The 71,639-nt window shown below is 43.5% G+C and overlaps 3 protein-coding genes across 5 annotated transcripts; 2 read left to right on the top strand and 1 right to left on the bottom strand.

Annotated features, from left to right (window-relative positions):
- Positions 1 to 10,291: 10,291 nt before the first annotated feature.
- Positions 10,292 to 18,193, bottom strand: LOC136356255 (uncharacterized). 2 transcript variants are annotated; one of them, XM_066309907.1, is made up of 4 exons: positions 17,648 to 18,193; positions 16,261 to 16,295; positions 16,045 to 16,183; positions 10,292 to 10,594 (listed from the first exon to the last, which is right to left on the bottom strand). In XM_066309907.1, exons 1-4 carry the CDS (start codon positions 17,682 to 17,684, stop codon positions 10,578 to 10,580), a joined length of 228 nt encoding a protein of 75 aa, XP_066166004.1. In that variant the 5' UTR covers positions 17,685 to 18,193; the 3' UTR covers positions 10,292 to 10,577. The 2 variants fall into 2 exon arrangements, with proteins under 2 accessions (XP_066166004.1, XP_066166003.1); XM_066309906.1 differs by having other exon boundaries at positions 15,941 to 16,183; positions 17,648 to 18,180.
- A 25,420-nt stretch (positions 18,194 to 43,613) lies between these two features.
- Positions 43,614 to 52,235, top strand: LOC4335177 (ABC transporter C family member 4). The gene is made up of 11 exons (XM_015781041.3): positions 43,614 to 45,826; positions 47,064 to 47,384; positions 48,227 to 48,313; positions 48,624 to 49,259; positions 49,346 to 49,510; positions 49,640 to 49,934; positions 50,472 to 50,686; positions 50,782 to 51,087; positions 51,188 to 51,251; positions 51,341 to 51,580; positions 51,739 to 52,235. Exons 1-11 carry the CDS (start codon positions 43,730 to 43,732, stop codon positions 51,849 to 51,851), a joined length of 4,539 nt encoding a protein of 1,512 aa, XP_015636527.1. The 5' UTR covers positions 43,614 to 43,729; the 3' UTR covers positions 51,852 to 52,235.
- Positions 52,236 to 56,152: 3,917 nt separating this feature from the next.
- LOC4335176 (ABC transporter C family member 14) lies at positions 56,153 to 67,829 on the top strand. Of its 2 annotated transcripts, XM_026024921.2 has the most exons (12): positions 56,153 to 58,523; positions 61,105 to 61,278; positions 61,717 to 62,037; positions 62,733 to 62,819; positions 63,612 to 64,238; positions 64,569 to 64,733; positions 64,840 to 65,134; positions 65,463 to 65,677; positions 65,936 to 66,241; positions 66,347 to 66,410; positions 67,070 to 67,309; positions 67,485 to 67,829. In XM_026024921.2, exons 1-12 carry the CDS (start codon positions 56,307 to 56,309, stop codon positions 67,583 to 67,585), a joined length of 4,812 nt encoding a protein of 1,603 aa, XP_025880706.1. In that variant the 5' UTR covers positions 56,153 to 56,306; the 3' UTR covers positions 67,586 to 67,829. The 2 variants fall into 2 exon arrangements, with proteins under 2 accessions (XP_025880706.1, XP_015636722.1); XM_015781236.3 differs by lacking the exon at positions 61,105 to 61,278.
- The last annotated feature ends 3,810 nt before the right edge of the window (positions 67,830 to 71,639 follow it).

Genomic DNA, 71,639 nt, shown 5'->3' with positions numbered 1-71,639 from the left:
CTTTAATAGAAATATCATTCTGAGTAATTAAGATTTGCTTAGTGAGAATTACTTGGTTAGTTCCTAATTAGCATAAGGGATTATTGTTCACTATAGTCCATTTATTTTTAGTGATTGCTTTAGTGTTTGATCGGCATTAGAGTAGTTTTTAATTGCGTAGACGCGATGTCTGGGTAATTAATCTCTAGTGGTTGCTGTGTATCCCACGGTACGTTTGAGGTGGGTGTAGAGGTAGTGACAGCCCTCAAGAGCACTTAAGTCCTCCCTATCCAGGTACGTAGTAGAGCGACATCTAGAAAGAGCGGGTTGCCAGTGCCTGAAGTATTGCGTTAGGATTAAACTTAAGCTTTCCCTAGACATTGTTTCTCATTCGGAAATCCTCTCTGCCCTCTGCCCACATTAGCTTTGTGTCCCTGGATGAACCTGACGAGGAGATAATCACACACGTTCCCTTGGATTCGATACCCTTGGAATACTCCGTAGGGGAAGTGCTAGATCGGTATATCCGTGCGCTTGCGGATACTATCTGTGATCGTAAGAAATACCAACATCAGGTCGAACACAGTGAATAGAAAGTGTGTGTTGTGAAATGTGAGCACAAGTCTAAATGCATAATGACCTAATGTGGTAATTAAAATAATCTATTTGCTAGGTCATTACCCCTCTTAATAGTACGGCAAAGCTAAAAATAAACTAGCAAATTTGATCGCCCTTCACCTCGATCAATTTAAAACTAAAGCACTAGTTTTACCGTCTTCTTTTCTTTGCTTCGCGCCATCAAATTTTAATCCATCGATAATCATCCATGCACACACATAAAATGAACCTATCTTAAAGTATATAACTCAAAGACAACGGTTAGTCCACAATTAGTGCTTGTCATTAATTAAAAAATTAACAACGGGGGCCTAGATGCTTCAACGAGGGGGACGGGGAGGCCGGTGAGCTCGCGCCGCCCTGAGCCCATGCGCCGCCACCCAGGATCCACCGTCGTCGGCCACACCACCCTCCGGCCATGCGCGCCGCCGCCTGTGAGCAGAGAGTGAGATAGAGGAAGTAAAGAGAGAAACAGAGAAAGGGGAAAGAAAGCAGATGCTTACGTGGACACCTGACATGTGGGGCCCACGTGCGTCCCACGCTGACTCAGCGCCACATGGGACAAAACCGGGGTCAAAACCGCTGAGGGATCTAGTTTGTATTGGTTTTATAAGTTGGGGGATGCGTTGTATCCGGTTTTGTGGTTGGAGGACGATTTTGAGGGACCTTTGGTGTACTTTTTCCTACGCGCAAAGGCTAATTCGCGTGCGCGTGTTGCCGGCGTGCACTTTCGGCCCACAAGGCCCACGCGCGCGTGTTTCTTTTTTTTTTCGCAACGCCTTTTTTTTTCTTTTTTTTTTCTTTTCACTGTTGACTACTGCATGCGTGTAGGAGTAGGACTGAAGATTTGAAACTTTTAACTTTCAAGTCAAGATTTGAAAACTTTCGAAATCTTCAACTCAGATTTGAAAACTTTCAAGTCAAGATTTAAAAACTTTCAACTCGGATTTGAAAACTTTCAATCCAAACTTGAATACTTTCAACTTAAATTTAAAAACCTTCAATTCAAACTTGAAAACTTTCAACTCGGATTTGAAAACTTTCAACTCGGACTTGAAAACTATCAACTCGGATTCGAAAACTTTCAAATAAATATTTGAAACTTTCAATTCAAATTTAAAAAACTTCAAGTCAAGATTTGAAAACTTAACTCAGGTTTGAAAACTTTTAACTCAGATTTAAAAATTTGAGTTGAAAACTTTTTAAATCTAAGTTGAAAGTATTCAAATCTTGACTTGAAATTTTTAAATCTGAGTTCAAATCGGGAATTGAAAGTTTGTTTCAATCAACTAAAAAAAGGAAGAAAGGCGCGTGATGAATTTTTATCCAAAAAACCGAAAAAATGTTAGCGCTAAACGATGTTAGTTAGCGCTAAGCACTCTTAGTGTAAAAAAATGCGCGCTGCGTCTCCTCCTAGCGCGTACGCACGTTCGGAGCCCCCTTTAGTACGCACTGCTCGCTCCGAGAAAAAAACAATCATATGTATTTGAATCTGACACTCAGTGTTGGGTTTTTGTGACCGATGAAATACTACTGTACTAAACAACGTGTTTTTTTTAAATAATAATAAACGAATGTTGCTTTAAAAGATCGTATTCAATTTTTAAATTTTTTTAGCTAATATTTAATCATGCGGTAATGCACACATCATTTTACATACTGGAGATGAGGGGTCCGAACACAGCTAAGGGTTGTGTGTGGTAGGAGGGGTGGGGGAGTCAAAAGGCCCATCCACATATTAACACATATTAATTAAGTATTAGCCAAAATAAATTTAAAAAACTAGATTAATATGATTTTTTAAAGTAACTTTCGTTTAGAAAAATTTTGAAAAAAACATTACTGTTTAACCGTTTGGGAAGCGTGCGTAAAAAATGAAAGGGTGAAGTTGAGAAAGTAGACTAAAGAACACAGCCTAATAAGGCCCCGTTCTTTTATTACGATGAAAATAATCAACTTTTCATAAGTTTCTTTTTAGACCATAATCAACAGCATCCCTAAATGAAACCTAATTCTAAAATTAAGGTTTCTTTTGTCAAAAATTTGCTCCAACAGTTTTCCTAGAGATGTATTCAAATCCCCTTTCCTTTCTAGCTCTTTACAAGTCAAGAAACGCTCTCACTCCCAATTTTCGCACGGCGAAAAAGGAGGTGCGATACGTAGAGACAGATTGAGCATTCACTTGTTATTATTGAGAGTTAATTTAAGATATTAGTTGGAGATAAAAATATATTTATACCTTAAAATCAAATTAGGAGTTACAAAATTAGAATAATAGAGATAGATTTTTGGGTATATGTTGAGAATGCTTGAGGGAGTAGATTCTTATTCGGTTTTCGTTAGCAAGCTTAAATGTTGCTCTCAAATTGTCGACGGGATACCCGTAGACTGGATGTATAGGGTATTGGGGTACGTTGGTATGAGGATCTACACGATACGACATCAAGTAAACAAGAAAACAAAGATTATGCTGGTTCAGGCCACTTGCAAGGTAATAGCCTTAATCAGTTTATATGAGATTGATATGGAAAATCACAAAGTACAATAGAGAACAATCGATCCCAAGATTACTGGCGAGATCCTTGTCAAATATTGTGACCCTAGTGAAGTGATTTTCATACTTTCATGGTCAAGATCACACACACTCCAAATACACGCACATATGCTTGGTTTCTACACTGGAAGTTAGCATTCCTCATTTGTGATACCTTTCATCCATCATTCACAAAATAAATACTCCATGTCATCTGTACCTCTTCCTCCTAAGTTCTTTCAAATAAAAAAAATAGAGAGAGGTATGGCTATGCAAAAAGAAAGAAAAAGTCTTACTCATACAAGTATACAAGTATGGAGCATCATGATGAAAAAATAGAGAAAAAGAAAAAGGCAAAGGAAAAAAGAGATAGCCATGCACTCTCCTAAATTTCAAAAGATAAAATAAATGGAGGTGGAGGTATACAAAAGGAGTTATTATTATTAGTAGTATTTTCCTTTTTCCACCCACGAATTCACCATACACACACATGCACGCTCTTGACCAGAAAGTATGTCTTGTATTTCCGTGGATCCATTATTTGACTTTGCAATATATATGATACAAGTAATGCTCTACTCTTTTCCATATCCTGAGCTCAACATAAGCTTTATTAGATGATAGAAAAAGAAAAGGCACAATCATATGCCTTTGTGAGGAATCATACACCTTGAGTGATCGAGAGAATCAATTGAGCAGCAATGCAAAGTTATAATTTAGTATTACTTCAAAAACCCCAAGTTGTTCTTCATGAAAAGTTGAGTGACTTGAGTCAAGATTGTTCCATTTCTCAATTGTTCAAGATCGCATGGTGGACACTACAAAAGATCCACAAGTACATGTGAGCTCCACCTCGTGTTTCCGGTCACCTCCAGCTCCACTACAAAAGACCCACAAGACGGTCGTCGTTTCCGGTCACCCAACGTTGGTTCTCCCCTCCCTAACTCCCTCTTCTCCTTCCGGAGGTCAAGGGTGACCTCATCCACCCACCGTCCTCATGAACCGCCACCGAACCGCCGTCCACGACACCTTCCCATGGGTGCCGCCGCCTATCCCCGTCGCCGGTCACCTCCCGCTCCACCTCGCTGGCATGCACGCTCGGTGAGCCTCTCCTCTCCCTCCCTGCCTCCTTCCACCACTTTCCCCGCCACCGCCTCTCGCCACCGGCGCCGTTGGGCCCTGGGCCCTGGACGCTGCCGCGCGCCCGGCTCCAGCCTTCCCCGGCCGTTGGATTGACCTCGGGCCGATCCGGTCTCGGTCCACGGTGCCACCTCATCTGTGGTGGACCGAGTCCACCGTGGGTCGCCCCTTGTGCCGCTGATGTGTGGGGCCCACCTGTCGGCGCCGACCTCCTCTTGCTGACGTCAGAGATAAGGTTTTTATTTGTTAAAATAAATAGTAATTGCGCAATAAATAAATAATAATTCTATAAATTCATTTAAATGGCTCAAAACTTCTAAAATTCATAACTAATTCATACGAACTCCAAATTGAGACATTCAACTTGCAAAATTCATCTAAAATTGAGCTCTACATGTTTGTTTAATTTTTTTGTACTGTTTACTTGGTTTTTATTAGAGTTTTTTCTTGTTTTGCGTGCCAGCACATAGATTCCGCCGTTTCAGAAGATTGTGATCGCGAGGAAAAGAGTTCGGAAGATCGTTTGAAGAAGCAAGGCAAGTCACATTCCCCTTGAGCATATTGAGCCTACTTTATAAATGTTTTATCGTTTGCGAATAAAATTGTATGTCTTGCTAATCACATGTGAATAGGATTTACCTATCTGCTCGCTTGTGCCATATTTATTTGATATCCGTCCTTTGTCAAACTTGGGTGATAATTTGTCTAGCTTGTGATACTTATGTTGATCTAGCTAGAATTATATATGCTTAGCCATGCTTAATTACCACTAGCTTACATAATGGGATAATTACATTATTAGACACTTAGTATCATGACGAGTTGCGTGCTCGAGACATCTGGCCATGCTTCATTGATTGTAATTATCCAACTAAAAAATGGCTTAATGGTGGGCTATGGGTGCATGGTTTTGCTAGTCGCACCATGGCAATTAAGGACCGGTTCGCACCATGGCAATTAAGCACCACTCACACGAGCCAGCGCAGCCACAGGCCCATCCACCATCACTATTGTTTTGCCATCATGTTCGGATGTTGTTTTGCCATCGTATTGCTGCTCATATATTGTATTGCTACCCTCTAGTTGTATCGATTGAATACAAACTTAACATCCAACAATTTTATTCCATTTCCGAACCGACTCCACACCGAATCCGACGTCCAAAATAATCCGAAGAGGCACTTAGTCCTCACACCGAAAAAGAAAGCAGCAGCAGCGGAAAAAGGCGATTCTAGAGGGGCTTCAGCTCCACTCCACGGCAAAACTCAACTGGGGTCTGAGCCTTGGTCCTCTAACTTCGTCTTCAGCTCATAAGCAGTATAATTCTGAAAAGGGGGAACAATAGCAAGGCTGAGTACAACCACCGTACTCAGCAAGCCACACTAATGATGCAGACTTGCAAGGGGATACAGGGAGGCTTGTGGCTATTTGCATAAAGGCGGTTAAAAATCATTTTATTGAGCAAACCAGTAAAACAGTTGATTAATTAAGGTAATATTAAATCTCCACTGATCAATGCTACACCACGTTGAACAGGCCCAAACAAACCACCTAAACTACACCAGTTCATTAACCAATTATTAAGGATGGGACTAATCACGGTGATTCTGGTTGATCGCCCAAAACCGCGGGCATGGCTATTCGAATAGTTTTACTCTAGCCAGATGATGAACCTTGAGTTCCACTCGAGACACTCAAGGCTGTTGTTGGCCCGATCTTTCGGTGAGTTGTAGATAACTACGATTTGGGAGAAACGTTGACAACCCGACTACAACCGTATGAGACGTTGTTGTGTTGTGCCTTAGCGATCGATACACCTCTCTATGGGTTGTTGATCTTGCCAGTGCAGATCAACCTTATTCCTACAAGCAAATCGAAGAAACAAGCAAGAACAAGATAAAAGCATTCTGAATTGTAGATGAGAATTGAATACAAATGATAAGTTGGGGTTCCGTCCAATGGTTTCGCCCTGGAGTCCCCACGGTCGGCTCCAGCTGTTGTCGAAGAGACAACTGCGTCACGTCGAAGGACGTGGTTCACTCAACAGGTTGTTGGAATAGTAAAAGCAATTGTATTAATTGGTAAAGTTTTTTGGGATCCCCCCATTACATGGCCCTACGAGGCTACTTATAGTCTTAGTACATGCTCATACCTTTTAGGGTTTGGTTTGTACAGGGGAATTTACATGGATACCCTTATGATAAGGACATTAGTGGGGGTACACGGTGTCCTTTGCATACATGGGCTCTTAGGTGGACTCTTTGGGCCGGCCCATGACTGGCGAAAGGCCTCCATGGGCCGAGATGTCCTCCAAGTCCTTCGCCGAAGTCATATCTACTGTGGGCGAAATCCTCCTGATTTACTGTACGATCTTCGCCCGTTTCTAATGGCTTCGCTAGGGCGGTGGACTTGGTGGCGAACCCTCCGGTCATCGTCATCTAGCTTCGCCCCAGGTACTTTGCCCAGGTGCTTCGCCTCTTGGACTTAGGCGACCTCCGGCGGTTCTCGTGGTTTCGGCAGGTCTGGCCGAATGCCAACAATAGTCATTTTCTAGGGTGACCCCAATTCATTTCATTCAAATCATGCTGTGGGTTGAGATTTGTGCTAAGTGCTTTGGATTTTTGAGCTCTCTCCCTCTATATCTCAAATCCCTCTTGGTCCTTGTGATTTGGATCTTTTTGAGTGTGGATTTGGAGTTTAGGAGACTAGTGTGTGTTTCTCTTGATTTTGAGCACTAGGATTTGTCCAAGAGTTGTGTGGGGGAAAATTTATTACTATTGTAGGTTGAGGACTCATAGACGGCTTTTTGAAGGCTAGATTTCGCCTCCGCAATGAAAGAGTTACCCTTAGTGGAACGAGCAGTGCCTTTGCAACAACCTCATAAGGATAGAGTTCAAAAATATCTAGCTCTTTGTGAACTCCTCAACGGAAATTAAAATCTCCTCAAGGATTTGAACTTCGGGAAATACATCGCGGCGTAAACTTCAATGATATCCTCCTTCTCTTTACCTTCTTGTTTCCTTGCTTCAAGCCGCACTAATCTAGTTATTGTTTGAGCTCATCTCCATGCTTGTGGATTGTATCTAGAGCTTTTAGGTTGTTGCTTGTTTGTATTGTTGTTGTACATGTCCGACAGTTCGATCTCAATTCAGACAATCTGGTCTACATAGGACTATCCGATATGATATCGGATAATCTGATTCTGTTTTGTTCTAACTTCCGCATTTATTTCTAAATTGCTTATTCACCCTCCTCTAGGTCTAGTCAAGACCGTTTATACAAAAGACGGTGTAGTGAATCAAATGTGGGAAAAGTGAAGAAAAAAGTGAAGAAAGGATGGGTGACGAAGGAGTTACTTTAGAAAAGTTTGCTTTAAAAATGTGAGAAAAATTTATATAAAAAATTGCTTTAAAAATCATATTAATCCATTTGTGAAGTTTTTTAAACTAATAATTAATTAACCACACACTAATCTATTGTTCCGTTTTCCATGTCGGGAGAACACAGCCTAAAGCTTCGGAGAACCAAAATAAGAACTAAAGGTGGTGTTGCGATGGACGACGTTGTCAACTCAACTAGGCTTACTGGCCGGTCCGACTAGCGTCATCCAAAAGCAAACATGAAAGAGGCCATGTTTAGTTTCAAAGTTTTCCTTCAAACTTTCAACTTTTCCATCACATCAAAACTTTTCTACACACACAAACTTCTAACTTTTCCGTCGCATCGTTTCAATTTCAACCAAACTTCTAATTTTGACGTGAACTAAACACACCCCGAGTAGCGTTGCGTTGGACCGATTGGACCCGGATGCTGGTCCGACTGACGACATCCAGAGGCACATGAGCCAATGCGGCATGGCGCTAGTCCAACTGGACCCTAAGGCAGTAGCAATGCGTCCTAGCAAATTGCTATGCCACAGCTGCCACGTAGGTTTGGGAACTCCAACAGACACTACACCCACAATGCATGTGTGGCAAGTGTGGTTTAGAAAATTTATAATGGGACCCACAGATAATATAAAAAATATCACCCCTCCCCCACCCCCCACCTAATCCTCTCACGCTCCAGGGCAGCTATGGCGGCATGCTCCTTCCGGCGCGACGAAGCTCGGCCGCACCGGCGGACGGCGTGGCGGCGGAGCGAGGCGGCGAGGCAGCCCAAGCGCGGCACCGCTTCTCCTCCAACCGGGTGGAGTGGCCCACGCGGCGACGAGCAGCAGATCCGGCGGCGTCCAGCCGCGCGGCGGAAGATGGCGGCGACACCATGCGGCGCGGCAGAAGACGGCGGCGGAGACGACGCCATCGTCGACGGTGGAGGGGCAGCACTGGAGCTGCGCTGCCGAGCACGGACCCCGCCAACGCCTCCAGCGCGCAAAGGGGGGCGAGCTTCAGGAGCTCCGCCCGGAAGATGGCGGTGGATCTCGGGAGGCTCCCCGAGCGCCCCTACTCCGCCGAGCCCCACGAAGCGGCGGCGGCGGTGGCAGCTTCCCTGAGCCCCACGCAGCAACGGCAAGCTCTCCTACTCCGGCGAGCCTCCGCCGTGCCCCACGCCCCGAGCGCCCCTACTCCGGCAAGCCTCCTTTCTCTCCCTCTTTCGCTTTCTTGTTTATCGTGGAGGTGCTTTTTTTTCTGACAAAAGTTGCTGAGCTTCGTGTAGCCAAACTTGATCACGCGAAACTGGGTTGCGAACGGTCCCCACTCCCCTCTCTCCTCCACGCAAGCGATTTGCCTACATGGCTCTACATTGCCACACGCCACGTCCTTGTACTGTAAATGGCCTAAGGCCGGTCTGACCTAGGGTGAACATCACTGGAGCTTTCAATTAAAAAAACCCAAAAAATATTATTTGGTACCTAGAACACATCCATAACCGAAGCCGGGGGGGGGAGTATCCAGTGCAATCACCTAATTCGGTGCAACCATGCAACTCTCATCCTACACCGTTGGATCGAGAAATAGACGTCTGAGATTAGTCCACATCACCACGAGTTAAAATTTAACTCCGAGAAAATTTTAACTCATGAGTGAATCTGTGAGTTAAATTTTAACTCATGGTGACGCGGACGAATCTCGGATGTCCATTTCTCGATCCAACGATATAGGATGAGAGTTGCATGATTGCACCGAATTAGGTGATTGCACTGGATACTTCCCCCCGAAGCGGGTACCTTCCGGTTGTCAAAAGAGGAGACTACAACGTTTTTTTTGGCCCAAGCACAAAAGGAAAAGAGGCAGAAGACTTAGGGTCTTTTCGCTTCAACCATACTATTTTTTTTTAAAGTTGCCAAACAAATATCTAATATCTACGTTTACGTTTAGTTTGTTGCCAAATTTGATCAATACATAAGAAATCATGCTAAAATTTTGGCAATATTACCATCTTGCCAATTGCTAAAACTTGGTAAAATTTATTTTAGCTACAATCTGAACATGCCCTTAGAACAAAACATGCATCAATTTAGAGCCTCGAACATGCAACAATTTAAAGTCTCAAACAATGCCTAAACAGGTGTAGAAACCTAAGACGATAAACATTAAGAGACACTGATTTCCCGTAGTGACTGTGTTGGGAGATCTGAATGGGAACTCTTTCCCTCCGCACAGAAAACGAAGCGGTTCATTAACGCATGATTAATTAAGTATTATTTTTTTTCAAAAATAAATTAATTTGATTTTTTTAAGCAACTTTCGTATAGAAACTTTTTTTAAAAAAAAAACACACCACTTAGCGGTTTGAAAAATGTGCGCGTGGAAAATGAGAGATAAGGGTTGGGAACCCTGAGTACTACCTCCGTCCCAAAAATACTCGTCGCTTTGAGTTTTTTTTTTAACTTCTGATCATTCGTCTTATTAAAAAAATATAAATTTTTTATTTATTTTGTTTGCAACTTGCTTTATTATAAAAATACTTTAATACTTTAAGTATGACTTTTTTTATATATTTACATTAATTTTTTAAATAAGATGAGTGGTCAAACATTAAAAGAAAAAGGTTAAGGCGACTACTAATTTGGTACGGAGATAGTAGCAAACACAGCCTAATTCGTTGAAGGAAGAACCATCAGTCTAGCCGGTAGAGATGACACAAACATGGTCCCCTGGTACTAGAATATTAAGTCTCATTGATCTCCTGTTCCTTCCCTAAAGTGTATCCGACGGCCAGTCCAGCAGCAAATACAGCAGCGACACCGGCTAATGGCAAAGATCTACGCACCATCTTGTTCCTGCTAACTTCTTTCAACTTATACCATCCGCCGGATAGCACGCAAGCAAAAGTCTTTGGCCGGGCCTTTCTCTTCATTAGCTACTTATATAAAACAGAGTTCTGAAACAAAAACATCAAAGATTAAAAGTTTTTAATCCACAGAATCACAATTGCTAAAAGGAGAATGTAATCATGTTGGATCATCAATGAAATAAATAAAATTTGGTTGACAGCCAACACTACTAGTTTTCCATGAGGTGCAACACATCTCAAAAGAGTGATGAAAGATATATAGTTCAAAATATGAAACAGAAATGGTATTTAGATTGTTGCAGCAAAATTTGATAAATGTAAATAGGATAATCCAAGTCTAAAATTTGATTCTGTTGCTTGTTCAAGAATACAGGATGTTCCTTTTTGCCCTATATCTAGGGCATTTGGTATCAGAGCCATAGGTTCTGCTGCTAAGTAACCTTCAGCCATGGCTTTTGATGCCAGGGCTCACATGTGAAAGGCATGATTGAAAGATTGAAGGCACCTTATCAAGGCAGAGTTGAAGGCTTTCAGCCATGAGCTCCTAAACCTGCTAGAGGAGCGCAAAGCAAGAAGAAAACAAGACGTGTTATGCTGAGTCGTGCAAGATCCAACACCACCATTGCCACCCTTGCTGCACAGGGTTGCACTACTGTTGCGTGCGCTGGGGAAGAGGGTTGCTGAACCGCTAGATGCCTGCCTTGTCACATGGCAGACAAACAGTGTGCCTTCTGAGGTGCATTGAACAAAAAGGGTGACATGTAAAAGGTCACGGTGCCATCACATCTTTCACAGTCCTAATTCTTCTAGTGGAGTTAAGCAGAATGCCACTAATCCAAGTTCACTGTTGACGCTGGAGGCATCTTCACCAACCTTGGACAGCATATTAAGGACATGAACAATGCAAGGAGTGGTCTCAGGGAGCGAGAGTACGACTGCAGCATGTAGGATGAGGCCACTCCTAGGGTAGTAGACTGACAATGCACAGGAGCTTCAATTGGACCCCAAGTAATATTTCTATTACAGCCCTTCTGTCTTTTATTGAAATCCTTACATAGTTTTTTAATTCGTTTTTAGCCCAAATTTTATAAAACGAACCCTTCATGAAAATAAAAATCACATATTAACCCATCCCCATCCTTCTATCTCCCCATCTCTCTCGCACCTAAGACACCAGCAGCCACCACCAAAGAAATCGACGCCGACGCCGAGTTGCCCACCACCATACCGGTCACCGCCGCACCTTCCTCCTCCCGCTCTGGCCATCACCACCACCTCTCCTGCTCCAGCCACCATAGCTCTTTTCCTTCCACTCAGATCTAGCCATGAGAAGGTTCTCCACCCTCCGGCCGCCGCCATGGCCTCTCCACTCTCTGGTGCCGCTGTGGCCCCTCTCCACATGGCCGAAAACTGCAAACAGAGCAGATCAGGGCATCACGGATGGAACAGATGCCAAGAAGGTGGACATGGCAGCACCGGTGGAATCCTTCCTCACCGCTGCCCGTGACCATCCCTCCTCGCTTCGAGCGGCGGCCCCTGTGGCAGATTTTGAGGCCGACGAGCTCCCGGCGATGCGGATCTAGGCAGGACAGGGTCAACAAGTTCCTGACGGTGTGAATCAAGGCAAGTGGCTCTGCAGGGGCATGGCTTCATCTGAGGTGGCGCTGCAGTGCCAACGTGGAGGTTTGGAACCACTCACCAGATCACCACAACGTGAATCCCCTAAAGGCTCTCATGCCACTGTTGTCCACTGTCAACACATCATGGCCACAGATGGAGGTGGGGTTGTCAAGGATGGTTAGCATGGCCACCACCACATCTCAAGCGCAAGTTGTACTAAAGGGGAAAATATGTAGTTCAAACTCCATATGTGGTGGAAACTTGGAACTATTGTTGGATTCAAAATGGATGTCTCGGATTTGTCCATGTCACCATACTAAAAATTTGCAGAAAACACCCCACCAGGCCACCACCCTTCCTCCACTCTCTCTGACTCTCTCCGTCCTTTCTTCACCTCCCTCCTCATCTCTCCTCCTTGGATCAACCATTGACGACGTGCTGAGGAAGATTGGGCAGCGACGTTGGCGGAACTCGTCCACAGTGCCACACCCGATCCACCAGCCCTCTCTCTCTCACACACACCAGCTTTGGTCCACTAGGCGAACGCGGCCGTCCCACCTGATCTCGTCGTTGCCTCACTGGGCTCCTATTTTGCCTCCACCATTTTCCTTTTTTCTTTTTCTGTGTAAATTTTTACTCCTAAGATTTAACCATGAGTAATTTTTTTACTAAGGATTTAACCACGGGTAGTTTTTTACTCACAGATTTAACCATATATAATTTTTTTACTCACAGTGGGGAGGAAAGAAATGAATAGGGACCAAAATGCAAGATGTTATCAGCAGGCAGTGCGTGGGGTGACATGGAAAAATCTAAGACATCCATTTTGAATCTAACGGTAGTTTCTAAGTTGCCACTATATATGAAGCTTGCACAACATATTTTCAGGTATTAAAGGTCAAGCGAGGTTGTCCTGTACAGGAGTTAACTGTTCATGCGAATGGACAGTAATCCTGTGATATTGTAGCATCGGTTAGAGTTTGTTGGTTTAGAGATAAGATTAGATTAAGCTGTTGCTTTATTTTTGAGGTAAGGTACTGAATAGTCGAGTCATCCCAACTATAAGGATGATGTTGTATATATTAATAAAGCAGGAATGGATAATATGCCTATCTCCAGTCTTCTTTCCCATTTATAGTCTGATTTCTCATCCCTTCAAGCCCTGGGTACGATCTACGGCTACCAATCATTATTACACTTCTATTGTGCACATTTAGCATGCAGTACCAGATCTTGTTGATCCACCATTCCAAATCTCATAAAAAAACTACAAACATATGTGGACTGAACTGGAGTGACTCAATATACTTCGAGTTTCATGTTATTATCTATCTTATTTATCTACATTGGGTCAGTAGCTGAACCATTTGTATTTATAGTCTCTTACATGTAGAAAAAACATTGATTAACATAGAAAAATTTCCAGTAGTAAAACGCTTTGTATATTTTACAGTGTTGTGCAGATAATATACTGTTCCCTCTGTTCCCAAATAGACACGTTTAAGGATCCATGCAACCAAACCTTGAAATAAGCTACTAATATATGCAGAAAATTTGATATGTAAAACTGGTATTAGCATATTTTCAAGAAAATAATTTATGTAATTATATTTCCAACATTTTTTAAAAATACATTGGTAGAAAGGATAATGATAAAACATGTTTATTGGAATCCTTGCTGATGCCCTAAGGAAAACATTAAAAGAACGGTGGAAATATTATTTATACCCTCATTCTACTAATCTATTATTACAGTATTTGCACTACTGTTAATGTACTATTAACCTATTCTTGTAAGTGTTTCATCATGTATATTTTGGCTTACTAAGGCGCTGTTTGGCATGGCTCCCAACTCAAGGATTCTTGCAGAAAATAGTGTTTGTAGGTTAAATTGAAGTAGCTTAATCTTCCTATTTTGGTCCAAAATATGAACTTCACTCTAGTAATCTAAATCTACCACCAGCTCCAACTCCACAAAATTCTGCAGCAAGAGATACCCAGCTCCAAAAAAACATGGAGTTGAGCTGAAGAAGAACTGATGAGTGTATGAACATATCTTCAACATGGATTAGCAATTATGGTGTAAAACCAATTGATGCCGTTATTTATGGAGAGAAAAAAATCCACGTTATTGTAGGTCTGTAAATTTTGGGCCTAGGCATGATAATAACATCTTTCCTTCCTGAGATATTATTCTGTCAGGAACAGGAAGTCAATTGGCATCTGGCAAAATTTGGTGGATGTTTCTTTCCGCAGTTTTGTAACTATTGACATGCTTTGTAGTTGGACATTTCAATTTTACTTTCTAGACAGCAGTGCATAAACATATCTATCCATATCATGGCTTTTATTCCTCTAAAGAGACTAATAATTGTATTTCTCAGCCAAAGGTTGGTGCTTGCATTCTATGAATTTGAAACACTTGTTTCCATCATCACCAGCCAATACAAATGTATGAGTGCAATCAAGGTAAAATATCACCAGGACAGCTCCTACTGCAAAATGTACCACTGATAAAACAAAACGATCATATCAATGGTAGTCTACACAGAACAGCAGGATCTTCAATAGTTCAAATAATAACCAATCCAAATAGACAATTATCTATACTGGCTATAGGTAATGCGTTGTATGGAAGTATAGCTATCACTTAATCAACTGAATCAGGTTGTTTCAGTTGATTCATTCACCACATGTACCAACTTTTTAGGTTTTTTAATAATGCTCATAGCTAAATTAGTTTTCTTCTCATCGTTCAATGGTTGATGGTCTGATCTATCATTAGATGGATAGTATTTGAGATTTGAAAGCACTGGCAACCATGTGTCCAACGTGAAAAGGATATAGGAGTTTTTTTTTATATTGCGTGAGAGTTGACACAAAGTCATAGAGCAATGAATAGATGCACTTTTCTGTGTCAAATTTTCTGTAGTGAAAGGAGGTTCGAAGATCAGCTTTCATTGACTTAGATACCACATGTGCATTTACTAGTAACTTGACAAGTTTGATTGTTGTAAATAACTGGAGATAGAAAGTACTGACATACGAGCTAAGCTTTTGTTGATCTCATACAAAAAATATGTAGTCAACAATTATATACATTTGCAATAAATATATAGATATTTAGTTTGGTTAGCTATATTTAATTCAAGCATAAAATTGGGAGAAGAACAACGCTGTAAAATGGAGCATTTTTCTACTGATTCATGGGAAGCAAGCTGCAAGTGCCACACTGCCACTTCGATGAACTTGTAGGTAGAAACGTAGAATTCTAAATATGCCTTTGCCAAAGGAAAGAATCGTAAAAGAAATAGGAGGGGAACTGATGAGGAGAGCAGAGCAAAATTTGACCATAATATTAAGTTTCTAAATGAGCTCTGTCAAATGGTTTTGCCAAAATTGAATACACTATGGCCCTCTTTGTTTAGACTTATAAGCCAACTTATAAGTCGAAAAGTCTATGCTAAAACAAACAAACAGCTTTTTCATTTGACTTTTTTGAAGCCATAAGCCACTCTAACACTATTAAGCCAAAAGCTAGGTTGGAGAAACTTTTTTGGTTTATATGAGATAGATATATGACTCCACCACTAAACTTAGGACATTAAATCCACTGGCTTATAAATCATATAAGCCAATAAGCTTACTTAAAAGTCTAGACCAATAAGCCTAAACCTAAACAAAGAGGGCCTATATAATAAATCAGTTTCACAGTATGCTAAACTGTTTAATTTGCTATTCCAATATCTGCTTAAGTTGTTATTTCTACACTAATGGAATTAAATAAAAGAGGAAAAGTCGTGGGCAACTAACCGGGGTATATAGAGGTGAGGAAAGGGAGTCTGGGAGTTTCTCAGAAAATGCTCTATGGACATTATCCATGTGCAAATCCCAACATTTTAGGGCAGAAGGGTCACCTAGGAAGTAGTGCCGCATCTTCTCCAACTCGATCCTCAGCTGGTGCTCCACCTGCGGCATACGCTGGCGTACTTTTTCTGCTTGAGCACATCGCCATTCAATCTCCTCTTTGCTCATGTCACATTGGGGGTCATAATCCTGGAAAAAAACGAGATTAACAATATTGAAAATCAAACCACCCTGGAAAATCACAAATTCTTTAAATATAATATTACATTTTTTTTGTTATTGCCATTAATGATGCCGTTACCTGCAAAAAATAAATAAAATATCAATTTGTCATACAGAAATGTGGCATTGATAAAAAAATAAGAGGCCGCACAACCACTAAAACAATGGCACTATGATACCGTTACAGCTCTTTTCTATTCTGCCATATATCCTATCTCACTATAAAGTCATCATCGTCCACTAACAAGATGCCACATCATCATCCACTAACAATTATAGAGTTTTTAAATTGCAAGCATGTTAAATGATCATCATCCCACATGCAAAGATGCCACATCATCATCCACTAACAAGATGCCACATCATCATCCACTAACAATTATTATATTTAAACATCATGCAAGCAATTCTATATTACCTATAATTTTGTAATTTATTAAATTTTAGAGCTTTACAATGCAAGCATGTTAAATCATCATCCCACATAATTCATATATTATTTCAATATATCTCTTCATCATTTTTTATAATATCCTATATACCTATATAGTTCCCCCTCACTTAGTTAATGTTATTTCTCTCCTATCTTATTAAGTCATATCACATTAATTGTTTTTAGTCTTAGATGATTAATCTATGGTCGAAACTATCTTCATTCTTTTCTTCTCTCATAAAACCACATCATCTTACATTTGAATCATCATTCTATATATTTATATATTATTTAAATTTAAATTACCATAAACCACATCAACTTACGTAAGCTTATATTGTCTAGCTATCTTACGCACTATTTTTCATATTGATATCATACTGAACTCTTGCAGCAATGCGCGGGGTTTCTAGTATATCTCTACTATTATAAAAACTGAAGATGTTTTTGCCAAGATTTTGGTAAGTCATCCTAATCCTTTATGCGATTCCCAATATGTATCTTATCTTAATTTTAATCTTAATCTTAATCTATATCTATCCCTACTTAAAAAAACATCGATTTTCTCACCTAGTATATATATATAAGGCATGTCTATAGTAAACTGGCCTTGAAAGACAAACGGGGGCACATTGGAAAACAGTACCCATCATCAGAGTATAGATTTTTTTATTTTTGAGTTTTGACAATCTGCTTTTCTGCAAGCAAATAGTAACAGGGTTTGTAACATCGTTGGGGACTCCGGCTTTCACCATACAGCGCAGAAAACATAAACCCGAGAAGCACCTCCATGCCAACTACCTCTACTGGAAGCTAAAACCGCTGCCTTACAAAGGCAACAGAACTCTACTTTCATGCAGCACCCATGACTGTGACCCCAACAACACATCTTGGATCCCTCAGAGAGATCATCACAGTGCAGTTAGTATGCAGTATATAGCAGTTTATTTGAACGCAGCGAAGGCATCCGACCTGGTAAAACATAGGAGAAGATATGCCTTGTAATGGACGGAGGCGCGATAGGAACTTGAACATGGCGACTGCCGACGGCGGGCGAAAGGACAAAAAGGACAGGGGAAAGGATGGATCTAGCGGCGGCGGTGGCGGCGGCGTTTTAGGGAGGGGGCGAGAGGAACGAGTATTGGGAGAGAAAGGGGATAAGATTTCGTGCTATCGACTGCTCCTGTACATGTGGCCTCTTTCGCTGCCCCGAGTGAGAAGCCCACCACGAGGGAGAAACGAATCCCTCCTCTTTACATGGAACTAGCGACGGGGTGGGGACGGGGGTGGGGGCAGCGAGGCGAGACGAGGCGTGGCGTGGACGCGGGCGGTGGTGGCCGGCAACGGAGGCGGCGAAGGGCGGAGAGTGGACCGACGGCGGAGGAGGAGGATCGGAGAGGAAGGAGGGGGCAGCGTCGGGGGTGGACGTGGCGGCGCGAGGGGTGGCGGAGGTGGCGGCGCTCGGTGGTGGCGCCGGAGAGGGAGAGGGAGAGGGCGGGCGGCAACGGATAGGGTTTGGGGACTAAGACCCGTTTAGCAAACTCTCCATCTGATTTAGCTAGTCACATTAAATACTCCATTCCATTTAGAGAGTCGGTTAATTCTCTCTAAAATAAAATCGGACCCACATATCAGCCTCTCTACACCCTCTTCTTCCTTTCTCTCTCCCCCTTCTTTCTCTTCCTACTTTTCCCCTTTCCTTCTTCCCGTCGAGGTGTAAGTGGGAGAGGTGCGCGGTGGTACGGCGGCGCTGGGAGGCGGACGGCGGCGCGGGGAGGCGCGAGGCGGCAGGCGACGCTGGGAGGCGGAGGCGGCGCGGGAGGCACGAGGTGGCGCTGGGAGGCGGACGCCGGCGCGGGGAGGCGGGAGGCGGCGCTGGGCGCTGGGAGGCGGAGGCGGCGCGGGGAGGCGCGTGGCGGCGCTGGGAGGCGGAAGGCGGTCCACCAACACCGACGCTCACCGAGGGATGGGGACGACGACCTCTACAATGACCTCGCGAGGTGTACAACAGCCGCGCCGACGGATCGTTGCGTTGGCGAGCTGTTTTGGATGGCCAAGTCTAGCTAACCGGGAAGCGAGTTTGGCCAGCTGGATGGCTATCCGGCTTGGCCATCCGGTTGGCCAGTCTGTTGGACATCTTTTTTATGCTTGAATAGCTAAACTTTAGCTTGGAGAGGCTATTGGAGCACCACTCCAAATTGAACTCTCCAAACACCCATATAGCTAACTCTCCATCTGATTTGGCTAGTCAAACTAGTTACTCGCTCTAACAGCCTCTCTATCTTCCATTCCCATTATAAGTCTATGACAAATGTGACCCATATGTCAGCCTCTGCTACCCTTCTTCCTTCTCTTCCACCCCATTTTCCCTACCCGTACACGAAGGCGGACCCGGCCTTGAGTGCGTCCACGGCGCAGGCGACGGACGCTGCCACCTCGAGCAAGGCGTGGGGCGGCTCCGGTGTGGCGGTTTCTTGGAGGCGCCACTTCGGGGGCGGGCGCCGGCGACATGCCCTGCCCCGGGAGGTCGACGACCACGGCGCAGGCGATGGACGCGGCCACCTCAAGCAGGGCGTGGAGCAGCTTCGGTGCGGCAGGCTCCTAGAGGCGCCGCGTCGGGGGTGGGTGGTGGCGACATGCCCTGCTCCGGGAGGTCGACGACCACGGCGAGGCCGAGCGCGTCCACGGCACGGGCGCCATGTCGGGGGCGGGCAGCAACGACATTCCCTGCCCCAGGAGGTCGACGACCACGGCGAGGACGCCGCGGGCGTGGGAGCGAAGGAGAGGCGGGAGATAGGGTAGGGGTGAGGTGGATGAAGGGAGGAGGTGGGGGAGGAGGAGCGCGAGGAGGGAGACGATGGCAGTGAGGGGGCGCTGGTCGAGGCAGTGGCGGCGGATGAGGCGGTGGTGGGCTCGAGGGCAGCTCTTGGTCGGGTGTTGCGCCGTCACCGGCAGCGGCGGCGGGCGCGGGCGGCATCGGTGGATGGATGGCTCGATCATCGACGGCACGGAAGACAGCAGACGATGCGAGTCCGGAGCCGCAGAGGAGATGGGGGGAGAGAAATGTGTGGGGCCCACGGTTGGCTAGTCACTCTTGGCTGGCCAAATTTGGCTAGTGGAGGGAAGGTTTTGGCCATCTGGTTGGATTGGCTGTTGGAGCACGTTTTTTGGCTAGAATGGCTAAAATTTAGCTTGAAGAGTGGAATAGAGAGGTTGTTGGAGATGCTCTTAGAGCAGGTACAATAGCAGACTATTAGCCAGCTATAAACATATTTTAATGAGATAAAAGATGAGAGAGAAGAGTAGCGGGCTACGTATCTGTAGCCAGCTGCAGCACGGACTCCAAAACATAGTGTGTGTGTATGACAGGTGGGACCATATATTAATAGTATAGTAAGCAACTATTGTATGAATTGACTATTAGATTGGCTATACATGAATTGGAGCTAGTAGTGGGCTATACTATTAAACTTTCTCTTAGGTAGTGGGCGGCATTTTGTGAAAAAGCCCCTATTTTTTTCAAATTTTACATGTAAGTCCCTGTCCACGTTTTTTCCTCCCCAAATATGTTCGCGAGGGGTCTATATGTAATTACAGAAAAATGGAGGGTTTCTTTGCAAAAATACACCCAAGCACCGTACCAAATCACCGACGTGGCACCTCCCTCCAACGCCCCGGGGTGCGCCCCTTAATATTCTCTGACGATTCGAATTTTCCTCTTCAAATGTAATATCAAAAATCTTAACCCTACATCTTGCGAAATCGAGTTAAATAAGATTGGATTGCATGGATAGTTGTTTTGACTGATGTCATGCCCCAATTTTTTTTATTAAAAATCATTAAATAATGTATTTCTAGAAATTATATTTAACTTCAAAGTAATTTATAAAGTGAAATTAATGTGGGAAATAAAATTTCCTGGCTGGAAATATTTTTTTAATATTTTGCATGCCTTATGTACTTTATATATTTTTCCGTGAATTATCAGAGCTCAAGATGCAAACATCATTTAATCAATTAAATAAATTGAAAAACCAATTAAAACCTCATCCTTGTACTTGGGCCATTTCCAGCCCAAGTCTGCTTCTCCTCCTTGCTCGTGCAGCTGCCAATAGGCCGGTCCACCCACACCTCTCTCCTCTCCACTGGCTCGCTTGTCTCCTCCCTCTCTCTCTCGCAAAGTCTGTTTCGCGTTGTTCCCTCTCCAACGCCACCGACAGGTGGGGCTCACCTGTCGGGTGTTAGCGGCTGTTAAATGTTAATTTTATACCGCCAATACCTGCATAAAACATTCACGATAGTGCTAGGACTTAATTCTAACATATTCAGCGAGCGTTGGTGTATATTTTGATGTATGTAATAAACTGTCGAACTTGGGATGAAATTTAGACTAAAATGAAGGAGAATTCTATCCATACAAGAGTTGGGCTTTTAGACTCCATCAAAACATCAAAAATTGAGCCCAACCACCGGAGAAATGGACAAGGCAGAGCGAGGAGGAGGCCTAGACCAAATCTAGAAGCCATTTGGTCTAGTGCAGGTTCGGCCGAACCCTTGGTGATCGCCGTTGGATCCAGGTTTTGGTATGGACGCTCCAGATGCTCTCCTGATAACGGTTGCGGGGCATTTCTAACAATTCACATAGTTACAACCGTCATACCTGCCTATTTAAGGACTTCACTCCTTCACTTCTCACATACTCCAAGCTTGAGCTAAATTATAAAGAGGCTCTATTGTACTTTTTGTACACTAGAATTAGGGAGAGAGTAAATTAGAAGAAGTCAGAGGAATTCCGGAGTCGTCGATAATCCTCTCTTATTTCTGGTATTTTGTTAGTTACTCTGGTTTAATAGAATTATCATTTAATTAAGATTTACTTAGTGAGAATTATTCTTGTTTAATTCCTAATTAGCGTGCGGGATCAATGTTCACTATAGTCTATTAATTTATGGTGATTGTTTTAGTGTTTAGCTAGCGTAAAGTAGTTATTAATTGCGTAGATGCGGTGTCTGGGTAATTAATTTCTGGTGATTGCTATTTATCCCATGGTAGGTTTGAGGTGGGTGTAGAGGTGGAGACAGCCCTAAAAACACTTAGTCCTCCCCGTTCGGGTATTCAGTAGAGCGTCATCTAGGAGTAGCGGGCTGGCTAGTGCCTGAAGTATTGCATTAGGATTAAGCTAAGCTTTTCGTAGATATTGTTTCTCACTAGGAAATCCTCTCTACCCTCTGCCTATATTTTCTTCGTGTCCTTAGATGAACCTAAAGAAGAGCTAAGCACACACATTCCCTGTGAAAATCGATAACTTGGAATACTCCCGGGTGAAGTGTTGCATCAGTATTCTCCGTGCGTTTGCGAAATCTATCTGTGACATTAAAAAATACCACCAAGCATTTCTGGCGCCGTTACAGGGGAACGCTTGCTGTTTATCTCTGATCATTGTTCATCCTCGTATCATTTTTTACTTTTCTTTCTTCTACCTCCACCCCTGTTATCCCTTTGAGAAGTATTCCTGTAAACTCTTCTCGACCATGGAGCAACCTATCTTTGAATTATCAGCTCCTAGGGGCGAATTCTATGAGCTACTTCCTTCATCGAAGCCAATTTTTACAACTGGCTATGAAATTCGCCCCGAATTAATAAGCATGGTTAGGGAAAAACCCTTCCATGGTCTCGACCAGGAAAATCCCTACCATCACTTGTGGGAATTTGAGCAGCTTTGTTCATGCCTTAAGATCCTAGGCATGAAACAAGAAACTGTACGATTGAAATTGTTTTCATTCTCTCTCCAAGAGAAAGCAAAACAATGGTACACATCTACCGTTGGGTGTGTAAGCGGTGACCGGGAGAAATTGCGAGACCTTTTTCCCTGTAACCCATATTACTGCCCTTCGTGTGGAAATCATCAGTTTCCAGCAGTTGAATTAAGAATCAATTGGTGCAGCGTGGTCTAGATTCACTAATTTAGTGCAATCCGATCCAACCTTATCCATACCCGAATATGTGTTGTTGCAGCATTTTCACATGGGTTTAGATAAGGAGTCTGCATTCCATCTAGACATTACTACCGGATGATGATTCATGCATAAAACCCCATCGGAAGGAAAAGTAATTCTAGACCGAATACTAGAAAATACCTCCTTCATGGAACAATGTAATGAACCCCTCACAAAGGCATCAGCGTCTAGGATCGAGGAACCCTCGATAACCAAATCAAGGGTTGAACCGTCTACTTCAACAGATTCGGCCGAGGAATCTCCTCCTGAGCCATCATCAGCTGAGAACGAAGAAATTCGAACTCTGAAATGTACTCCAATGTTCAGGGATGATCTTGATGAAAATTATGGAAATAATCTGAATTATTTCAGTAAAAGGAAACCACTTATTTCCTTGCCACCTCCTGATCCGATAGAATATCAATATCTAAAAGATGGTTCGCGAGCTGACATCAATTATTTGTGACGAATGGCTAAAGGTGGCATAGCTTTCTTCCGAAGTAATTCGGATCAATACTGCTCCTCGAACCATTCCATGTCATTTAGAAGGGAACAATGTTGGTATTCTCTACAGTCTAACAGTCAGCGCAAATATTGTCTCTGAGTCCTTTGCATTCACCTATCTAGGCGACAAGACAATAACCCCCACTAACAAATTCTTCAAGCATCCTAACGAAGATTGTTGATGGTCGTTAGCGATCAGTTTCGACCGTCAATATTACCTAAATAGAGGAGAACTAGTTATGCTTACAATGCATATTTGAGTTTGAATAATAATATTCCACTAGTATTAGGTTTACTAACCTTTTACAGAGAATAACCATAGAGTGGAGAAGAATCGACATCAAATCAGACGATAGATCAATCGGACGATGTCGAGAATCAGACTTATGTATGAATGGGCCAAGAACTCAGAATTGACACGACGAATTGGGCCAAAATTCACGAGTTTGAAGTGAGCAACGGAGGAGGAGGCCGACAGCCAAAAATGGGCTGGATTGGGCCAGCCCATGGTTCGGCCGAACCCTCATCGGCGTCGTTGGATGCAGGGTTTCTTCTAGACGGTGTGGATTGCCTCCCTATGACGGTTGGAGGGTATTACCGACCTTTCCAACAGCCATAACTGTCATTACCTACCTATTTAAGGAGCACACTCTCTTCATTTCTTCACACACTTCAAGCAAGAGCTTTCTCATTTCTCTCAAGTTTAGTTTAGTATTCTCAAGCTAGTGAAGTAGGAATAGAATAGAAATCAGAGGTAGGGGAGCCTGATGACCGGCGACTTGCTGAGTGTGGAGAGGCTAGCGAGGTGCGAAGAGAGAAAAGACCGCAGGTAAGGGAGAGGGCCGAAATGGTGCGGAAGGAAAGAAGTAGTTGATGAGCTCTGGGAAGAAAAGAAGCTGTAGCGCGGGGTGGAAGGGAAACCTGCTCTTGTCGTCATGCCGTGGGAGAGAGACTGCAAAACTACAGTGGGAGAGAGGCCACGCCAGCAGCGGCGCGGGCGCGCGATGCTACTGAGATGGGAAGTCGGCGACGGTGTAGAGGCGGATAGGACACGATGACGCAGATGTTGATGGGATACGACGGCGCAGACACGTGGAGCGCTGAGTAGTCTGGAGTCCCTCGATGGAGCATCTGCACGAGTGGATAAGATCGGTGATGGCAAGGTATTTCTTGACGGTTGTATACATGTTCACCAAATGTAACGCTCCGCTTTTCGTGAGACGTTTAAAACTAATTTAATAAAATCCTATTCGCAAAAAAAATTCTGTCATTTGTGTGCGAGTCTAAATTGTGCCAAGGATCTCAATTTCAATCTCCTTGTTCCCTATCCTCGACATCGAAGATCAACCTCATGGAATTCCTATCCCAAATTCAAGTCTTCGAAATCTAATTTCGAAATTCAGTCCCTCTCTTTGAATTCTCGCCAAATATTTGTTCCTGTTCCTAAAAATATCAAATTCCCTTTTTTGAATCCCTTCGTCGACTCCTCCCTCTCATCCAAATCCCAATTCCGAACTCGTTGCCAAATCTCTCTCGATTTCGAGAGAATCAATCCTCATCCGAATCATTTCCTTGACTCCTCCCTGTTTTCCTGAGACCAAGTATCAAGTTTGAAATCCAAATTCAAAATCCAAATCTCTTTTCCCTCGGAATCGATTTCCTGGACAAAAGTCTACTTTGCCTTCCTCAAATCCTTGTGGACCGAATTCGCTCCCCGGCCCACATCACTCCTCTCAGCCCATCCTCTCCCTCATCGCACGTGCGTTGCACGCGCTGTCGCGCCCCAGTAGAGCTGAGAGAGGGAGCCGCCCTCTCTCTCTCTTTCTCTCTCGCGCGCGCCGACGCCGCTCAAACCCGCGCCGCCTTCGCCTTTCCCGCGCGCGCTCGCATGGAGGCCGTCCACCCGGTCGTCGCCTGCCTCGCGTGACCGCCTTTCCGCGCCTCGCCTGCCCGTAGCCCAAAACGGAAGGGACGAGTTCCCCTTTCCACCGCCCTCTTCGCCTTTTGCCCCCTCGGGCTCGACCGCTCGCTCTCCCGCCCTTGTTCTCTAGCGCACGGAGGCAGAGCGCCATGACACCGACGCGTCAGTTCGCCGCCCCTACCTTGACCATGCTGAGCCGCGCCAGCCCGCGCTCACGGTTCAATTTTCGCCGTCCGATCCACCGCCTTCACCGCTCCTTACATCCTCATCGTCCGCCATTCTCGCGCCGCACGTGATCTCCAGCTGAGCACCAACCAGCTCGCCCACGCCTCCCAAACCGACATCGCCTCCACTATAATGCCGAGCCCCTCCTCTCAATCCCTCCCGCTTCACTCTCCATCGCTGCCGCGCCATTGTTGCCGCCCGGCTGCTCGCCGCCGTCGCCGCTACTTCTGCCGACAAGCGCGAGAAGCCGAGGCACTCCGTGGTGCTGACCGCCTCTTCCGTGCACTCCCTCTCCTCTTCTTGGCCGCACGTTCTCGGTGTCGCGCCGTCCCTGGAGCGCCGCCTCCACGAAAGCCGAACGCGCCCCGCCGCCGGCTCTCCCTTCTCACCACCACCGCCAATGCCGTTTTCTCTCGCCGGTGAGCTCCCTACCGTACCCATCCCTCCTGTCGCACGCTGTGCCGCACCCGCCGCCGCTCGCCTAGGCTCGCCGGCCATCCTGCTCTGTCCCGGAGGCCGCCTCTCGTCGCCAGCCACTCTTAGTGCCGCTCCGCCCAATCCGACGCCGGAAATGGATTCCTCGAACCCCGAAGATGCTCCCAATCCTTTGAATCGAACCCTCGTTGTCTTGTCATGTTTTCCTCTTTTGCTTGCCGCCGGTGGCCGCCGTCGAAATCCGCCGCCGACGGGTTCCTCCCGGTGAATCCGAGCCGACGGATCGCTCCCTCTTGTCCCTACCATCGATCCGATGTGCTCCCCTTGGGCTGTAGTCGCCACGTCATGTCCCCGGTGAAGCTGCCGCCGCCAGCCGTTCGTCCTCCGGCCGGCCTTCTTCCTCCTCTCGCCGCCCACGTGGCCGCCACCTAGGCGCCACGTAGGCTTGACCCGGTCAAGCCTGTCAGCCGTCCCCTTCTCCCCGTGCACGTGGTCCACTGTGAGCCGAGCGGCTGCACGTGGGCCCGTCGCCATCCGGTCCACCCGGCGCACCGCACCCGTGAGCCAATCCCACAAAACCCTAGAGCCCCTCCGTGAGAACTCGTCCCGCCGTGAACCATGTCCCCGACATGCGGGCCCCACCCGAGACCCGCGTGGTGGACCGCGTCCACCCGGACTACCGCCCTTCTCTCCCCGCGCGCCGGCCCAATAGGCTTGGCCGCACCGCGCACTTTCCCTTGGGCCGCGCCTAAAGCCACCCAAGAAAGTCTAAATTACATCCCTCCTTCCATTTCTTTACCAAAGGGATTAATAAATCCTTTTTCCCTTGTTCCATAAATCAATTCCTTAATCCAAAACTCCATAATTCATTCCCTTGGTCCCGCATGCAAAAATATTATTGAGAATATTATTTCTATAAAATCCATAAATCATTTCCCGCATTCCAGAAAATCCGATAAATCATTTCTCTTATTCTAGAAATTTTATTTAAACCTCCGAAATTCATAACTCTTGATCTATAATTCCGAATGACCCCGTTCCACTTCCATTATTTCCGTAAAATTGAGATCTCTTTCCTTTGGTCTTTTGTTCAGGTTTTTGATTGTTTGTGAATAGTTGCAGTTACCGGATTTTCGTCGATCGTGGTTTTCTCAAAGATTCGTGAAGCTTCGTGAAGACCTTGAGCAAGGCAAGTCACCCTTTGACCAATTGCTCCTATAATTGGAAAGTCATTATTATTTTAATTGCAACTTGCATTATTAGTATCACTCACATAACTTGCTTGGCCTCGGTTTGGGTGCCAAACCGACGGACCTACCCAGTAGTTGCACTAATTCCTGTAGGCCGTACTACCCTGATTCCTTGTCGCTCCACCCTTGTGGTACCTCGGTATCCGTGCTCTGTGAGCGCGTATACCAACTATCCCACATACACCGTTGTTTGTCGAAAACTTGGGAAATGGGTTTGAGAAGCCTTGAAAACTCGACATGCGGTGTCGATGTGTTTAAAAACAAAATGAATTGTGAAAACTCACGATGCGGGTGCTGTGCTTACGTGGCGCTGTCCCGTATTCGCATATAAGGACCGATTCCTGTGGAAAATTCATCGAGCATAACAAAGTGCAACCACAAGGTGGAATGGGACACCCTGGCTAAGTAACTAGTCGGTTCAGGGAAACCTCGCATGCCAATAGTTGGGGAACGCCGGGGCGGGGTCGGTTTAGGAAAGGCTTTGTTGCGAACCTCCGATACCGACGGGTGTTCGGAATAAGTTCGTATGTTGTGGGTAAAGTGTACCCCTCTGCAGAGGTTAACTAACTGTTCAAACAGTCGTGCCCACGGTCGTGGGCGGATGTGAGGTGTTTCCCGTTGTGTAGATTTGTTTGCCTGTGCTTTGTGAAAAATTGTTGTGGACTAGGAATCATCACCAAAATCAGCCTATGTGGCAGGTGGATGACCTGAGTAGTCGGAAACGAATCTGTGTGATTCGGGATGTCTGCGGGCATCATAGACTAGGCTTCCCGAGTGGAAGCGGATTGTTGTGCTGCTGGGCAGCTGGACTCTGGGAGTCTGAGAAAATGAAAAAAGCTCTGGGAGCCGATTAATCAAGTGAAATAGCTCTGGGAGCCAAGAAGTAATGATCTGACCCGGGAGGTCGGTACATTACCATTTGAATTGTTGAAAAGCATCTCTTAAGTCGATTCGAGACGCAAGTCTCTTTTCGACCCCAAACTTGAAAAGTAATAAATCACTTAGTAATTTCAAAATGGGCTTCAAACAAAAGATTTGCAAAACAACCTTGCCTCTCTTCCAAGCTTGCATTAAACACCTAAATTCCCGTGACTTGCTGAGTATGGAAGTACTCACCCTTGCTCTATATAAATATATATAGTTCCTCCGACCTGAAGCTGAAGATAAAGTGAAGTGAAGATTAGGGTTTCATCCTGGTTCCTAGCCGTCGCATGTGGTGTTGGGTGTTAGTCCGTTGGTTTCACTGCTGCTGCTGTTGTTGGTGTTTCCTCGTCCGCGTCATCGATTGCATTCTCGGGCTATTCTGAGCTGCAACCTAAGTTAAGGTAAATAAGTCCTCTATTTAAATTAAGGATTGCAATGCTTCATTATTGTCACCGTGGGTACCAGCTCTATGTCCTAGGACTGGTACCGTTATCGCGGTCTCGTAGGAAGCGGTTCGCACCGTTTCTCCTACGACGCGCTCCAGTCAGGTGCTGTTGTACGGCGGTGCCGGATTGGTGTGTGACACCAAATTGGGCCTATTAGTCTTTATTTTGAATGGGCCATAAAATGGGATATACACTTTCGGAGCTCCATAGGGTCACCCACGGGTTAATTTTCACACCCGCCCCCACCCCCGGTAACGACTGGGGCCCCGACCCGACTCACCCGCAGGGCAAAAAACAGCCTCGTCCCCGGCCCCATAGGGGTGGGTATCCGCTGGATCCCCGTCCCCACCGGGGAAATTGCCATCCCTATTGGCATCCATGTTAACTAACACATATATGTAGCAACAAAAGTTATGCTTCTCTCCCTCAAAGATGCTCCATCCTGAGTTGTACTGAACTGACTAAATTGGTTTTGTACTTTAAGGTGTCTAAGTACTATATGAAAATTTTAGCTCGAAGCAATCTTTCAATTGTTCAATATGTGACCTAAAGCCATGGTAGTTGTAAACTTGAAGATGGAGGCTGTCCAAAACCCTTCACTATCCAAAACTGGTTTGTTTGTTTTTCCTGAAGGTGATGACAGTGTAGTAGCACTGAACGTCCTCTTTTCTTAAGGGGGATGTCATGTTGATGCAGAGATGCTAGCATTTTTACTTAATTTTAACCTATGGAAGGAAGCAGCCATGAGAACCGGTGGCTCCGAGGTAGACAGGTAATACTTAAAATGGGAAGCACAACGTATGGGTGGAGCCTAATTAAATCCTAGGTGATGTCATGATAAAAAAAAAACTATTTATCTGAATTTCCTGCCTTTTAGGGCCCGAAATGAAGGATTGCGGTAGAAAATTTGGAGGATTTAATTTCCTAAAGAATTTTTTCTATGGAACCCTTTGATTCATAGGAAAGATACGAAATTTTTCCTAGGACTACATTCAAATGGTTCAATCTCATAGAAAAATAAGCAAGAAGCACAACATGTTGAAAACTTTCCTTTGATTTGTTAGTTTCCGGTGATGCTGTCAAAGGGCTCCATCTTCATATTTCCTATGCTTTTCACTCCTATACGATTAAAGAAATTTGCAACTTCAATTCCTATATTTTTTCTATTCATGTGTTTTTCCTATGAGTAAATTCCCTGTATACACTCGAAAACTCACTCAATTCCTTTCATACCCCTAAAATTTTCTCGATCCCTTCTATACCCCTGAAATTTCAACTTGATCCCTTCCATACCCTTGCCATTACATTTTCCTTTGTTTCACTGTTAAGTCTGGTTGCAAATGTCTTTTATGCCCTTGATGATTTAGGTTTGAATATAAGCTTGAAGAACAATTAAAATTTTTGTTTGAGTGCACAATATGTGCATTTTGTAAAATTAATGAGATTAAATAATTAGTGCGGAAAATTTTGACATAAATTTTGAAAATAAAAAATGTAATAAATTAAATTTTTATTTGAATCTTTAATAGGGCAATGGATTTTTTTTTATCAGGAGCATTCATAAAAAAATACCGTGGACGTTGGTAGTCCTATGTTTGTACGAATACTCCTCAATTTTTATGACTTTTTTAAAAAATAAATGCATATGTTTCATTTCATTATCTAAAAATAAATTGTCATAAATAATGTATCGCACAGCAAACTCATAACTATAATAGTCTCATGCGACAAACATTTACATTTTCAATTATGTAACTCATAAATTTCTATGTTCATCCAAAGAGTAAAATGGTCATATAGAAATTAGACGGCAGCTGACAGAAGGGACATGGAAGATATCAAAATCAAATTTTAGAGGGTATACGGAATTAAGCAAAATTCAGGGGCACAGAGGAGATTAGCTAAAATTTCAGGGATATACGAGGGATTTTCTCTTTTCCTAACATGTGTTATTCTTTAAAACTATTTAAAAAAACACATTCATGGAAAGACAACAGAAGTTGCATGCCTGGCAATTGAACCGGGATAACTAATCTCGATTCCATTTCAACTCAACTTTCTCCTGCACCAGATAAATATAAGGGTTAAGTCTGATTTACCCCCCTAAACTCTTGCGAAAGTATGCTTTACCTCTCTAAACTACGATACCAGACATAATACCCCCTTGAACTATTCAATCCGGACAATTAACCCCCTCGTGGCCAATTTCGGCTGGTTTTACCTCTTTGATCTGCCGTGGCACACTCATGTGGCAAATGATGTGGCAGTTACCTCTCCCCTCTCTTTCTCCCTCTGCCCCGTGAAAAATTCCCCACCCAAACCCCTAACCCTAGCGGCGCAGGTGGAGCTGGGCGGCACGGCGGCATGGTGAAGGGCGGCGTGGGGGCGTGGTGAAGAGCGACGCAGGTGAAGCTGTGTGGCGCGAACGGCGCGGCGCTGCGCAGGCACGACACGCGCGAGGCGAGGCACAAGCACAGCGGCAAGGCACACGCGCACAAGCACAGCAGTGAGCCTAATGACATACATAGATTTTTGGTTGTAGTCAGATTTGTGACTCTGATGACAAAGCTCCTTTATTGCACAAACACATGACCATCACAAATTGAGAAACATGTTACATGCATGCAGTGATTACATGTTAGTATACTGCATATACAGAAAGATCACAGCTTAACATACAACCCCAGAATTATAAATACACATGCTACTAATGCATACATCTTTCCTTCTCTAAGATATTAATTTTAGCAACTAGATTAGCTTTTCCAGCATCCTTTTGCTTCCCCATTGCTTCCGTCTGTTCTTTGTGCCTAGCAAGATTGGTCTCCGTCTGCACCTTTGCATCAGTGACATGCTTGAGCTCCGTGGCATACCTGTGCGCCGTCCCATGCTTGCGTTTCGCCGCCGTGTGAGCGTCGTGCCACTACACATGTACCTCGCCGCTGTGCTTGTGCCGCGCCGCCGCGCGTGTCTCGCGCTGCCGTGCAAGTGTCGTGCCTGCGCAGCGCCGCGCCGCTCGCGCCACACACCCTCGCCTGCGTCGCCCTTCACCACGCCCCCGTGTCGTTCTTCACCACGCCGCCGCGCCGCCCAGCTCCCTCCGCGCCGCTAGGGATAGGGGTTCGGTGGGGAATTTTTCATGGGGGAGAGAAAGAGGGAGAAAGAGAAGAGGAGGGGAGGGGTATTTTTATGTAACTGCCACATCATTTGCCACATGGGTGTGCCACGTCGGATCAAAGACGTAAAACCAGCCGAAATTGGTCGCGGGGGGTTAAGTGTGCGGATTGAATAGTTAAATGGGGGATTATGTATGGTATCATAGTTTAGGGGGGTAAAGCGTACTTTCGCAAGAGTTTAGAGGGGTAAATCGGACTTAACCCTAAATATAATACTTCATCCGGTTCTATAATTTTTGACCTTTTAAACAAGGTTGTAATCAAACTTTTATAACTTTAATTATCAATAACTTTAAAACTATTTAGTTTAAAGGTATTAGAACAACATATATAGATTTCTTTTACAAAGTACTATAATAAAATTAAAAATTAGTAATTTATTGCATATATTATAATAGAAAAATATAGTCAAAGATATATTTTGGAGACCGTGTCAATGTCTAAAACGCCAAGGATTATAGAATTGGAGAGAATTACTAGAATACCAAGGATGTCAACGTTTTTCCAAAGTTTTTTTCATGCTTACAAAAGCTATGCAGTTGCCATTAATCTAGTTTATTGGTTAGCTTTGTTGATTTACTGAGACGTCAGTAACTATTTGGCTCCGTTTCCACGCAATTTGCTGAGTTCTTTTCCATTGTAAACTTCCTGACGTTGATAGTTTGAAAATGTTGTATCATTGGTTACGTGATGACATGGATATAGTTGTTGCATGTCGTCGGTGTATTAGTAGGTAGACTTTGACTCGAAGACGGGTGTGTTCGCTGTACCTGGTTCCCGAAACCCTCCACACCGAAAACGGAGCGGTCTATTAGCGCGTAATAATTAAGTATTAGCTAAGTTTTTTTAAAAAAATAGATTATTTTGATTATTTTTTAAGCAACTTTCGTATAGAAACTTTTTGAAAAAAAAATATACCGTTTAGCAGTTTGAAAAGCGTGCGCGCGGAAAACGAGAGAGAGGGGTTAGGACAAGGGGGCATGGATTGGTTCTTGCCTCTGGTTTGTCAAGGCTTACAGAGGTGCAGTTGTTATGAGAAGACTTGACTTGAGTAGATAGACTGTTTTTGTTGTATTTGGGCTTCTTTAGTTTGACGCTAATTTTTTTAAGGATGTGTTTAGTTCACGCTAAAATTAAAAGTTTGATTGAAATTGGAACGATATGATGGAAAAGTTGAAAGTTTGTGAGTGTAGAAAAGTTTTGATGTGATGAAAAAGTTAAAAGTTTGAAAAAAAAGTTGGAAACTAAACCAGGCCTAACTTGAAAGCTGCTTCCAAGTTCCCGCTATACAAAATTTAGGTTAGTTCATGTGAAATGTGACCGCTGTGTTCGGTGATGAGCGTGGAGAACTCTTCATCCCGACATACAAAATAGAGCGGCTAGTTCTCTTCGCGACTCAAAGGACAGCTATCCAGGTCGCGTTTGTCTTTTTCTCTTTCAGTTCAGTTTCTTTTTTTCTTGTTGCCGCCTTCTTGAAATCGTCAGCCATTTCTTGTCTGCTTCTCCAAATTCTTCCAAACGAAGGAAGCAAACACCATTCACATAGTTAAACAAAGCATACGTCTTCATTTCATCGTAGTAATCATTTTGCTAGAGGGTTTGGCAATCAATTTTGTGCAACCTGGGGCCGTCAGTACAAATGAAATGACAAATTGATTCTATTAGCCAGCGTCAGATAGAAGAATCTGACATTTTAATACTTTTTTACGATGTCAGAGAATCTAACATTTGAATATTTCAAGATGATATTAATTTTGTTTGACTAATTGGTCATTGATTAACCTATTGCTTCAATGGTTCGTTGATTCCGATGGCATTTTTAGTGCCATGCCGGCCGCACAAAGAGGATAAATGGGTGATCTACAAACGGATAAAGAGCAGTACAATAGCAGACCATGGCCCGTTTTGGATCCGAGAGATATTTTTTAGCCCTATCTTAAATAGGCTAAATATGTTAGAATAATTGGGCTAGGCCCTACTTATCCTATTAAATCTCAAAGGCCCATAATAAGTGTTAAGAATAATAATACCACCTCAGGATTTAAGCGAGGAATATCTCAACCTAAATAGGGAGTTATTGGAGTCTCCCTGTTGACTGGTTGAGGTGGGGGTCGGAAAGCCACACGCGCGAGCGCGCCGGGGCGAGGGCGAGGGCGAGGCGTGGCTAGCTGCCGTGCGTGCGTCACGTCGCTACTCTTTCGCAGCCACTAACCCACGTTCCCACGACTGCGCCGCAACAGCGCGTCCACGTTCCCACGACTGCCTCTCTCCTGATAGATAAGGAGGCGCGCCGCAACAGCGCGTCCACGTTCCCACAACTGCCTCTCTCCTGATAGATAAGGAGGCCGCGAGTCCGATCCGTTCTAATCGCTTGCTTCTTTCCCGGTGTTAGTTCCTCCTCCTCCGCGCCTGTGCTGCTCTCGCTTCCTCGCTTCTGATCTCTTGCGCACACGAGAGATCTGATCTCTTTGCGCGCACGAGAGATTGGAAGGCTTCGCCTGAGACCTGCACCGGGTAGGCGGGTGATCAGGTTTTTGGGGAGTGCTTCCCGCACGACTGCTCGTCCTCGCCATGTCTGCGCCTGGAGCCGGAGCTGCCGCCGGCGCCGCTGCTGCTGCTGGAGGAGATGGCGCACCTGGAGCCGGAGGTGGCGCGCCAGGAGCCGGAGGTGGTGCGGCGAACAACAACACCAACAGAGGCAATTCTGCCTCACAATCCAGCGGAGCGCCTTTCTCGGGGTATATCCTTCTCCTTCTTCTGTTCCTGCTGTTAGCGCTCTACTGCTTTGTTCCTATTCCTGATGTTCATGATGCCTCTAGCATGTTTGTGCGCTATGTTCCTGTTCCTGATATTCATGATGCCTCTAGCATGTTTGTGCGCTATGTTTCTGTTCTTGATATTCATGATGATGCGCATGATGTCTTTAGTATGCTACTGGTTATGTTCAGATCACCCTACACTGCTTATGCCATGATTATTGTCTTAACATTTTGGATTAAAATATGCTGATTCATGACCATATTTCCAACAATCCAAAAACCTGATAGGTCATTTTCGGTAGTTGGCTTTGCTGCTGCACTGAAACCGCATGCTTTTGATGGTTCTAACTATAAGAGATGGAAAGCACGTGCACTATTGTGGTTGACAGCGATGCAGTGCTTCTATGTTTCACGGGGCAAACGAAGTGAACCACCTCTTTCTCCTGAGGAAGAGGCTAAGTTCGAGGCTTCGGATTGCCTGTTCCGTGGAGCATTGATCAGTGTACTAGCTGACAACATAGTGGACTTGTACATGCACATGCCTTTTGGGAAGGACATGTGGGATGCACTTGAGGCCAAGTTCGGAGTTTCTGACGCCGGCAGTGAGCTGTAAGTCATGGAGCAGTTCTATGACTACAAGATGGTCGATGACCGTTCTGTAGTAGAACAAGCTCATGAGATTCAGATGCTGGCTAAGGAACTTGAGAACAACAACTGTGAGTTGCCGGACAAGTTTGTGGTGGGTGGCATTATTGCCAAATTGCCACCTTCTTGGTCGGACTTTGCCACTTCTCTAAAGCACAAGAGACAAGAGTTCAGTGTTTCTGATCTCATTGGCTCTTTGGGTGTTGAGGAGAAGGCGAGGGCAAAGGACGTCCGGGGCAAAAAGGTTGAGGGAGGTTCTAGTGCCAATAAGGTACAGAAGAAGAACCCTCATGCATCCCACAACAACAAGAAAGTCAAGCCTGATGTCAAGCCTGATGTCAAACCCAATGCTGCAACCAACTTTAAGAAGAAAGGCAAGGGAAAGGCAAAGGGAGACTGCTTTGTGTGTGGCAAGTCTGGGCATTGGGCCAAGGACTGTCCTGAGCGCAAAGACAGGAAGTCTGCCAACATGGTCATTAGCGAGGGCGGAGGAACATCGGGGTACGGTAAAATATTACCTACAGTTCTCTCTGTTTTTCACTCACCTGATTGGTGGGTGGACACTGGTGCTAATATTCATGTATGTGCTGACATTTCTCTGTTTTCTTCTTATCAGGTCAGGAGAGGTTCCTCCTTGTTGATGGGAAATGGGTCGCTTGCGGCTGTTCATGGTGTTGGTACGGTCGATCTGAAGTTTACTTCGGGAAAGACCGTGCAGCTGAAGAACGTGCAGCATGTCCCTTCAATAAAGAAGAATCTTGTTAGCGGCTCTCTATTGTGTAGAGAAGGTTTTAGACTTGTGTTTGAGTCCAATAAATGTGTCGTATCTAAATATGGGACTTTTGTTGGAAAAGGTTATGACATCGGAGGCTTGTTCCGCTTTTCTTTGAATGACATGTGTAATAATCATAATGTTGTTAACCATATTAGCAAGAATGATGAGTCTAATGTGTGGCATTCGCGACTTTGTCATGTGAATTTCGGTTGTATGACGCGCTTAGCTAACATGAGTTTAATTCCAAAATTCACTTTGGTCAAAGGTTCCAAGTGCCATACTTGTGTTCAATCGAAACAACCTCGCAAGCCTCACAAGGCATCTGAGGCGAGGAATTTGGCACCTCTAGAACTTGTTCATTCCGATTCGTGCGAAATGAACGGCGTGTTGACTAAAGGAAGAAAGAAATATTTCATGACACTGATAGATGATTGCACTAGATTTTGCTATGTGTATCTATTGAAAACAAAGGATGAAGCATTGCACTACTTTAAAATCTATAAAGCTGAGGTAGAAAACCAACTTGAAAGGAAAATCAAACGGTTGAGGTCTGATAGAGGTGGGGAGTATTTTTCGAATGAGTTTGCATCCTTTTGCGAAGAGTTTGGAATTATTCATGAGAGGACGCCTCCCTATTCACCCCCAATCAAATGGGGTGGCCGAAAGAAAGAACCGTACTCTAACTGAGATGGTGAATGCCATGTTAGACTCTGCTGGGCTTTCCAAGGAATGGTGGGGTGAGGCAGTTTTGACTGCGTGTCATGTCCTGAATAAAATTCCAATGAAGCATAAGGAAGTAACACCATTCGAGGAATGGGAAAGGAAGAAATTAAATCTCTCATACCTACGAACATGGGGCTGTTTGGCCAAGGTAAATATACCTATAGCCAAAAAGCGGAAACTTGGACCAAATACTGTTGATTGTGTGTTCATTGGTTATGCTATTCACAGTGTGGGTTATAGATTCTTAATAGTAAACTCTAGAGTACTCGACATGCATGTTGGTACAATTCTTGAGTCCAGAGATGCTACATTCTTTGAGAATGAATTTCCCATGAAGCATACACCTAGCACTTCTAGTCAAGAAACTGTCATGCCCCATGAGAACTTTGCACCGATAGAACACAATGATCAAACGTCTGAGAAAAATCCTGAGGAGGACAACATTGTAGACACTCGCAAGAGTAAGAGACAAAGGGTTGCAAAATCCTTTGGAGATGACTACATTGTATACCTCATGGATGACACCCCAAGAACCATAGAAGAGGCATATTCATCTCTTGACGCTAACTATTGGAAGGAAGCAGTACGCAGTGAAATGGACTCGATTATATCTAATGGTACTTGGGAAGTCGTTGAGCGTCCATATGGGTGCAAGTCCGTAGGATGCAAATGGGTTTTCAAGAAAAAGCTTAGGCCTGATGGTACAATTGAAAAGTACAAGGCAAGGCTTGTGACCAAGGGTTATACCCAAAAGGAAGGCGAGGACTTCTTTGACACATACTCACCAGTTGCTCGCTTGACCACAATTCGAGTACTACTTGCTCTGGCAGCCTCTCATGGTCTTCTCGTCCATCAGATGGACGTTAAGACAGCTTTCCTAAACGGAGAGCTGGAGGAGGAGATCTATATGGATCAACCAGACGGGTATGTACTAGAAGGTCAGGAGGGAATGGTGTGTAAACTGTTGAAATCCTTGTATGGCCTCAAGCAAGCACCTAAGCAATGGCATGAGAAGTTTGACACCACGCTTACATCTGCTGGCTTTGTTGTGAACGAAGCTAACAAATGTGTATACAATCGCTATGGTGGGGGAGAAGGAGTGATCTTGTGCTTATATGTCGATGACATATTGATCTTTGGGACCAGCCTTAATGTGATTGAGGAGGTCAAGGACTATCTGTCCAAGAGTTTTGAAATGAAGGATTTGGGAGAGGCTGATGTTATCCTTAACATCAAACTACAAAGAGGAGATGAGGGTGGGATTACACTTGTGCAATCCCACTATGTGGACAAGGTTTTGAGTCGCTTTGGATATAGTGACTGCAAGCCAGCTCCTACTTCTTATGATCCCAGCGTGCTATTAAGGAAAAACCGAAGAATAGCAAGGGATCAACTAAGATACTCTCAAATCATTGGTTCATTGATGTACTTGGCTAGTGCAACGATGCCTGACATCTCATTTGCTGTAAGCAAGCTGAGCCGGTTTGTCTCAAATCCGGGAGATGATCATTGGCAGGCTCTGGAAAGAGTAATGCGCTATCTAAAGGGCACTATGAGCTATGGAATTTACTATACCGGGTATTCAAAACTACTAGAAGGGTATAGTGACTCAAACTGGATATTTGATGCTGATGAGATAAAAGCCACAAGTGGATATGTGTTCACACTTGGAGGTGGCGCTGTTTCCTAGAAGTCTTGCAAGCAGACCATCTTAACGAGGTCAACAATGGAAGCAGAACTTACAGCACTAGATACTGCGACAGTTGAGGCCGAGTGGCTTCGTGAACTCCTGATGGATTTGCCGGTGGTTGAAAAACCAGTGCCAGCTATCCTAATGAACTGTGATAGTCAAACAGTGATTATTAAAGTGAATAGTTCAAAGGACAACATGAAGTCATCTAGGCATATCAAGAGAAGACTGAAATCTGTCAGAAAGCAGAAAAACTCCGGAGTGATAGCATTGGACTATGTCCAAACGGCTAGAAATCTGGCAGATCAGTTTACCAAGGGGCTACCATGTAACGTGATAGACAGTGCATCGAGGGAAATGGGCTTGATACCCACCTAAGGTTGCACAATAGTGGAAACCTGTCCATTGTGATCGGAGATCCCGTGAATTTGGATGGCGAAACAAACTATTGTGTGACTGAGAGAAGAGACCCTTGAAAAGGGCTCATTTTCATGATGTGCTTCTCTTCTTTCCTGCATGGTAGGATGGCTCATGCCTTAATGTGATCCGAGTGGCTTTTCTAAGCAGAGATGTTGACCTGCAGAACATCTTAGAAGGAACACACCTATATGAGTTCGACTGCTAGTCACAGTCTGTGAGGTTTGGGCGATCTCTAGATACTCATGAAAGGCCCGGAGTTTGACTTATATGCTTCAAACAGAGGGGATGCGAACGGTAGCCCAGTACTAGTCAAGGTTCTGAGTGAAACCTGATCACACAAAACTGACAATTCAAGGCATAGTCCATTGTTCAGTTGTGGTCTGATGTAGCTCATTTCCTAGGTGGAAGTTCAACTTAACAGTCTCCACCAAAACCCTGATATATCAAACAGGCACAACATTTCTTACGAGCCTTGAAATTTGGTGGGGATTGTTAGAATAATTGGGCTAGGCCCAACTTATCCTATTAAATCTCAAAGGCCCATAATAAGTGTTAAGGATAATAATACCACCTCAGGATTTAAGCGAGGAATATCTCAACCTAAATAGGTTGTTATTAGAGACTCCCTGTTGACTGGTTGAGATGGGGGTCGGAAAGCCACACGCGCGCGCGCGGGCCGGGCCGAGGCCGAGGGCGTGGGCGAGGCGAGGCGTGGCGTGGCTGGCTGGCGGCGTGCGTCACGTCGCTACTCTTTTGCAGCCACTAACCCACGTTCCCACGACTGCCCCGCAACAGCGCGTCCACGTTCCCACGACTGCCTCTCTCCTGATAAATAAGGAGGCCGCGAGTCCGATCCGTTCTAATCGCTTGCTTCTTTTCCGGTGTTAGTTCCTCCTCCTCCGCGCCTGTGCTGCTCTCGCTTCCTCGCTTCTGATCTCTTGCGCGCACGAGAGATCTGATCTCTTGCGCGCACGAGAGATTGGAAGGCTTCGCCTGAGATCTGCACCGGGTAGGCGGGTGATCAGGTTTTTGGGGAGTGCTTCCCGCACGACTGCTCGTCCTCGCCATGTCTGCGCCTGGAGCCGGAGCTGCCGCCGGTGCCGCTGCTGCTGCTGGAGGAGATGGCGCACCTGGAGCCGGAGGTGGCGTGCCAGGAGCCGGAGGTGGTGCGGCGAACAACAACACCAACGGAGGCAATTCTGCCTCACAATCCAGCGGAGGGCCTTTCTCGGGGTATATCCTTCTCCTTCTTCTGTTCCTGCTATTAGCGCTCTACTGCTTTGTTCCTGTTCCTGATGTTCATGATGCCTCTAGCATGTTTGTGCGCTATGTTCCTGTTCCTAATATTCATGATGCCTCTAGCATGTTTGTGCGCTATGTTTCTGTTCTTGATATTCATGGTGATGCGCATGATGTCTTTAGTATGCTACTGGTTATGTTCAGATCACCCTACACTGCTTATGCCATGATTATTGTCTTAACATTTTGGATTAAAATATGCCAATTCATGACCATATTTCCAACAAAATAACCCAAAAAGATCAAAAGGGTGAGCTATTCGAGGGCTATTTGGAAATAACCCACCCCAAAAACTATCCCACCCAAGGGGTGCTAATTGGGGCTATTTCGGGTGGGGCCACTGAAAAAGTGTATTTTCTCTCTATCTCTCTCTATAGGAAGGTACATTAAAGGCCAAATAGCTCTCAAAATAACCCTGGGATCCAAACAACTTAGGGCTATTTTATTGGAGAGCTATTATCTTGTGCTAAAAAATAGCTCTCAAAATAACTCTTGGCTAGTTCTCCATATAAGCCAGCTATAAACATATTTTAAGGAGATAAAAGAGAAGAGATAAAGCAACGGGCTACAGATTCCAAGATGCATATGTGTATGACAGGTGGGACCAGACATTAATTATGTAGTACATGTTTATAACTATTGTATAAATTGACTATAGATAATTTGAAGTCAATAGTTAGCTATACTATTAAACTTGCTCTAAGCAGTCCAGAAAAGAACACTTTAATTTGAATAGTACATTTTGTTGTATTCTCGTGTGCTCCCTTCGTATATATATAAAAAAAAATCTAACATTGGTACTCCCTTTGTAAAAAAAAATACAAATTTAGGATTGGATGCAACACATTCTAGTACTATAAATCTAGATAGATGTATATCTAGATTCGTAGTACTAGGATATGTTACATCTGGTATTAGGTTGGTTTCTTATGGGATGGGAGGAGTACTTCGTCCAATCAAAGATAATATAGTATTTTGTTGTGTATTTCGTCCAATCAAAGAAAATATTGGTGTGAAATTTAGTGGGGTAGCACAACTAAAATATTGGTATATTTTTAAGTATTTTATGAGGTTTGAGTTTCACTTTGGACAACTTTTTATTACCTATGTTTTGTTTTGATCAATATTTTTTTCGCGAATACATAAAAGGATTGCATGTGAATATATTAGAAGGAAAAGAGTTTTTGATACACAACGCAACCAGTGAGACATGCCTATCCAGGAGAAGGAAGAAAAACAAAAACTGAAGCTATGAAAAAGAAAAACTATTCAGGCGGCCAAACGCAACTCTAATTAGTGGGAGAAGGGCAGAGCCACACTACACTCCCAAGAAGCCCTCAAAAATAGCAATGCCAGCGGAAGATCACAGATGGCCTTCCGAGAGAATGGACTCCAGAACCACTGAGACCGAAGAGAGCGTAGAGTCAAAAACCCTAGAGTTTCATTACTTCCACAGCTACCAAGAGACCAAGAGGACTAGGGAGTCGAAGCTGGCTGAAGATGCTCAAGTAAGCAGGCCCTAGAAGACGGCCACCAGTCCTAAAGCCAGCTGCCATGGGGGAAAGAGGGCAGCCTAGCCAGCGGGCAACAACACGTGGTGCCAGACCTATCGAGCGAACACACAGTCAAGGGGGATGTGGTTCGCCGTCTCAAGATCATGAGGGCAAAAGGGGCAGGCTGAGTGGCTATTGATACCACGCTTCTGGAGAAGATCAGCCATCCAGCAGCGCTATTGAAAACCAAACCAGAGGAAGAATTTGCATTTAGCAGGGCCCTTCACGTGCCAGAGCAGATTGGCATACGCAAAGGAGTGCTGGCCAAGGAAGAACGCCTGGTAAGCTGAGTGCACCGAGTAACGCTGGTCGCTCGTCCATTGCCAAACAAGACGTCCTCTACGGCTCTACGCCCGGCGAGAGGTGGGTAGGAAGTACTGCATCCCAAATAAGAAGGAACTAGGAGATGACCAGAACAATGAGGGCGCCGCGGATATCACTAACCCAGGAATTGTTTGCGACGCCAGAACCAATTGTGCGTGAACCCCGGAGACGCGAGGGCACGACGACGAGGAGGTCTTGAGCCAAGGAGGCCACCAGGCGACCGTCGATCCACTGGTCAGTCCAGAAGAGAGTTGATTCACCATCTCTTGACACGAAGAATGTGACGCAGCAAACATGTCGGAGACACTCCGCTCAACGGGGGCCTTAAGGCCAGCCCAGTAGGGATGCAATGAGCACTGAAGCCAAAGCCAGCGAACTCGCAGGGCGAACCCACTAGTTTTAAAAAAACTAGATAATTTTACTTTTCTAGCTCTTTTGGACAGCTATATGCTCTTTTATCTATCTACATTCAATTTATTGTACACACAACCATGTGAGTTCATTGCCAAGTAAAAACCGAAATACTTAAGATCATTCATATACTTAAGAAAATGGCAAATTTTGCTATAGGACACCTAAAATTTGTGTAATTTGCTTATAGAAATTGTAAAAGCATGTCACGATTGAAAGCCATCCTAAAAGACTAATAATTTGCTAGAGGACACTTGCGACTCAATTGTAAAGATAAATTCTTAGGAAAAAAGATAATGCCCCTAGGAACACATGCTTCAAACATAGTGATAGAGTGAAGACTTAGAAATTATGCAATTCTAAATTAGCCATCACCCCAAATAGATCACTAGTATACATCGTATTCCATCTTCACTCAAGCCTTAGCTCAAAAGCTTTTCACCCTAGAGTCATTCTCATTCTTTTGAAGAATTTATTGTTCCAATTGAGTCGAAATTGTCCTCCAGCAAATTATCAGTTTTAGAGATGTCTTTTAGCCGTGAGATGTTTTTGCGATGTATATCAGCAAATTGTACAAATTTTGTGTGCCTTGTAGCAAAATTTGCCTTAAAAAAAAGAGTCAGCGTGATTCGATATAATAAAAATAAGAGTAGCGTGATTCAAGATATAATAAAAATAAGATTACCTGGTTCAAGGTGTACTTGTTTTTAAAACCACCCGTCATTTGATCGTTGCTTTTACCAGCCGTAGTCAAAATTTAAATCTTACTACTAAATTTAATTTTAAGGTTTTTTATCATAGTTTTTTTGGCATTAACATTTAAATCACTAACAACACAATATAAAAGTTCTCCTCTTCATTTATTCTTTCTCTCTTTATTATAAGAGCTATATAGCAAATTGTTTCAACATATATTTGTCGTGTGTTTTAGGCCCCATCGTTTAACCAAATATGGATAACACATTTATGTGTGTATTCTTAGCGATTTAAATACCAATGTTGAAAAATAAATTTTGATAAAAAAAACTTGAAAATCAAAATTTTAGAATTTAAATTTTAACAACTACCGATATTGTAGAGAAAAAGAGAAGATCTTATTTCATAAAGGGAGACTACGTAACGGTATTATCGTTTCGACGGAATAACTCACATCGGCATGAATCCTATAGGTATTAGATCTAATACATTCGATACCAAACATGATACCCCGTACGTATCATATCTGATATTTAGGTATCATACTGACGTCAATATGATACTATACGTATCAGATCTGGTACCTACAATGCTAGATATGAACCCCATAAGAATTAGATCTGGCATCTAAATACCATGTTCACGTCATCATGTTACCATGATACCTCGTGCTATTCGGTTGAAACAGTATAACATTCTACGGTATTTCTGTATTTTAGATTGATATACAATCTTTTGTGGTGTTAGCACTAGCAGTCAAAGGAGTGGCCGAAGTGGGGACCATCTTCCTCCAGATTAAACCTTTTTTTTTCCCGGACTCGCACCGGACTTGCCGTCCGCCGCCATTGCGCGTCTCCGCCCAAACCCAAATGTTCGCCGACGGCGAGCGACACTGAGACCGAGTCGACATGGCTCTCCTCCTCCCGGGGTGGATGGCCACCACGGCGTGCTCGCCGCCGTCAGGTGGTTCCTTCCCCGACCTGCTCGCCTTCCTCTTCCTCTCGCCCTGCCCGCAGCGCGCGCTCCTCGGCGCCGTCGACCTCGTCTTCGTCGTCGCGTCCCTCGTCGTCCTCGCCCTTCCCCGCGGCGGCGGTGGCGGCGCTGGGGATGGTCCCGAACGGGAGGCGCTTCTGCCGAAGCCTCGGGCGTCGGGAAGGCCTTTCCGGGTCGCGGTCGCGCTCGGGGCGTCGGGGGTGTTCGCGGCGGCGTCGGCCATCCTCCTCGCGCTCGCGTTGTTCCTCCTGCCGAACACGGTATGGAGGGTTTGGGAATCCGCCTTCCTCGCCGTCCACTTCGTCGCGCACGCCGTGGCGGCGTGGACCATCGCGTCGCGGAGGGGAGCGGCCGGTGGCGCCCTCCCTCTGCAGCTCCGCGTGTTTTGGGTCGTGACGGCCCTCGTCGGCGCGCTCTTCTCCGCTTCGGCCGCGGTCCGCTGGGCCGAGGATTCGCTGCTTTTCCCCGACGACCCCCTCGCCTTCGCCGGCCTCGCCCTCTCGCTGCCTCTGGTGTATGTAGCCATCACCGCCTCATCCGGCGAGGTCGCAGGTACGTGCGAACGCGAACCCGCTGACGTCACCACCGCGGCGGAGCCCTCTACGCCGTACGACGCGGCGTCGTGGCTGTCGCGCGCGACGTTCAGTTGGATCAATCCACTGGTCTCCAAGGGGTACGCCAGCGACTCGCTCGCCGCCGAAGACGTCCCGCCGGTGTCGCCGGCCCACCGCGCCGAGGCGTCGTACGCTCGGTTCGTGTCCAACTGGCCGGCGCAGGGGTCGCGCTACCCGGTGGGCGTCGCGCTGTGGCTGTCCTTCTGGCCGCGCGTCCTATTGACGGCGGCGCTCGGCCTTGTGCGCCTCGCCGCCATGTACGTTGGCCCGTCGCTCATCAACCATTTCGTCGACTTCATCAGCCATGGCGGCACGACGTGGGAGGGCCTCCGGCTTGTCGCCATCCTCGTCGCCGGCAAGGCGGTGCAGACGCTGGCCTCGCACCACTACAACTTCCAGGGGCAGCTGCTGGGGATGCGCATCCGCGGCGCGCTGCTCACGGCGCTGTACCGCAAGTCGCTGCGTCTGTCCACCGGCGCGCGCCGCGCGCACGGCTCGGGCGCCATCGTCAACTACATGCAGGTGGACGCCGGGACGGTGTCCTACGCCATGCACGGTCTCCACGGCCTTTGGCTGATGCCGCTGCAGATCGTGGTGGCGCTTGTCCTGCTGTACGCCTACCTCGGCCCCTCCGTGCTCATGACGCTTGCCGTGATCACCGCGGTCACCGTGATCACCGCGTTCGCCAACAAGCTCAACTTGGCCTACCAGCTCAAGTTCCTCGGCGTCCGCGACAGCCGCATCAAGGCCATCACCGAGATGCTGAACCACATGCGTGTCATCAAGCTGCAGGCCTGGGAGGAGAAATTCGGTGGCAAGGTGCGAGAACTCAGGCAGACTGAGATGGGGTGGTTGACCAAGATTGTACTCTTCATGTGCGCCAACAATGTCGTGTTCTCCAGCGGCCCACTCGCCATGACTGTGCTGGTCTTTGGGACCTACCTCGCCACCGGAGGAGAGCTAGATGCCGGGAAGGTGTTCACGGCCACCGCGTTCTTCTCAATGCTCGAGGGGCCTATGCACAACTTCCCGCAGACGATCGTGATGTGTATGCAAGCGTTTGTGTCACTTGGCAGGCTGAACAAGTTCCTGTCTGATGCCGAGATTGACAGCACGGCTGTGGAGCGCATTGCTAGTAGCGCCGGTGATGCAGCAGCGGTGAAAGTACAGAATGGAGTGTTTGCTTGGGATGTGCCAGTTGAAGGTGCAGAGGATGCCCGGCAGGGCCATGGTACGGAGAATGGCCGAGAGGAGGGGCCAGAGATGGAGATGGTGCTGAAGGGGATTGAGGTGGAGGTGAGGAAGGGTGAGCTAGCTGCGGTGGTTGGGACAGTGGGCTCTGGCAAGTCGTCACTGCTGTCCTGCATTATGGGAGAAATGCACAAGGTTTCCGGCACGGTGAGTGTACATATATCAAATTCTTGGCATGTGATTAAGGAATAATTAACATTCTATTCTGATAAGAAAATGTGAATTCAAGTGTTTACTATCACAACAAAATAATTCAAATCTCTCTTGACAGTTTTATTGAAGCCAATAAAATCCAGCTGATGTAAAAGCTATTTGTTCCTTAAATTCTGTATATAAGATTCTTTAGTTTAGCTCCTTTTTTGGTAAGCTCACGGCAGATTGTGGGATTATTTCCCCAGAAATTAGTTTGACATAAACCTGCCTGGTTCACTCAATTTGCGTTTGGCCTTCCTTGTTTGGGATTCTTTGTATTCAGCCATTGGAGAAATTGTCATGTGATTTTAGATTTGCATCACTAAAAGTTGAAAGAACACTTTAATATCATTGAAGATTTGCACTGTTCCTTTATGTGCCACTTGTGCACAACTGCACACTTGAGGGGTGTCTATCTCTGTTAATTATGAACAAACTACCCTCTGGAAAAAGGCTGAAGGTGAGCTTGTCAAACAGGCATCGAACAAGGGAAACCACACGGTCAATCCCCTTTGCTGTCCACCACCAATCTGCATCATCCACCACTGATTTGCACCGTCCGTTGTCTATCTGTTCCTCTTGCTAACGGCAGCAACCTTGTTGGCCACCGTCGATTCACACCGGTTGCCATCAATCTCCACATATGTTGTCCATTTCACTTTCAGTTCCTCTTGCTAGCCACAGCAGACCCACTAGCCACCATTGATTCAAACTGGCTGCTGTCAGTTTCCGTCACTATACACAGTCCGTTCTCCATAGATATCTGGATTAAAACAAACTTGAGGTCTCATGCCTTCCCCTCCTTGCATCTTGAATTCCTATGTTTTACTTATCTATCGTCCCAGATGGTAGTTTTGATGTGATTCATTTATTCACACCATTTTTTGTGAGACTCTTTCTTCGCACTTTGCATACTTTGTAGCTGATCTTATCAGAAGTAGTATATCAATAAATCTAAATGTTGAGACCATACTTATGTACTATTCAGAATAAAATACCAGTATGGCATTCATGCATCAATAATTCTGAATATTGCGACTGAGCTCATTACATATGCTTATCTATTAGCATACCAGTTGTTGCCAATTTCTTCAAGCTATTTTCGTTTTTTTTTTCTGTCGCTACCTTTTCCAAGTTATTTTCCTACTTTTTATCTGATAATAACTGTGTTATCGTTTCGTATTTGATACAGGTTAGCATATGTGGGAGCACAGCTTGTGTTGCTCAGACAGCTTGGATCCAAAATGGAACCATTCAAGAGAACATTTTATTTGGACAACCAATGCATTCAGAGAGGTACAGGGAAGTCATACATGCTTGTTGCTTAGAGAAAGATTTAGAAATGATGGAGTTTGGAGACAAGACTGAAATAGGAGAGAGGGGGATCAACCTCAGTGGTGGCCAGAAACAACGCATCCAGCTTGCTAGGGCAGTTTATCAAGATTGTGATATATATCTGCTTGATGATATCTTTAGTGCAGTTGATGCTCATACTGGTTCAGCTATCTTCAAGGTAAATTCACATTTATTTCTTTTGTGTTCTTGTGGTGTTTAGCTATTTCATTGAGTTGATTTAAATTCAGAACAAATGCAAAATAACCACAAGTGAAAATGAACTTGGGGAAGGAACTTGTAATGAAGATTTACAGGATGTCTAGTGAAAGCCGAAAGGTAAAATAAATGAGGAAAGATCAAATATGGAAGGTCGAATTCTTTGAAAGATAAGAGGAAAAGTCATTCTTGTAAATTATAAAATAAATTTCAACATCAAGCAATGCCATCTGGCTTTCGGCATGGTAGTTATCATGCTGTGAATCAAGCCCTCACGGCATCTTTCTGTTTTTCTACATAAACGGAATATTAAAAAAATATTGATTAAAATGCTTTTAGAGTTTTCCTTACCAATATGATTTTATATTTGCATAATTCAGATCCCATTTAGTTTACCTATTTATCAATTTTCCTTTTTCTGTTGGATTCGTCTAGAAGAAAGCGAAGGAAAATTTTAGCGCTCTTTCGTTTTCCTTTCTGTTTCAAGAAACTTTGTTCCATATTTTATTTATTCATTTGTTATGGTAAACTAAAAGGAACCTTGTATTACAAAAACCTGTAATTTTTTAGTAGGAATGGCTACAAAGGTTGATGATGTGAAATTCAGTTTACAACCAAATGGACTAGTTTCCCCTCAAAAAAAAAAGACTAGTGACCTACTTAATTTTCCAATATTAATTGCTTTCCAATGGTTTTCTTATTACTATGATGTCTCGAAAGAAAATTCTGAAAACAAGTATGGACTGTAGGTAGTGTCAACCCAGTTTTTAAGTAGTACTCTAATGGTTACCTTTTTTTCTGCAGGAATGTCTGAAAGGTATACTCAAGAAGAAGACAGTTTTGCTTGTGACTCACCAAGTGGATTTCTTAAAGAATGTGGATACAGTATTCGTAAGTTCTATTCTCAAACTGTACTTGTTACATTTGGAGGAAATAGAGTAGTAAATATGTTTTTGCTGCAGAAATGAACTCTGACATATTATGAATCGTTTAGCCATATTGAGCAATACCAGTAGCACTGTAGCACTGGCTTTGTTTTTTATTCTAGGAGTAGGGACAAGAATTATTTTTCTTTGCGTTTTTTTCTAAGTTTAGTTTAGGTATCAGCATATGCCAAGTTTATGATATGATGACAAATGCACCATGGTCTGATATCATTTACACATAATACAAATTAAACAATATTAACTTGTTTGAGCAGGTAATGAAAGATGGGGTAGTCATTCAGTCTGGGAGCTACAACCAGCTACTAACATCATGCTCAGATTTTTCAGTTCTTGTTACTGCTCACCATAGTTCAATGGAGGTTCCAGGGGCAGCAGAGCAAATGTCCCATGATCAGACCACTGAGTATTCTCAGGACACCACCGTACCAGCAAAATCTCCTGTCAAGTCCAATTCTAGTAATGAAAATGGAGGTACCAGTGTTGCACCAAGCAAAGAAGCAGGTTCATCTAAACTGATCGAGGAAGAGGAAAAGGAGAGTGGCCGAGTAAGTTGGCAAGTGTACAAGCTATACATAACAGAAGCTTGGGGTTGGTGGGGAGTTCTGGTCATTTTAGCTGTATCAGTTCTGTCGGAAGGCTCCAGTATGGCTAGTAACTACTGGCTCTCATATGAAACATCTGGGGGCACAATATTTGACACTTCTGTTTTTCTTGGTGTTTACGTTTCGATAGTTGCTGCTTCAATTGTATGTGATGCGATCAGTACTCTTTTCGTGACATTCTTGGGGTTTAAGTCAGCCCAGGTCTTCTTTAACAAGATGTTTGACAGCATTCTACGGGCACCAATGTCATTTTTTGACACCACTCCTTCTGGGAGAATACTAAGCCGGGTATGTCTTGTGTAGGAGTAGAATTTAATTTGTTTCACAGCACGTGCACAATCATTTTCTGAACTATTGCTGCTTTATTTTTTCAGGCATCAGCAGACCAAATGAAAATTGACACTGCCCTTGTATTCTATGTTGGTTTTGCTACATCAATGTGCATTTCCGTGGTGAGCAGCATTGCTGTTACCTGCCAGGTTGCATGGCCGTCAGTCATAGCAGTACTTCCACTAGTGCTTTTAAACATTTGGTACCGGGTATGATCCAGCTACAACCATGCATATCAGAGAACTGAAATCATTTTTTGTACTACTTAGCATCATATAACAGCCATAATTGAATTATAATAATAAATTTGATTGCTTTCATTTCTTCATGTTTTTCAGAATCGTTACATCGCAACATCTCGAGAGTTAACTCGTCTTCAAGGAGTAACAAGGGCACCTGTTATTGATCACTTCTCAGAAACCTTTTTGGGTGCTCCAACTGTAAGGTGCTTTGGGAAGGAGGATGAGTTTTACCAAATAAACTTGGACAGAATCAATTCGAATTTGCGCATGTCTTTTCATAATTATGGAGCTAATGAGTGGCTGGGTTTTCGCCTGGAGTTGATTGGCACACTTCTACTGTCTATAACTGCTTTTCTTATGATCAGCTTGCCTAGCAATTTCATCAAGAAAGGTATTCTTAAAATATTGTTGCACCAAGTATTTATACGGGTCCCATTTGGTAGAAGAGACTCGAATTGTTGACTCCTGATGTTATGTTGTCTACATCTTACGTATAAATTGGCTTGTTCCCTTGAACACAATTTTGAACTGTTAAGGAAAATAGAGTCTTGTCCTAAGCATAGTAGTTATATTAGAAAGTATACCAGTCATCATCTGGAAGATATAGAAATAAACGAATGATTCTTAGTGAATTTATCACTGGGTAGAATGGGATAGCATGAGTTGTGAATCTATAGATGTCTAAATTTGAGATATAGCGCTTTATGGATAGTTCTGTGTCATTAGCAAAGATCAAGCGCAAATTTATGTTAGATGCAAACTTCCATATTTTCGCAGAACGGTAGCTACTTGTTTGTATGGTAGAGGATAAAATACAGCAGTCTCTAAATGATCAATTATATTAAAAGACTTGCTAATATATGTTATCAGTTTAATCCTTTGTGACCTTCAAAGATCACTTCATTGATTTGTACTGTTTCTGATGTAGAGTTTGTCGGCATGTCCCTTTCGTATGGTCTATCTCTCAATTCACTGGTGTACTATACAATTTCAATGACCTGTATGATAGAAAATGACATGGTCGCTGTGGAAAGGGTGAATCAGTACAGTACTCTTCCTTCTGAGGCAGCATGGGAAGTGGCAGATTGTCTTCCCTCACCAAATTGGCCTAGAAGAGGAGATATTGACGTTAAAGATCTAAAGGTGAGAAATTTTATGTTCCTTCATTGAACTTCCTTTTTGTACACTGCGATTAATAGAACTATAGAAGTGATCCATATCAATACTATTCTTTTCAGGTTAGGTATCGATCAAACACACCTCTAATCTTGAAGGGCATTACTATTAGCATTAACAGCGGAGAAAAGATAGGAGTTGTGGGAAGGACTGGCAGCGGAAAGTCAACTTTAGTTCAGGCTTTGTTCAGGCTTGTGGAGCCTGTAGAAGGGCATATCATCGTTGATGGAGTAGATATTGGCACTTTGGGCCTTCATGATCTCAGGTCGCGCTTTGGTGTGATTCCTCAAGAGCCTGTGCTCTTTGAAGGAACCATAAGAAGCAACATCGACCCAATTGGGCGATATTCTGAGGACGAGATATGGCAGGTACAAAAGTTTGGTTACAGCTTCTGTATGTTTCAATGTGTGGATTTTTCTATTGCAACTCTTTGTTTCTGTCGAGACTAACATATGTATTCCTCTGCAGGCCCTTGAGCGTTGTCAACTAAAAGATATAGTAGCTACAAAACCAGAGAAACTTGATGCACTAGGTATGCTTTTTAATTGAACAACACTTATTTTTTGTTTTTGTAGCTGCAATTACTGTTGCACATATTTGCTTTTATGTTGTTCTTTGTAGTTGCCGACATGGGGGAGAACTGGAGCGTAGGACAGAAGCAGCTCCTCTGCTTTGGTCGTGTTATTCTGAAGCGCAGCCGGATCCTGTTCATGGATGAGGCAACAGCTTCCGTTGATTCTCAGACAGATGCGACTATCCAGAGGATCATCCGAGAAGAGTTCACTGATTGCACTATCATCAGCATTGCGCACCGCATACCGACTGTCATGGACAGTGATAGAGTCCTAGTGTTGGATGCAGGTGAGGATTTACACTGTGACTATTTCTAGTATTACCAGAATGTTTTTCCAGCCCCAAAGAAAAGCATGGCAATATAAAAAACAAATCCTGAGAAATTTGCTGATAATTTGATTTTGCACTTCTATTCAAGCTTGGTATGTGTGTATCCTTTTTTTCAGGGTTAGTGAAGGAATTTGATGAGCCGTCCAAGTTGATGGGGAGGCCATCACTTTTTCGAGCAATGGTTCAGGAGTATGCAAATCGCTCTTACAGCACAGAGGCACGCGATTGATGATAGCCAATTAATTAAGAATCACAAGATTAGTCATACATACAAACATACAAGACATACCTGAAAAAACTAACTACACGAAAAAGGATAAACTCTAGATATGAAACATTTTTGTAAGTTTGAAGAGATTATGTGTTGTATTTCCACGCTTTCCCTTGCTATGTTTGTGTGTGCGTCGACGTTTTAGTAGTTACTTCACTAGTTACTCTTAGATCAACACGAAAAGGTTGGAATAGCGGTTGTTATTGCTGGGTACATAAACTCTTTGCACATGAGCTATTGAAGCTTCGAAGGAAAAACACTCGTTCTCTGACATTCCAATTTGGTTTTGTAACTTCAATCTTCTGTTGTTTGGTTTTTACTTCAATCCCTTTTCTGGCATCACTTGTTTTGAAGTTCTGTTCGTTGCTGAATGCGGAGTCTGTATGGTCGACAGCTTTCCTGCTGACACTTCTGTCGGAAAAAACCCAACCGAACAAAAACTCTTTGTGGACTTGTTTATGACTAAAAGTTGACAGGAATTAGAAGATAAAATACACAGTTTATATTAGTGAGTATAAATTTTGATTGAGAGTTACTCCCGCTTGTTATAAATATTTGTCGTTTTTCTCACCTACTTAATTTTTCTAAAGAAGAGTTTAAGTAGATTTATGTAGAAAAGTACTCTAACAATCTTGTTATTAGGTTTCATAAACTGGCGTCAATATAAAGCTGATGGTCAAACTTTCAAAATTCTGAACGAATCTCATTCTAAACTTTAAATATATATAGGTCACTTTTTGCTGCTATGTTGTCATGTAATAGTCTCTGTCTCCCATAAAAGCACAATATTTATCTCCTTTATTAGCTTGCTCGTAAATTGATTGTGTACATGCCTGAAGAGTGAGATGCATATGATGATATCATCAACTTCAAGATATATATATAATATCGATCTAAATCTCTAAAAGTTCTCATAGAGGTAAGATATGAGTTTTGTATTCGCGGGTTGTGCACGGTATCATTCGTCTGTGTTTCTTAACAATCTTTCTAGTGGTTCTGACGACCACATCTTTAACCGGCGGAAGAATTTTGCGCGCCATCAGTGTTCCTTGCAGGCTAAGAGTCAGCCTGACGTTCGGTTCAACGCGAGAGACGGCCGGTCATCGCCGGCGGCGGCCACCAAAAACTCGGGAACGATCGACCTCAGCACAGACGTATGCAAGAGGCCTACTAACTACCCCGTACTAGCCATCGCGCATTCGCGCTTTGGCTTGTTTTCTCACCTATACCATACAGTACTCGTATATTATCTGTTATGCTAGTAGTTTACGGTTTAGGGCTCCTTTGAATTACAGGAATAAAAAAACAGAGGAATAGGAAAAACATAGGATTCTGACAGGAATGACCGTAAAACAGAGGATTGCAAAACACAGGAAAAACGTAGGAATGACCGTTTGATTAGACCACAGGAAAAACATAGGAATTTGAGAAGAGATAAAGACTCATCGAATTTCTTCCATGAGGTTCTACCTCTTGTTAAAATTCCTCCAAAACTTATATGGAAAAAGGCATTTTATAGGAATTTCATAGGATTCCATAGGGTTCATTCCTTTGATTCAAAGGGCTTTGTAGGAAAAATTCCTATAGGAATAAAATTCCTATGAATTTCCTTTGAATCAAATGGGGCCTTAGTATAATCCATGTAGTGGTGTACTTTTTACTAGTGGCAAAATGTTTTAGTGTACTAACCTCGTAGCCATTGCTTTGTAGATACTCCCTTCGTTTCATGTTATAAGGGCCCCTTTGAATCAGGAATTATGAAGGAATTTCATATGATTGAAATCCTATAGGAAATTTTTCTATATAGCCCTTTGATTCAAAGGATTGAACTTTTCCTATTCCTATAAAATTCCTATGGAATGGCTTATTGCCTATAGATTTTGGAGGAAACTTAGCAAGAGGTCCAACCTCTTGGTAAAAATCCTTTGAGTCTATCTCTCTCATCCGATTCCTGTATTTTTCCTGTGGTTCAATCAAACGATTATTCCTGTGTTTTTCCTGTGTTTCGCAATCCTCTGTTTTACACTTACATTCTTGCCAGAATCCTATGTTTTTCCTATTCCTCCGTTTTTTCATTCCTACGGTTCAAAGGGGCCCTTAGACTTTCTAGCATTGCCCACATTCATATAGATGTGCCTAGATTTATTAATATCTATATTTATATAAGCAATGTTAGAAAGTATTATAATATGAAACGAAAAAATATCACATTTGGTCACTTTGTAGCCATTACTTTTGTTGTACTTAGTAGACGCCACTTAAGAGATTATATACCTAGTAGCCATCACTTTGTTTACTTCTCACCGATCTGTATGTTGACCGAATTAGTCACTTTTCTTAATGAGCTCACCAGATCGGTTTGAATACCTGCCAATGACCCGGGCTTGAATACGTGGGGGAATATTTGGTGAGTAAGTGCCGAATTATTTTTTATTAGATGATTTGCCACAATTCCATAATATAAGAAATTTTAGAGGGATGTGGCAACGAATCTGGACGGAAGGTATAAGGATTTGATGATCTGTCATTATGCACTCACTTTATTGACACTAGAATCCTATGTATCGTTACGGATAAGGCATACCCTCTATCCTACGACTTATAGAATATACCGATAAGGTATACCTTCACATATACGGATTGGTTTCCGTATACGCCGTTAGGAATTTGTCTCAAGTTATGGAAAATATCTCCATGAGGTTAAGGAATTGCCGAAGACCTACACGGAAAGGATTTGATCTCTAGTATATCGTGTACTACTTCTTATTTCCGTACTTTCTCCATCCCAAAATATAAACATTTTTAAAGTAAATATTAGTATTAGGAAAATAGGTGAAATTAATTAGAGAAATATTGTGATTGGTTGAGAAAAAAATGTGAATACATTAAATAGAAAATAGTTATGATTGGTTGAGTAGAGAGGATATGTGAAGAAATAGCTTCATTTTAAAACAAGCTATACGTACGTTTCAAGACGTTGGTGATAATAAATATTCCAACAGATTTCATTGGGAAAGAATATAGGAAGAGTGGTACAACGGCCTTGTTTGGATCCTCCGAGCTATTAAACAGCCCTCCGGAATCTTACTATTTAGGAGTATTAAACGTAGATTACCGACAAAACCGATTCCATAATCTCTAGGCTATTTTGCGAGACGAATCTAATGATGTATATTAATCCATGATTAACGGCTGATTACTGTAGCATCACTGTAGCAAATCATGGATTAACATACCTCGTTAGATTCGTCTCGCAAAATAGCATAGGGGTTATAGAATGGGTTTTGTCAGTAATCTACGTTTAATACTCCTAAATAACAAGATTCTGGAGGGCTATTTAATAGCCTTTCGGATCCAAACAGGACCAACGTAGGAGTATATAATATGACGTTGCTTGCGACATAGATTGGGACAGAATATCTTATTTGCGTAGTAATAAATATTACAAATGTCCACGTTTTTGAAAGAAATCCACGACGACGGCCGTCGCAGCCCAGGCGATCACGGGAAAATTCCATGACGCCGCGTCTCCTTGGTTGGCACGAAGCCACACTACGCAAGCCCACGACCAAGTGGGCCCGAGTATTGGTCAGCCCCACCTGGTCAGGCTGTTCACACTAAACATTTTCTAGTGACTGGCACGTGGGACCCACCCTGTAAGTGAAAGTAATATAGGACATGTTCAGATTGTAGTAAAAATAAACCTCAATCTAAACAGCCCCCTAGATCCCGGGCCAAACCTGCTGTATCCGAAGCGGTAGGAAAAAGAAATAAATTCGAACTTTTTATTTTGACAAATTTTTCGAAAGGACACAAATTTTGTGTAATTTGTTGATAGACGTCGAATAAACATATCACGGCTAAAATACATCCTAAAACCCTTTAATTTTCTAGAAGATACCTTCAGCTCAATTGAAGAGATAAAATATTAAGAAAGACGAGAATACCATAAGACCACATGCTTCAAACATGACATTATTAGAATAAAATTTTAGAAATTATGCAACTCTTAATTTCATCATTAACCTACATTATATTTCATTTCACTCCACCTTACCACAATAACTTTTGACTCTAGGGTGATTCTCATTTTTATTAGAATTTCTCTCAATAATTCAGTCGAAAGTATTCTTTAACAAATTATCAATTTTTTAAAGTGTATTCAGCAATGAGATGTTTTTATAATGTTTTCCAGCAAATTAGATAAATTTCCTGTAGCACTCCTTTTCAACGACTCGGTCAACGTTTCTCCCCTTCCTGGCTTCACCTCTCTTCTCCCCTGCTCTCTGCTCTGCTCCGCTCCGCTCCCCATCAAAACCGCCACGCGTCCTCCCCGCTGCAACGCCGACCACCCGACACCCAGATGTAACGCTCTCCGGCCGCCGCGCCACACCGCGCCACCACTCACCGGCCATGCCGATGCCGGCCACCTCGCTCCCGTGGTGGCTGTCCACCACCGCGTGCTCCCCGCCTCCGCCGTCTTCCTCCTCCTTCTCCCTCTCCGACCGCCTCGCCTTCCTCTTCCTCTCCCCATGCCCGCAGCGCGTGGTCCTCGGCGGCGCCGTCGACCTCGCCTTCCTCCTCGCGGTGGTGTTCGTCGCCGTCCGCGCTCGCTTGTCGCGGTCCCGGCGTGAGGGTATCGCGAACGGCAACGGGGACCACGCGGAGGAGGAGCCCCTGCTCGCGAAGCCGTCTGTGGTGGCTGCGGTGCCCCCGCCGCCCCCGCGCGGGGGGTTGCGGCACGCGCTCGCGCTCGCGGCGTCCGTGTGTTTCGCGGCCGCGTCGCTCGTGCTGCTCGTGCTCGCGGTCGTGCTGCTCCCGAGGACCGCATGGCTCGCCGCGGAGTGCGCGTTCCTCGTGGCGCAGTTCGTGGCGCACCTCGCCGCTGTGGGGGTCGTCGTGGCGGAGAAGGCGGCCGCGGCGCGTTCTCACCCGGCGCACCTCCGTCTCTTCTGGGCTGGGACTGCGGCTCTCGCGGCGCTCTTCTCCGGCTCCGCGGCTGCGCGCTACGCGGCTCGCGAGCCCATCCTCCCCGACGATGCCGTCGCGTTCGCTGGGCTGGTGATGTCGCTCCCTCTTCTCTACTTCTCCGTCACCGGCTCCACCGGCCTCGGTGGTGCGGCGATTCCCGACGGGGAAGACCGAAGCTGTGTTCCGGGTCACGCCGCGGCGGCGGCGTCGTACTCGACGGCGTCGTGGTTGTCGCTCGCGACGTTCAGCTGGATCAACCCGCTCATCTCCAAGGGCTCCAGGGCGGCTCTCGCCGCGGACGATGTCCCGCCCGTGGCGCCAGATGATACCGCCGAGGCGACTTACGCGCTGTTCGTGTCAAACTGGGCCGCGCCGCCGGCGCCGGGGACTAAGGCCGGGCATCCCGTGGTCACCGCACTTCTCCGGTCGTTCTGGCCGCAGTTCTTGCTCACCGCCATGCTCGGCCTGGCGCACCTCTCGGTCATGTATATCGGCCCTTCCCTCGTCGACAGGTTCGTGAATTTCGTCCGCCGCGGCGGGGAGTTGACGGAAGGGCTTCAGCTGGTCGTCGTCCTCCTCGCCGGCAAGGCGGCGGAGGCGCTGGCCTCGCACCACTACGAGTTCCAGGGGCAGAAGCTCGGGATGCGCATCCACGCCGCGCTGCTCGCCGCGGTGTACCGCAAGTCGCTGCGGCTGTCCACGGGCGCGCGGCGCGCGCACGGCGCCGGCGCGATCGTGAACTACATGGAGGTGGACGCCGAGGAGGTGGCCAACGTCACGCACGAGCTCCACAACCTGTGGCTGATGCCGCTGGAGATCGCCGTGGCTCTCACCCTGCTGTACACCCACCTCGGCCCCGCCGTGCTCACCGCGGTCGCCGCGATCGCCGTGGTGACCGTGGTCGTGGCGCTCGCCAACCGCCGCAACCTGGAGTACCAGTTCAAGTTCCTCGGCAAGCGCGACGAGCGCATGAAGGCCATCACCGAGCTGCTCAACTACATGCGCGTGATCAAGCTGCAGGGGTGGGAGGAGACGTTCGGCGGCAAGATCCACGAGCTCAGGGAGGCTGAGCTCGGGTGGCTTGCCAAGTCCATGTACTTCATGTGCGCCAACACCGTCGTGCTCTGGAGCGGCCCGCTCGCCATGACCGTGCTCGTGTTCGGCACCTGTGTGCTGACCGGCGTCACGCTCGACGCCGGCAAGGTGTTCACGGCCACCGCCTTCTTCCACATGCTGGATGGACCAATGCAGAGCTTCCCCGAGGCGATTGCCTCCGTGACGCAGGCGACCGTGTCACTGGGGAGGCTTGACAGGTATCTGCTCGACGTGGAGCTTGATGATACCACGGTGGAGCGTGTTGATGACGCTGGGATTAACCCTGATGGTGTGGTCGTGGAAGTGCGCGATGGCGTGTTTGCATGGGACGTGAGGGGCAAGAAGGAGAATGAAGAGGGCGACGACAACGAGGATGATGAAGAAGGTGAGGAGGAGGAGGAGGAGAAAGATGTCGAGGAGACGCCTGTTCTGGAGACAGTGCTGAAGGGGATTAACATTGAGGTAAGGAGGGGTGAGCTTGCAGCGGTGGTCGGGACGGTTGGCTCCGGCAAATCGTCGCTGCTGTCATGTATCATGGGGGAGATGGACAAGGTCTCCGGGAAGGTATGTCTGTGATTCTTGTCAGTTATCTTCAAACCAAGCATTTTTATGAGCAGTCAAAGTTTTTAATAGTTTCTCCGGCCCGGCGAAAATAGCTTTTAACAGTAGCACAAATTTTGTATAATTTTGGATTGATCAGTCCAAATCAGGGGTTAGTTAGTCAGGTGAATGCGAATTCACTCAAGATTAATTGTGATGGCATTTGTTGGTCTAGATGATTATATCACATTGACATTAGACATTTCCGTCTGAACGGCTCAAATCAGGGGTAGGTGGGTGCACCCACAGTGCAAGACCATATGTTCCATTTGAGCAAATTGATACCTAGAGAAGGTTGAGTCCATTTTTTATTTGTGGTATTTGCCATTTGTTTGGGTTGGGGATTCTGGAAGAACCAAAAAAGGTAGTGGTAATCTGCTTGTCTGCTTGTATTATTAACAACTGTTGTAAAATGGATGGGGACTAGCATTCAAGGAGAATGCAAGGTAGTTGGAAAACCAACATTTTAGGTACGCTTTCATATTTTACATAGTAACAATGCACACCAGATGTTTGACACAACGCCTCTGTTGGTTTGACCTAGACTATGCCTGTTTAATGCTTGATAAAATATCGAAGGTTGATTCTATTGTCAGTCTACAGCTTTGGCAAACTGTGGACTTCTGTGAACAATGTGTTGACTGTTGACTGTACTAAACCTTGAGTGATATGCTGCTTTTCAGCTTTGACCCCACCATGAATTCTTAAAAGAGTAGTTTTCTTGTGAAGATCATGAACTTTAGACAACTTGTGTTGGCTTTTTGAAAGAACTAGGAAGGTAGCCCGCGCACATGCGCGGGCATCTTGTTTAATGTGCTTGAAATTTTCTTATAAACATGTTTATGTGTAGTTGGTTTTTTTATTGAAATATCTTTTATACTCTATTCAAATTTATTTGGGATTTCTATGAATGTTGGTTATGATTTTCTTCTAGTTTCCCTTGCAACATAAAAATTTGTTAACTAAAATTGTGTGAAAGCGTGCAGTTCTGAATTTCTATGAAACTTTCTATATTTTGTACTATGGGTATTTCTATACTTTAAGTAATAATTGCTTTTATACTATCTATGTCTTTCTGGATTTTAGGATAAATTAATTTAAGATTGTCTATTAAACATATAGCTAATAGAACTATGTCATATAATTAAAGCTAGATGGATTATACTTCGTCGCATAAATCCGAGAAAGTTAAATTTTGTTTCAAAATATAAGGGATTTTAGAGTAGTACTACTTGTCATATCCAAACAACTATTATTTCTTGTTTACCCAATCTTACCCTAACCTTCTTCCCACTCTCTATGTTTCTTTTAACTAATAAGGGGTACCATAGCCTTTTTTTTTTCTTCCTCGTTGGCTATAACCGTAAATACCTTATGATGGTTCTTTACTACTTGTGAAATATAACTTGATGTATTTTTCCAATTTGTTAACACACTTGGATTATTGTTTTTAATCTAAATGCTTATTTATAATTTATAATGTAGAAATAATTCGATAGCTACGAATAACATGACCACTTGACTAATGATAAATTACACGTAGAATGTTGTGCCTTCATAAGGAAAATTTTCAAGAATTTGTCTTATTGAGTATATGCTTTAATAGACCAATAAATACATAGATTATATGCCACATATATTAGTCATATGTTTTTAATTATATGTAGGGTGTATATTATTGGTGTCTTTTAATTTATGTTTTTTCATATTGCAGTATACATATTTTTTTTACTTAAAGAAAAGTCACGAGGATGTAGTTTTTATTTTGTTCCATGAGATTGTACACCTAATTTAGTTATTTGTGTTTATGAACGACTTATTAGATTGCCATGTGGCGACTTAGGAACGTCTATCGGAGTCCCACGTGATGGCTTGAGAGCGTTTTTAGGAAGTTTAATATACTTTTAGTATATAATAACAGATAGATAGATTTTTAGGATTTGTCTGATTTTCATTGAGCCTCACGTGATGGTGTAAGAGTGTTTTACTTTTAGTATATAATATAATATATAGATTATAATCATCTAGTTATCTAATGTTTGATTTTATTTTCGTATTAAATTTTGCTAAGTAGAAAATTTAAAGATGAAAAGAATGATAGAAGATATGAGATGGAGGGACGGACGGACAAATTTACGTACGTACATTACGTATATGTACATAAGGGGGAGAGGATGCCTGGGAGGTGGGGGGGGGGGGTTGGCGTATCTAGGATTTTAGGTATGGGTGGTCCAATTTATATAATATTTTTAAATACAGTAGATATAGAACTTGCCAGTATATAATTTAGAAAAGTTCATCACGAAATATTAGTCACAAAATCCGACTTAAAAGAGATTGTTCTTCTGCCACAACCAAGGAAGAAGGTGATTGGAAAGCGATCTTCATCTTATTTGCTCTATGTTTTTTAAAAGAGATACATACTTATGTCCATCTTTCTTCATATTTAATCTGCAATACACATTGCATTCATGGTAAGGTGAGAACGGTAAAAAAGAAAGAAACCTAATCAGCTAGTTAATCTCCTAATGGACCTGACCTGCAGCATGCAAACTCTAGCGTCCTGGCACCCTTGCCGTCCGCCGCGGAGACCATATGCATGCATGGGCTTCGCCCTTGCAGTCCACAACTCCGCCGTCGCCATTCACCAGGATCCCTGGCCAGCAGCCGCAAGATGCAAGCGTGCGATCGCGTGAGGGAGAGGAAACAACGCAAACGGGTGAGGGACTCCTATCTGTAGACGAACCAATTGACCAACTTACGCACAGGAGTTTTCTTATCTTCTTTTTTCACCGTAAATAGGTTTTGGGCTGGCGATTTTTTGGGTGGACCGGGGACCACCCGGACCACCCCTTGGATACGCCAGGGTATGGTGGAATATTTTTAAATCTAACGGTGGAAAATAATGGGTCCACTCTATTAAGTGAAAATCAAGGATAGAATGTTTTGCTTTTTTTCTCAGAATTTCTTTGATTTCTCTAATTTATTAGAGCGCCAAGTGGCGGCTTTAGGAGCGTTTGTAGGAAGTTTCATGAACTTTTAGTATATAATAGAAGATAGATAGATAGTATTGTCTAAATAAATACCTGGACTACAAGCTGCTCTATAGTTTTCACCGTCCTTTTGTTTTCTTTATCCTTTTTTGCATTCTCCACAGGTTAGGATATGCGGGAGCACTGCATATGTTGCACAGACTGCTTGGATTCAAAATGGCACAATTCAAGAGAACATCTTATTTGGGCAGCCAATGGATGCTGAAAGATATAAAGAAGTTCTGCGGTCTTGCAGCCTGGAAAAGGATTTGGAAATGATGGAATTTGGTGACCAGACAGAGATTGGAGAGCGAGGGATCAATCTCAGTGGTGGACAAAAACAACGTATTCAGCTTGCCAGGGCAGTTTATCAAAATTGTGATATATATCTCCTTGACGATGTCTTCAGTGCAGTTGATGCACATACTGGCTCAAGCATTTTTAAGGTAAAATTTCACTCAGCTAGCTTCACATGCCATTTGATACATGCAACTGATAATTTGATGATTTTCGCTGCGTGGATGCATGCATGCCCTACCTTACTGCATTTGGTATTGTTTGAAGGATGAAGAATGATTATCAGTTGTTATGGAGCAAACTCAATCCTTCTTAAATTGAGAAAATAGATGAGTGTGTATATGGAATAAAGGACCGTTACCTGTAGGAGATTAATGAAAAAAAATGAAAATAGGATATAACATTAAAAAAAAAGATTTGGAGGGAGAGATGTCCCTCCAAACATTTTTTTTAAGATGAAATGGTGAGAGTGTTGGGGATTGAACACGGGACCTTGGGTTGAAATCACACACCCCTTGCCACTGCACTATCAAGTGCATGTCAATATAGTAACATATAAGAAATGGACAAATATTTATATTTACTACTGTTGTGGTGAGTTAAATTAATTCAGTCTATTTGTGAGAATATTTTTATGTTATCCTAAAGAAGAAATAAATAGATTTAAAAGTTTCTATGATGCCCATAAAAAAGTTGCTATGATGTACATAGGAGGCTAGAATTATATGTTAAATAAATATATTTGTTTCTTCTTGGGATAACTATATATCGAGGATGAACTAAGTATTTTTCTGTTATGCTAACATATTTGCATGGTATCACAACAATGAACTTTCTCCTGCAGGAATGTCTGAGAGGCATGCTCAAAGGAAAGACCATCTTACTTGTAACTCACCAAGTGGATTTCTTGCATAATGTGGATAACATATTTGTAAGTCTTCTAGCATGATTATTTTCAGCATACTCTTGTACCATGTTTCAACAAGCAAGTAAATTTTAAATTATTATCTTGAAAAATCTCTAAAAACTATGGCATATATACTCATATTCTTTTTATATACTTGAAACTGTTTGGTCCAAAAATACGTATGAATTAAATATTCTATATTATAAAGCTAACATTGTTTAGAACAAGTGATCTAAGCAATGTAATGTAGAAAATTCTTCGAGATATCCTAGTTTTGGAAGCACGGTACAAATAATCCCCACATAATCTGTCCCCTATAATCTAAAAAGGACATAATCAACCATTGAAAGGATTCCCCAATGAATTTCTGATGTTAACATGCTTTTCATCATGTAATCATGTTATTGGAGCTTCCTTCTAGAAGAGAATTGTAAGCAACAGTTGGAGGTAGTTTCGCTCCTCTCTTCTCGTGGAAAGATCCGTTCCATAATATAAGGGATTATGCCTTTTTTTTTTACAAAGATTAAGGAAGTAACGATAGTATGAGTGATTGTACAAAAGGTGGTAGTTGAAAGAATAAACTAGTACAAAACTTAATGGGCAAGGAATAAACTAGTACAAAGTGGGTGGGTGGAGGAATAAACTAGTACAAAAGTGGGTAGGTGGGGAATAAAGTATTGTCTTGGGATCACAATCCCTTATATTCTGGGACAAATTTAAGGGGTCAAACCCCTCATATTACAGGGCAGAGGGAGTAGAACATACACTTTTGTCCTTGACTTGATTTTTAATCATTTTTTCCATGTGATTGTGCAGGTCATGAGAGATGGCATGATTGTGCAGTCAGGGAAATATGATGAGTTACTAGATGCTGGCTCAGATTTCTTAGCTCTTGTTGCTGCTCATGATAGTTCAATGGAACTGGTGGATCAAAGTCGACAAGTTGTCAAAACTGAATATTCTCAGCCTAAGGCGGTAGCCAGAATTCCTTCTCTTCGCTCTAGATCCATTGGAAAGGGTGAGAAGGTACTTGTTGCACCTGATATAGAAGCAGCTACTTCTAAAATTATACGAGAAGAGGAAAGAGAAAGTGGTCAAGTAAGTTGGCGTGTGTACAAGTTATATATGACAGAGGCTTGGGGTTGGTGGGGGGTTGTCGGCATGCTTGCTTTTGCAATTGTATGGCAAGTTACTGAAATGGCTAGTGACTATTGGCTGTCATATGAAACATCAGGCAGCATTCCATTTAATCCATCTCTATTTATTGGAGTGTATGTTGCTATAGCTGCTGTTTCAATTATCCTTCAAGTAATCAAGAGTCTTCTTGAGACAATATTGGGACTTCAGACTGCTCAGATCTTTTTCAAGAAGATGTTTGACAGTATTTTGCATGCCCCGATGTCATTTTTTGATACCACACCTTCAGGGAGGATTCTCAGTCGGGTAATTCTCTACTTATGGTTCATTTGCTGATAACGTTAACTTGCGATTTGCTCAAACTTCATCAGTACTATTGATAACTTATTGGAATTGATTATTTCTTCATCTGCAAACCTAATTTTACTATTAAATTAAATTGGCATGAACAATGCTTACACCCTTTTCAGTATGAAATAGTTTGGTCTTGTAAACTGGCACTGCTTGTACTCTTCACATTTATAAAAAGTATAGATCAAGTTTAGTTTTTTCTTTCTCTTTTCTGAATACTGGAGAGATTGTCGCCACATTTCTTTTATCCTCTACTGATGAAATACTTCCTCTTGTACTTTTCAGGCATCATCGGACCAAACAACCATTGATATTGTGCTGTCCTTTTTTGTTGGTCTGACAATTTCAATGTACATTTCAGTATTAAGTACCATAATTGTTACTTGTCAGGTTGCCTGGCCATCGGTTATAGCTGTAATTCCACTTGTACTATTGAACATTTGGTACAGGGTATGCTCCTACTATAGCAATTTGCCTCAGATACTGTTGCTAATTCTGCTCCAAAAAAATTATTATATTCATTGAGACACTCAATTGTTTCCTTATATATGTGCAGAATCGCTATCTTGCAACTTCTCGGGAGCTAACTAGACTTGAAGGAGTAACAAAGGCACCAGTAATTGATCACTTTTCAGAGACTGTTCTAGGTGCTACAACCATCAGATGCTTCAAGAAGGACAAAGAATTTTTCCAAGAAAATTTGGACAGAATCAATTCAAGTTTGCGCATGTACTTCCACAATTATGCAGCAAATGAATGGCTTGGGTTCCGTCTGGAGTTGATTGGGACACTCGTATTGGCAATAACTGCTTTCCTTATGATTAGTCTGCCTAGCAATTTTATCAAGAAAGGTACCAATATATGATAGATTTGATCATTTTTCTTAGCATGAACCGAGACTGGTAGTCATAGCAGTCTCATGAAAAAACCGACTCATTTAGGAATACTTTAATGCATTATATATTTAAAGCGGTGTAGCTAATTCCTTCTCTTTTTATTTGTCTCAATGTTAGTAAGTAGGTCGAAGATATAACATGGTTGTTTGTCCTTTTACTCCTTGCATCTTAATCATCTGACAAAAATATTTTTTCAATTCTTATGCTTAGTAAATTTTATTCTGTCAAGATTTATGATCATTAGCATAGGCTGGATGAACTAATGTTCACTATGCTTTTGCAGAATTTGTTGGCATGTCTCTTTCATATGGCCTCTCCCTCAATTCTCTAGTGTATTTTGCAATATCCATTAGCTGTATGTTGGAAAATGATATGGTTGCTGTGGAGAGGGTTAATCAGTTCAGTACCCTTCCTTCTGAGGCAGTGTGGAAGATAGAAGACCATCTTCCTTCTCCAAATTGGCCCACTCATGGTGATATTGACATCGATGATTTAAAGGTAAGAAGGTTAAGTACTTAAACTGCATGGTCTTATACTATTATTATTTTGATTTGTACAGGGATTCCGCTCCATTACATCCATCCTATAAAGCGGAGAATTCAAACCTTGTAGCTTTGTTGCTTTTTTCCTTTAGTTCTTTCTCTGTAACTTTGTAAATGCTTTTTGCGTTTTATAAAATTTACACTGCTGGGCAAAGCCCTAGCAGTATTCCCAGTCAAAAAAAAATATTTGAGCATAGCATTTTTATCCTTTCAGGTTAGGTACCGACCGAATACACCTCTAATTTTGAAAGGCATAACTGTAAGCATTAGTGGTGGTGAAAAGATAGGAGTTGTTGGAAGAACAGGCAGTGGAAAATCAACTTTGATCCAAGCATTGTTCAGACTTGTAGAGCCTGTGCAGGGGACAATGATCATTGATGGAATAGACATATGCACATTGGGTCTGCATGATCTGAGGTCCCGCTTTGGCATTATTCCCCAAGAACCAGTTCTCTTTGAAGGAACAATTCGAAGCAACATTGATCCAATTGGGCAGTATTCAGATGCTGAGATATGGCGGGTATGGTGTAACTATAATGTTTCATTCAGCCTTCCCCTTAATCCCTTATGAATGTGTACTTGTATTGTGTTAATTACCTGTGGGAATTTTACTTCAATTTCGCAGGCTCTGGAGGGCTGCCAACTGAAAGATGTAGTTGCTTCAAAACCTCAAAAACTTGATGCTCTAGGTTTGCTACTTATATGCTTCTGCTGTATCTATGTTGACTTTAAGTTGCATTTACTGCTTAGTCTTAATTACTTGAATTTGCTGCTTCATTTTCCAGTCTGAATATAGTGCGCGCATGCTTTTTAAAAAAAATCCAAACATTGTAGATTTGACCAACAGTTCGTCAAATTGTGAGATGTTTAATACTTTAATGTATGAAAATTTATAACACGACTCATATTCAAAGAGCTTTCACACCGTACTGGTTTTGTAGCTATTAACAATGTATTATATGAGAAATTAATGATGAAACATGAGCTGAAGATCATGTCCAAACGTACATTCCCTGTATAATGAGGACAGAGTATTCCAGAAGTTAATATGTCTGAAGAAGTTGGCTCGTTGATCATTTACAAAATCCAAGTACCAAAGTATTCCAAAATATTGAACTGATTAAATACATTAGAATGTTCAAATAACTAGAAGTATGCACAACTTTTTGTACAATGTAAAAGAAAAAACGCATGCAGTTCCATGTCGAAACTAAATATTAAATCCAGGTGATTCTTGCCATATTTGATGTGAAATGAACATAGACATTGTTAAACGAATCTACATCTATCAAAATTTGGAACTCAAATTTATTGAATTTACCGGCCATTTTTTCTTGATTCTTCACAGTGGCTGATAGTGGGGAGAACTGGAGTGTAGGCCAAAGGCAGCTTCTTTGTCTTGGCCGCGTCATATTGAAGCGGACTCGAATATTATTTATGGATGAGGCAACTGCTTCAGTTGATTCTCAAACTGATGCCACGATACAGAAGATCACACGACAAGAATTTTCTTCATGTACAATAATTAGCATTGCACACAGAATACCAACAGTCATGGATTGTGATAGAGTTCTGGTGCTGGATGCAGGTAGGTCTTTCAGTCCTTTTCGCTATATTGCTAAAAAATGCACATAGCTTTGTTTAAAATGCTCTTCATTATTGAAATTTGTTTCTCTCTCTATTAGATGAGGGAAAGCACTGTATTTCTATTGCTAGTTTTAGCTCACAGAATGCTATCCTAAAATCAAAGTATTTATGTTCAGGTCTGGTAAAAGAATTTGATTCACCCTCAAGATTGATTGAGCAGCCATCCCTGTTTGGTGCAATGGTTGAGGAATACGCCAATCGCTCATCCAACCTGTAACTCCGTCTGTTATACACATTTTCTCAAGCAAATCAGAGTAATTTTGCTAGGGTGAGACTACTTCACATCTCAAGAACTAAAAAAAACTAAAACAGTATGATAATGTTCATGTGTACCCCATTTGAATCTTTGTTGTAGCTTTGCAGCATTTTTGTTAGAAGCTCACTAAAGGAGGATAGTAATAACTAAAATGTGGATGGTTTTATTTCTGGCATTAACAAAGATCCCTTCTTGATTTGTATTACCTTACGTACGAGTTGACTAAATGACTGTTACAGAGATACTCACTCTATCCAAAAAAAAAAAAAAAACAACCTTAACTTGGATGGGATATCACAAATTCGTTGTCCTAGGTGATGTCCCATCCACACCAAGATTAAGTGTTTTTTTGGGATGGATGGAGTATGGTGGTGTCCCAAACACCACCTATGTTGTTTCTTTCATGTCTTACTTGTAACAAATGACAGATGCACAACAAGATTATAGTGAAAATGCCATTGCTGACGTGATGTGTCCAGCATGGGATCTTTATTGCATTTGACGCAGAGGATCAGATTCGGAACATGGATTACCTTCCTGTGTACTGTGTTCTCTGTGTTCGTTTTGGAGGTGGGTGGGTTTGAGATCCCTTGCCGGCACATGAAACGGAACACCAGATCATACTACCTACTTTTTAAAACATAGAAACTTACGATTAAATAGGATAAATGCTAGCTATGAATTTAGACAGGGGCATATATAGATTCATAGTCTTAGAATATATCCCATCTGATTATATATATATATATATTTGGGGACTGAAGGAGTAGTAGCAAAAAAAACTTGAAAATGAATGAATATAATGTTTTAAAGCAACTTTTCTATAATTTATTTTCAAAAAATATTGTAGTACGTCAGGAAACGTGTGCGCAGAAAATGGGAGAGTAGAAGTTGAAAATGTATAGTACAGTCTAAGACAGATTAGTAAAGATATTAAACGGCAAATATATGCCCTTTATGATTGCATTCTTTTTTTTAGGAATTAATGGTTGGCTAGACTGGTATATTCAAACTTTAATTGGTGATGTTTGCATCTAACGATTAGAGAAAACAAGGGTAATAAAGAGAGCCAATGAACCCTACCCTACGCTTAATATAAAATTAAGGTGTTGGCTCTTTGAGACGAAGGATTAAGAAATTTGGAGGACTATAATCTTATAAAAAAAAGGTCCTATGAAAGGATTGAGTCACATCATTTCTTCTGAAATTTTTATGGAACTGCAATCCTATAGTAATTTTGAAGAAAAATAACCAATAAGTGATAGCTTCTTTTTTCGATCCTTTAGTCTCTTGCAATCCTATCCTATGTTTTTCCAACATTGCAATTAAACACCTATTTTGACGTTTTCTTATGGTTTGTCTTCCTGTAGAAATTGAGAATACATGTTTTTTCTCTATCTATATTTAAAATTTCATGCATTTCAGAAGGGCCTAAGTCTTAGGGACAGAGGGCGCGACACAATAATTTCCTTGTTGGTGCATAGCTGGGTCAATTTGCGCCCCAGAGGCTTCTGCTGTAAATCAGTAAATGGGCCACACTTGGGCTTATGGACTTTTGTTAAGTTTTGGAATAAGATCACTTTGACTCCCTCAACTGACCACCGAATCTAAATCGTATCCCTCAACCGCAGTACCAGAAATCTTGACCCCGAACTATCAAAACCGATACAATTTGACTCCCTTAGTGGTTTTAGAGGGCGATTTCGCTGACGTGGCGTACACGTGGCAGTATTAACTTGGTCTTCGTCCCACATGCCATTAACGTGGCGCTTATGTGGCATTAAAATTAAAAATATATACGGGGCCCATTTTTCATTCACACAAAAAAAAATTTGGGCCCCACTGATATGTGGGTCCCACATGTACCTCTCTCTCACTACCCTTCTTCCTCCTCTCTTCCTTATTTCTCTCTCTCTCTCCCCCCTTGACATGAGCCGGTGGCAGGCGGGGGCTCGAGTGGAGGCGGCAGCGGGCGGGTGCCGGAGTGGTGGCGGCGGTGGGCGGTAGACCTCGGGCGACAGGCGCGGGAGCAGCTCCTCCTTGCGGGTGTTGGAGTGGCGGCGGTGGCGGGCACGTCTCGGCCTCGAGGCGGCGGCGCGAAGCGAGGAGTGGTCTCCGGCGACGCCTTCCACCGAGCCATCACTGTCTCCGCCGCTGCGACCACGTCAGGCCACCGCCGCCGCCCTGCTGCCATAGCTCGTCCTCTGGCCGCCCGTCGTGGCCAATTCGGAGCTCTGGATCTGGGCTGATGGAGCTCAGTGCTACGCTGCGGAGTCGCCTTGCCCTCCTGAGCTCCTCGTGCATGGCTGCGCGACACCGTCGACGACACCACCACCATCGTGGTCCACGGTGACAAGCCACCACCGCCGCCGCCGCTCCGTCCATCGCCCGCCCGCCCGACAAGCCACCGTCTCGTGGTCCACAACTCCAGCGACTGTCCACCCGCCATCCCACCCGCCGCTGCTGCTCCGTCCATCGCTCGCTGTTGCCGTCGCCAATCCGGACGCCCATCCCTACGCACGAAGAGAAAGAGGGAGAGATAGAGAAGGGAGGAGAGGGAGGAGGAAGAAGGGATAAAGAGAGGATGACATGTGGGACCCACATGTCAGTGGGACCCACATGTCAGTGGGACCCACAATTTTTTTTTGTGTGAATGACAAATGGGTCCCGCATATATTTTTTTATTTTAATGCCACATAAGCGCCACGTCAATGCCACGTGGAACGAAGACCAAGTCAACACTGCCACATGTGCACCACGTCAGCAAAACCGCCCTCTAAAACCACTAAGGGAGTCAAATTGTACCTGTTTTGACAGTTCGGGGTCAAGATTTCTGGTATTGCAGTTGAGGGATACGATTTAGATTCGGTGGTCAATTGAGGGAGTCAAAGTGATCTTATTCCTTAAGTTTTCATTCAAGTTCCTAGTGAATATTGACAAAACTTTGCACACACATGGGGTTTTGGTTTTTTAGTTGTCATTCAAATTCTTGTGATTTTTGTCGAAACTTTGCACGTAGAAAGTTTGTACTTCTAGTTGGTTCTTACCAAAGCTTTGCACACTAAAAAAATATATATAGTGCAAACAAAAAACTACAGTGGACGTTTGAGATTTGTTTGCATGACCATGGGAACTAATTTTACCCAGATTTAACCATAAGTAAAAGTTGTAGTGGGAGTAAAAATTTTACTCATGATGACATTAACAAATCTTAGGGATTTATTTTTGAATCCTACAGTGTAACATCCTGAAAATTCCTGACAATAAAAATCACTAAAATTTTGAACTTTTTAAAACTTTTGCATCATGCTGGTTGTTATGATTGCTATTGCTTGCCAAACCGTAAAAGATCACAAAGAAAGTAAAGAAAAGATCTAAATTTAAGCAATAGATATAATTTACGAGAATATATTTAATCCTACAAATAATTATGCACAAGATATTAAAATCAAATAAAAGAAAAGTTATTATTAACCTATTTTATCAAATATTAAAATATTTGAATAATAAAGGTGGGTGCCATAATATGAGTACACATGGAATGATGATCATTCAAATAAACTGAGCTCTCTGTATATATAATAGAATTATGGGAGTATTTAATTCGATATGTAGATCGATATTGCACCAAGTTCCTAATTGCATTTAGGGATTGAAATTTAATATATTAAACCCCTCCATATAAAATAAACTAACATATAAATAAATTGAGCTAATGTGCTAATGTGTTAATAACGGTCTCATTAGGAAATTATAGAATCTTTAATAAAACTTAAATTTGGACAATATTAATTTGAATATAAATTTCGATGAAATAACTTAGACGTGGTGTATTTTTACATTGTGACAAAATTAGTAGCAACAGTATATTTTTCCTAATTGTAAAGTACCCTCTAAAATCAAAAATTATTGGCTAGCACTGTTCATTAGCCCCTAGGTGTTCGATTTGGTTTTTAGCCATCCCAGCTCTCTTTCTCCCCACTGCTGCGCCGCCCTAGCCGGCCTTGAGCCCCGA

This window comes from Oryza sativa, chromosome 4 (assembly GCF_034140825.1).
Source record: "Oryza sativa Japonica Group chromosome 4, ASM3414082v1".
NCBI classification, from domain to species: domain Eukaryota; kingdom Viridiplantae; phylum Streptophyta; class Magnoliopsida; order Poales; family Poaceae; genus Oryza; species Oryza sativa.
The sequence above is the reverse complement of the archived record's forward strand: the minus strand, read 5'-3'. Positions and strand labels throughout refer to the sequence as shown.

Coding starts and splice junctions, on each gene's coding strand:
- LOC136356255 (XM_066309906.1), bottom strand. CDS start 17,684: ATGTTCAAGTTCCTATCGCGCCTCCGTCCATTACAAG. Junction 16,296..17,647: donor GCGCCTCCGTCCATTACAAG/GCATATCTTCTC, acceptor TATTTTTTGCAG/GTAACGGCATCATTAATGGC. Junction 16,184..16,260: donor ATGGCAATAACAAAAAAAAT/GTAATATTATAT, acceptor GTTTTTTTCCAG/GATTATGACCCCCAATGTGA.
- LOC4335176 (XM_026024921.2), top strand. CDS start 56,307: ATGCCGATGCCGGCCACCTCGCTCCCGTGGTGGCTGTCCACCACCGCG. Junction 66,242..66,346: donor CAGATGCTGAGATATGGCGG/GTATGGTGTAAC, acceptor TCAATTTCGCAG/GCTCTGGAGGGCTGCCAACT. Junction 66,411..67,069: donor TCAAAAACTTGATGCTCTAG/GTTTGCTACTTA, acceptor GATTCTTCACAG/TGGCTGATAGTGGGGAGAAC.
- LOC4335177 (XM_015781041.3), top strand. CDS start 43,730: ATGGCTCTCCTCCTCCCGGGGTGGATGGCCACCACGGCGTGCTCGCCG. Junction 45,827..47,063: donor TGCACAAGGTTTCCGGCACG/GTGAGTGTACAT, acceptor TATTTGATACAG/GTTAGCATATGTGGGAGCAC. Junction 49,260..49,345: donor CTGGGAGAATACTAAGCCGG/GTATGTCTTGTG, acceptor TTATTTTTTCAG/GCATCAGCAGACCAAATGAA.